General features: G+C 43.7%; 2 long non-coding RNA genes and 1 pseudogene across 2 annotated transcripts; all 3 read right to left on the bottom strand.

Moving 5' to 3' along the window:
* Window positions 1-6,117: 6,117 nt before the first annotated feature.
* Window positions 6,118-6,726, bottom strand: LOC149384641 (uncharacterized). The gene is made up of 2 exons (XR_016301497.1): window positions 6,274-6,726; window positions 6,118-6,209 (listed from the first exon to the last, which is right to left on the bottom strand). It is a non-coding gene; the product is annotated as an uncharacterized LOC149384641 (long non-coding RNA).
* Window positions 6,727-11,077: 4,351 nt separating this feature from the next.
* On the bottom strand, window positions 11,078-11,686 carry LOC149384640 (uncharacterized). The gene is made up of 2 exons (XR_016301499.1): window positions 11,234-11,686; window positions 11,078-11,169 (listed from the first exon to the last, which is right to left on the bottom strand). It is a non-coding gene; the product is annotated as an uncharacterized LOC149384640 (long non-coding RNA).
* A 31,851-nt stretch (window positions 11,687-43,537) lies between these two features.
* On the bottom strand, window positions 43,538-45,838 carry LOC149384639 (uncharacterized; annotated as a pseudogene).
* Window positions 45,839-72,089: the final 26,251 nt, after the last annotated feature.

The following is a 72,089-nucleotide window of genomic DNA, read 5'->3' as shown; positions in this document are numbered from 1 at the left end:
GTCCTCCTATTCACGCTACTCAGAGTGTCTCACACACGAGAAACAGAGAATACACGAAGACAAAACAGAGATACATAAAAGAATCGACGCCTAAAAATAAGGCCTTGACATCGCTTTTCTAATCTAAGCTAAGGAACGTTCTACACTATTCGACCACCTATTCTTCTGACTGGGTAAAGCCCACTGCTTAGAATAGGTTCCCGAGGGTCGAAACTAAGAGAAAAGAACGTATATAGAAGTTATTACTAACAATCTATAGCATATGTAAGTTATATGAAAATAACTCAAAACGATACTTTTCAAATATGTTCTAGAAAATATCTTTGACTTGTCTCTTTTATTGACAAGTTATAACCATTTGAGAAATGAAATACATAACGTAAAAACCTTTCATTTAAAATAAACCAAGTCGTTTATTTTAAATGTCTAACCATATTGCAAATAATTTTGGGTTCGATTTAATAAAATGTTTATGAAATAACCGAACCCTCGGTTCGTAGTCGAACCTTTCTTTTATTTCTATTTTCTTACGTAAATAAAATATTTCTCGTTGATATTCTTTTTCAAAATTAAAAGAGTCGAGCTTATAGTCGAACTCGATTTTTAGTACATATCTTCAATAAGGATATTAAGTAGTTACTTAAATAATCAACGAGTTTATAACGATAACATAATAATTTATTTTTCTTTACTAATTATATTGAAACGAACTTTACCATAAACACAATAACATATTAATTAAAGATTCGTAACTAGCACGAGTCGAGACTCGGGACAAACCCCGACTCGCCTTAACTAAACGGAGACGTCTCAAGTCCCCGGGCCGAGGCCCGAACCTTCCAAGTCCGTGCCGCCTCGCCGTCTAGAGCTGCTGCCCCGAGCCCTGTTCAGCCCACTTAAAACCGAGCCTAACTCTCGACAACAACTCGCACAGAAACTTCACCAAAGCCAAACAATTTCACACGGCCAACAGTTCACACGGCCAATCCAAACTTACAATGACAACAACACCAGTCGGCACAAACAAGGCAAAACATCACCGAGAATCCACAGCAAAACATCAGAAACATCACAGCATAACAACAACGCATCATCGGTCATATAACAGAGAACGAGCAATAAAATATTGATCGGGACAAGCACATGAACGAGAAGCCATTTTTGAAACCGAGCTCAGCTCTAAATTTAAGAGAATCATCACCGAATCCACGAGAGGATAATCCAAACAAAAACCCCCAAATCTCCAAACCCTAGATATATAATTTCTTCTTAAATCCGAGCAGTAGAGGAAGAGAAGTTCAAAATCGAGCTTACCTTCTCCGTCGCCGTCCCTCTCTCCTTCTTCTCCGACGAGTTTCTCTGCTCCGGCGTCCTCGGCTTGCTCGCGGCGGCGCTAGTTCCTTCTCGGCCGCGTGTGGGTGGCGCTCGGGCTCGGTGGCTGTCGGCCGAGCGTCCCCTTCGCGAGCTCACCCTCGTCTCGCTCTCTTCCTCTCTCTCACTCTCTCGGCTCTCTCTCTCTCTCTCTCCCGTGCTCTCTTCTTCTTCTTTCTCTTTTCTTTTCCTTTTTTTTTCTCGCGTGGCTGGTGTGGTTTGGCCGATCAAGTGATATTCATCACTTAAATAAGATTTCACTTCTTCCTTTCACTCGGCAAAGTGATAAACATCACTTTAAAAAAAAATCTCATTTCTTTGATTGATGACGTGGATAGGCAATCCTTATCCTATTATTCACAAACCAATCTCTTTTCCTTGTTTTCTTTCAAATGGGTCCCTTAAAAATCATTACAACCAAGTCCTCTTCATATAATTATTTAATTAAATCCATAATCGAACGGATTATAATTATATGATTCGAACGGAGAATTTTCTCGTTCGTTCTCGATTAATTAAAATATATTTAAGGTTTTCTCGGAATTAATTCTCGTTCTTGAGAATTTATTTCTTAAATTAATTTCCGGAATATTTCCTCGGAATTAATTTATTAATCGAGATAAACTCGATAATTCCCTTATTTATTCCGAGATTTCTCCTTACCTTAATATATTTTAAAATTAATTCGATAAATCCATTGGTCCATAGTTCCCTCGAGAATTTAGTTGTAACAACGGAAACTCAGTAATTAATTCCAAATCTCCAAATACGAGTGACGCAAAAGCTCGTCCTTACAATCCCTACCCCCTTAAGTTAGTTTCGTCCTCGAAACTTAAAGCAGAGCATGGTACTTCTTTTGCATCACACTATCGAGCTTCCAAGTGACCTTTTCCATCTTCAGAAAACAAGAGAAGAGATACTTTCTTCTAAACATGCCCTCGCTTGATGAGTAGCAGATTGATTCTGGTCTTAGAGTCCACACACATATCGTATCTAAACTACACTAGTGACTTGAGATAGTCACTTCCTAACGGTTAGATATAACTAACAAGGAATCCACTTCATCTTGTGCGACTGATCCGTTGGTACCATAGAGGGCGAGAACTTTGCAAGTTCATTAAACTTAGCCACATACTCAGCTACAGAGAGCTTTCCTTGCTTAAGATCCATAAACTCCCGTACCTTACCCGAGAGATTAGATTCGCCCAGGTACTTCTTATAGAATAGGTTGATAAAACAATTCCATGTAATATGAGAAACATCTTCATAGAGTGCGATTACCTCCCACCAGCTTCGAGCTTCAAGTTCTAGCTGGTTCACAGCACAAGCAACTCTCTCAGCATCTGAAAGTTGCATGTACGTGAAGATCTGTTGAATCCTTTTAATCCAATTCTCCGCAAGGGAAGGATCAACATCTCCATTGAAAGTCGGCGGCTTCTGCTTACGAAAGTGCTCATATACAGGCTCTCCGACAATCGGTGAAATTATCGGAATCTGAAACAGCGGAACCTCATCTGGTGCCATAGCTGGAGCTTTTGGTGGCGCTTGCACATTCTGACCACCTAGATTCCTATTCATATTTGGCACGTGCTCCTCTTGACCTCTAGGTTGTTCTGGTCGATGCGCCTGGGGTTCAGGCTCTTCTTGACCCCGTAGAGGCTGCTGCTCGTTCATTCGCGCAATAAGTTGCGTGATCATCCTGTTCTGCTCTTATATTTGAGCATCCCTTCGACGTGCATCTTCTGCTTGACCCTCTAGAGCTCTGCTAATCTCAGCCATTTCTTGCGAAAGATCCGTCTGCGTTTGCTTCTTAGGTCTCATTCTTAATTTCTACTTCGCCTATGAGTAGGAATGGGTAAGCATACGGTTATCCTAATATAACCGCTATCTTTAACAAGGACTCAACAAGATATTATAGATAAGGCTATCTTAAACATCAGCTGACTTATAAGTAAGTAAGTTAGTGTATGTACGACCACAAGTCTACAGAAACGGCTCAACCTGGGCTCTGATACCAAAAATTCTGTCATGACCCGCGAGCCTTAGCTCGCCCGCGAGCCGCGGCAGAGGACTTCCGTATCTTACTTGACATAAATAAAATTCATAAAAACTTTGGTGGAAGCGCTTCCGGAAAACATTTTCTAGAAAAACTTTTAAAATATTTACATAAACATCTCAAAAATATGGGCGAATTTTTCATTTTTCTTAAAACATACTATTTAAACTTTTACAACAACAGACTCGTCTTTTAAAAACAAAACAAACTCATTCGCCCTTGACTTAACCACAGGTCGGCAGCCGTACATACACACGCCTACTTACTTACCGGGTTTTGCTGATGCTCTGCTTAATCTTCTTTAGCTTTGCCTTTATCTACAATATCAAGATAATAACTGTGAGTCGAAAGACTCAGTAAGCGGATATCTATATAACTAATGCATCGTGCACATAACACATAAGCAATACATAACATGCAATTCATATCTTATCATAACTTGCGGAAGTATCGGCTTAGGTCCCGATAAATCCACCTTTCTTAAGAATCAACCGGCTTAGGTCCCGATAGATTCATCTTACTTAGGAATCACTCAGCTTAGGTCCCGAGAGATTCCTCTTACTTAAGAATTCACCAGCTTAGGTCCCGGTGATTCACATCATAACATACTTTCATCATAATCTATGGAATTACCAGCTTAGGTCCCGGTAACTCCTCTTACTTGAGAATATGCCAGCTTAGGTCCCGGCAATTCCCATCATACAATACATTTCCTGCTCGGGATCCCTTAATGATATCCGCACGACACATGTCTTATTGGCGCCAGACAGGAGGGTGCACAATCTCCTGCCTAATCCCCGTCTATGGGGTATATGTCGGAGGCGGTACCATTCCATGTTTTCTCTTTAATTAACCTAACATGAGAGACTGTTTAGTTCGGGTTCAATACCGATCTTACATATATTCTTTTCGCTTATTAATTCGTGACTTATAAGATCTCAGGATGTGACTCCCAAAGATCCTATCATAATATCCTCGCTTTTGAATACGAGTCTTAATAACAGTCTCTCATAACCCAGTTTACTAGGACTGGATCTCTTAGGGGGAACTAACTAAACACATAACAAAGGCTCGGGTTCCTAGTTATCTCTAGCCATTTTTGTTAGCCGGACTAATTCCGTTTTCCAATTCGTTAGTGGCTTAAAGCCTTTAATCTTGATAGTGACTTATCTTTTGGCTTATCTTAATCTTGCTTACTAGAAGCACATAAAAATAAATAATGCACGTACAATATATGTATATATAGAGATATATATAATATTTCTTGACATTGTAGGTGCCTAAAAATCCACTTACCTGGATAACGATTCTCACGAATCCTGAAATCTTCTCTTCCAAACAAAAGGGTTCTTCTTAACTTCACGTAACCCAGTCCACGTAAGCTTTCTGCTCGTTGCTAATCCTTATAGCAATCTGGACTTATCTATGGAAGAGAAAGATCGAACGTCGAGCGTACTTAGTATCTCATCCCTCGATACACTAACGTACATACTTCTACTGGAAAGAAAGCTCACAAGGAACGTATTCAAAACGTCCTCCTATTCACGCTACTCAGAGTGTCTCACACACGAGAAACAGAGAATACACGAAGACAAAACAGAGATACAGAAAAGAATCGACGCCTAAAAATAAGGCCTTGACATCGCTTTTCTAATCTAAGCTAAGGAACGTTCTACACTATTCGACCACCTATTCTTCTGACTGGGTAAAACCCACTGCTTAGAATAGGTTCCCGAGGGTCGAAACTAAGAGAAAAGAACGTATATAGAAGTTATTACTAACAATCTATAGCATATGTAAGTTATATGAAAATAACTCAAAACGATACTTTTCAAATATGTTCTAGAAAATATCTTTGACTTGTCTCTTTTATTGACAAGTTATAACCATTTGAGAAATGAAATACATAACGTAAAAACCTTTCATTTAAAATAAATCAAGTCGTTTATTTTAAATGTCTAACCATATTGCAAATAATTTTGGGTTCGATTTAATAAAATGTTTATGAAATAACCGAACCCTCGGTTCGTAGTCGAACCTTTCTTTTATTTCTATTTTCTTACGTAAATAAAATATTTCTCGTTGATATTCTTTTTCAAAATTAAAAGAGTCGAGCTTATAGTCGAACTCGATTTTTAGTACATATCTTCAATAAGGATATTAAGTAGTTACTTAAATAATCAACGAGTTTATAACGATAACATAATAATTTATTTTTCTTTACTAATTATATTGAAACGAACTTTACCATAAACACAATAACATATTAATTAAAGATTCGTAACTAGCACGAGTCGAGACTCGGGACAAACCCCGACTCGCCTTAACTAAACGGAGACGTCTCAAGTCCCCGGGCCGAGGCCCGAACCTTCCAAGTCCGCGCCGCCTCGCCGTCTAGAGCTGCTGCCCCGAGCCCTGTTCAGCCCACTTAAAACCGAGCCTAACTCTCGACAACAACTCGCACACAAACTTCACCAAAGCCAAACAATTTCACACGGCCAACAGTTCACACGGCCAATCCAAACTTACAATGACAACAACACCAGTCGGCACAAACAAGGCAAAACATCACCGAGAATCCACAGCAAAACATCAGAAACATCACAGCATAACAACAACGCATCATCGGTCATATAACAGAGAACGAGCAATAAAATATTGATCGGGACAAGCACATGAACGAGAAGCCATTTTTGAAACCGAGCTCAGCTCTAAATTTAAGAGAATCATCACCGAATCCACGAGAGGATAATCCAAACAAAAACCCCCAAATCTCCAAACCCTAGATATATAATTTCTTCTTAAATCCGAGCAGTAGAGGAAGAGAAGTTCACAATCGAGCTTACCTTCTCCGTCGCCGTCCCTCTCTCCTTCTTCTCCGACGAGTTTCTCTGCTCCGGCGTCCTCGGCTTGCTCGCGGCGGCGCTAGTTCCTTCTCGGCCGCGTGTGGGTGGCGCTCGGGCTCGGTGGCTGTCGGCCGAGCGTCCCCTTCGCGAGCTCACCCTCGTCTCGCTCTCTTCCTCTCTCTCACTCTCTCGGCTCTCTCTCTCTCTCTCTCCCGTGCTCTCTTCTTCTTCTTTCTCTTTTCTTTTCCTTTTTTTTTTCTCGCGTGGCTGGTGTGGTTTGGCCGATCAAGTGATATTCATCACTTAAATAAGATTTCACTTCTTCCTTTCACTCGGCAAAGTGATAAACATCACTTTAAAAAAAAATCTCATTTCTTTGATTGATGACGTGGATAGGCAATCCTTATCCTATTATTCACAAACCAATCTCTTTTCCTTGTTTTCTTTCAAATGGGTCCCTTAAAAATCATTACAACCAAGTCCTCTTCATATAATTATTTAATTAAATCCATAATCGAACGGATTATAATTATATGATTCGAACGGAGAATTTTCTCGTTCGTTCTCGATTAATTAAAATATATTTAAGGTTTTCTCGGAATTAATTCTCGTTCTTGAGAATTTATTTCTTAAATTAATTTCCGGAATATTTCCTCGGAATTAATTTATTAATCGAGATAAACTCGATAATTCCCTTATTTATTCCGAGATTTCTCCTTACCTTAATATATTTTAAAATTAATTCGATAAATCCATTGGTCCATAGTTCCCTCGAGAATTTAGTTGTAACAACGGAAACTCAGTAATTAATTCCAAATCTCCAAATACGAGTGACGCAAAAGCTCGTCCTTACAATCCCTACCCCCTTAAGTTAGTTTCGTCCTCGAAACTTAAAGCAGAGCATGGTACTTCTTTTGCATCACACTATCGAGCTTCCAAGTGACCTTTTCCATCTTCAGAAAACAAGAGAAGAGATACTTTCTTCTAAACATGCCCTCGCTTGATGAGTAGCAGATTGATTCTGGTCTTAGAGTCCACACACATATCGTATCTAAACTACACTAGTGACTTGAGATAGTCACTTCCTAAAGGTTAGATATAACTAACAAGGAATCCACTTCATCTTGTGCGACTGATCCGTTGGTACCATAGAGGGCGAGAACTTTGCAAGTTCATTAAACTTAGCCACATACTCAGCTACAGAGAGCTTTCCTTGCTTAAGATCCATAAACTCCCGTACCTTACCCGAGAGATTAGCTTCGCCCAGGTACTTCTCATAGAATAGGTTGATAAAACAATTCCATGTAATATGAGAAACATCTTCATAGAGTGCGATTACCTCCCACCAGCTTCGAGCTTCAAGTTCTAGCTGGTTCACAGCACAAGCAACTCTCTCAGCATCTGAAAGTTGCATGTACGTGAAGATCTGTTGAATCCTTTTAATCCAATTCTCCGCAAGGGAAGGATCAACATCTCCATTGAAAGTCGGCGGCTTCTGCTTACGAAAGTGCTCATATACAGGCTCTCCGACAATCGGTGAAATTATCGGAATCTGAAACAGCGGAACCTCATCTGGTGCCATAGCTGGAGCTTTTGGTGGCGCTTGCACATTCTGACCACCTAGATTCCTATTCATATTTGGCACGTGCTCCTCTTGACCTCTAGGTTGTTCTGGTCGATGCGCCTGGGGTTCAGGCTCTTCTTGACCCCGTAGAGGCTGCTGCTCGTTCATTCGCGCAATAAGTTGCGTGATCATCCTGTTCTGCTCTTATATTTGAGCATCCCTTCGACGTGCATCTTCTGCTTGACCCTCTAGAGCTCTGCTAATCTCAGCCATTTCTTGCGAAAGATCCGTCTGCGTTTGCTTCTTAGGTCTCATTCTTAATTTCTACTTCGCCTATGAGTAGGAATGGGTAAGCATACGGTTATCCTAATATAACCGCTATCTTTAACAAGGACTCAACAAGATATTATAGATAAGGCTATCTTAAACATCAGCTGACTTATAAGTAAGTAAGTTAGTGTATGTACGACCACAAGTCTACAGAAACGGCTCAACCTGGGCTCTGATACCAAAAATTCTGTCATGACCCGCGAGCCTTAGCTCGCCCGCGAGCCGCGGCAGAGGACTTCCGTATCTTACTTGACATAAATAAAATTCATAAAAACTTTGGTGGAAGCGCTTCCGGAAAACATTTTCTAGAAAAACTTTTAAAATATTTACATAAACATCTCAAAAATATGGGCGAATTTTTCATTTTTCTTAAAACATACTATTTAAACTTTTACAACAACAGACTCGTCTTTTAAAAACAAAACAAACTCATTCGCCCTTGACTTAACCACAGGTCGGCAGCCGTACATACACACGCCTACTTACTTACCGGGTTTTGCTGATGCTCTGCTTAATCTTCTTTAGCTTTGCCTTTATCTACAATATCAAGATAATAACTGTGAGTCGAAAGACTCAGTAAGCGGATATCTATATAACTAATGCATCGTGCACATAACACATAAGCAATACATAACATGCAATTCATATCTTATCATAACTTGCGGAAGTATCGGCTTAGGTCCCGATAAATCCACCTTTCTTAAGAATCAACCGGCTTAGGTCCCGATAGATTCATCTTACTTAGGAATCACTCAGCTTAGGTCCCGAGAGATTCCTCTTACTTAAGAATTCACCAGCTTAGGTCCCGGTGATTCACATCATAACATACTTTCATCATAATCTATGGAATTACCAGCTTAGGTCCCGGTAACTCCTCTTACTTGAGAATATGCCAGCTTAGGTCCCGGCAATTCCCATCATACAATACATTTCCTGCTCGGGATCCCTTAATGATATCCGCACGACACATGTCTTATTGGCGCCAGACAGGAGGGTGCACAATCTCCTGCCTAATCCCCGTCTATGGGGTATATGTCGGAGGCGGTACCATTCCATGTTTTCTCTTTAATTAACCTAACATGAGAGACTGTTTAGTTCGGGTTCAATACCGATCTTACATATATTCTTTTCGCTTATTAATTCGTGACTTATAAGATCTCAGGATGTGACTCCCAAAGATCCTATCATAATATCCTCGCTTTTGAATACGAGTCTTAATAACAGTCTCTCATAACCCAGTTTACTAGGACTGGATCTCTTAGGGGGAACTAACTAAACACATAACAAAGGCTCGGGTTCCTAGTTATCTCTAGCCATTTTTGTTAGCCGGACTAATTCCGTTTTCCAATTCGTTAGTGGCTTAAAGCCTTTAATCTTGATAGTGACTTATCTTTTGGCTTATCTTAATCTTGCTTACTAGAAGCACATAAAAATAAATAATGCACGTACAATATATGTATATATAGAGATATATATAATATTTCTTGACATTGTAGGTGCCTAAAAATCCACTTACCTGGATAACGATTCTCACGAATCCTGAAATCTTCTCTTCCAAACAAAAGGGTTCTTCTTAACTTCACGTAACCCAGTCCACGTAAGCTTTCTGCTCGTTGCTAATCCTTATAGCAATCTGGACTTATCTATGGAAGAGAAAGATCGAACGTCGAGCGTACTTAGTATCTCATCCCTCGATACACTAACGTACATACTTCTACTGGAAAGAAAGCTCACAAGGAACGTATTCAAAACGTCCTCCTATTCACGCTACTCAGAGTGTCTCACACACGAGAAACAGAGAATACACGAAGACAAAACAGAGATACAGAAAAGAATCGACGCCTAAAAATAAGGCCTTGACATCGCTTTTCTAATCTAAGCTAAGGAACGTTCTACACTATTCGACCACCTATTCTTCTGACTGGGTAAAACCCACTGCTTAGAATAGGTTCCCGAGGGTCGAAACTAAGAGAAAAGAACGTATATAGAAGTTATTACTAACAATCTATAGCATATGTAAGTTATATGAAAATAACTCAAAACGATACTTTTCAAATATGTTCTAGAAAATATCTTTGACTTGTCTCTTTTATTGACAAGTTATAACCATTTGAGAAATGAAATACATAACGTAAAAACCTTTCATTTAAAATAAATCAAGTCGTTTATTTTAAATGTCTAACCATATTGCAAATAATTTTGGGTTCGATTTAATAAAATGTTTATGAAATAACCGAACCCTCGGTTCGTAGTCGAACCTTTCTTTTATTTCTATTTTCTTACGTAAATAAAATATTTCTCGTTGATATTCTTTTTCAAAATTAAAAGAGTCGAGCTTATAGTCGAACTCGATTTTTAGTACATATCTTCAATAAGGATATTAAGTAGTTACTTAAATAATCAACGAGTTTATAACGATAACATAATAATTTATTTTTCTTTACTAATTATATTGAAACGAACTTTACCATAAACACAATAACATATTAATTAAAGATTCGTAACTAGCACGAGTCGAGACTCGGGACAAACCCCGACTCGCCTTAACTAAACGGAGACGTCTCAAGTCCCCGGGCCGAGGCCCGAACCTTCCAAGTCCGCGCCGCCTCGCCGTCTAGAGCTGCTGCCCCGAGCCCTGTTCAGCCCACTTAAAACCGAGCCTAACTCTCGACAACAACTCGCACACAAACTTCACCAAAGCCAAACAATTTCACACGGCCAACAGTTCACACGGCCAATCCAAACTTACAATGACAACAACACCAGTCGGCACAAACAAGGCAAAACATCACCGAGAATCCACAGCAAAACATCAGAAACATCACAGCATAACAACAACGCATCATCGGTCATATAACAGAGAACGAGCAATAAAATATTGATCGGGACAAGCACATGAACGAGAAGCCATTTTTGAAACCGAGCTCAGCTCTAAATTTAAGAGAATCATCACCGAATCCACGAGAGGATAATCCAAACAAAAACCCCCAAATCTCCAAACCCTAGATATATAATTTCTTCTTAAATCCGAGCAGTAGAGGAAGAGAAGTTCACAATCGAGCTTACCTTCTCCGTCGCCGTCCCTCTCTCCTTCTTCTCCGACGAGTTTCTCTGCTCCGGCGTCCTCGGCTTGCTCGCGGCGGCGCTAGTTCCTTCTCGGCCGCGTGTGGGTGGCGCTCGGGCTCGGTGGCTGTCGGCCGAGCGTCCCCTTCGCGAGCTCACCCTCGTCTCGCTCTCTTCCTCTCTCTCACTCTCTCGGCTCTCTCTCTCTCTCTCTCCCGTGCTCTCTTCTTCTTCTTTCTCTTTTCTTTTCCTTTTTTTTTTCTCGCGTGGCTGGTGTGGTTTGGCCGATCAAGTGATATTCATCACTTAAATAAGATTTCACTTCTTCCTTTCACTCGGCAAAGTGATAAACATCACTTTAAAAAAAAATCTCATTTCTTTGATTGATGACGTGGATAGGCAATCCTTATCCTATTATTCACAAACCAATCTCTTTTCCTTGTTTTCTTTCAAATGGGTCCCTTAAAAATCATTACAACCAAGTCCTCTTCATATAATTATTTAATTAAATCCATAATCGAACGGATTATAATTATATGATTCGAACGGAGAATTTTCTCGTTCGTTCTCGATTAATTAAAATATATTTAAGGTTTTCTCGGAATTAATTCTCGTTCTTGAGAATTTATTTCTTAAATTAATTTCCGGAATATTTCCTCGGAATTAATTTATTAATCGAGATAAACTCGATAATTCCCTTATTTATTCCGAGATTTCTCCTTACCTTAATATATTTTAAAATTAATTCGATAAATCCATTGGTCCATAGTTCCCTCGAGAATTTAGTTGTAACAACGGAAACTCAGTAATTAATTCCAAATCTCCAAATACGAGTGACGCAAAAGCTCGTCCTTACAATCCCTACCCCCTTAAGTTAGTTTCGTCCTCGAAACTTAAAGCAGAGCATGGTACTTCTTTTGCATCACACTATCGAGCTTCCAAGTGACCTTTTCCATCTTCAGAAAACAAGAGAAGAGATACTTTCTTCTAAACATGCCCTCGCTTGATGAGTAGCAGATTGATTCTGGTCTTAGAGTCCACACACATATCGTATCTAAACTACACTAGTGACTTGAGATAGTCACTTCCTAAAGGTTAGATATAACTAACAAGGAATCCACTTCATCTTGTGCGACTGATCCGTTGGTACCATAGAGGGCGAGAACTTTGCAAGTTCATTAAACTTAGCCACATACTCAGCTACAGAGAGCTTTCCTTGCTTAAGATCCATAAACTCCCGTACCTTACCCGAGAGATTAGCTTCGCCCAGGTACTTCTCATAGAATAGGTTGATAAAACAATTCCATGTAATATGAGAAACATCTTCATAGAGTGCGATTACCTCCCACCAGCTTCGAGCTTCAAGTTCTAGCTGGTTCACAGCACAAGCAACTCTCTCAGCATCTGAAAGTTGCATGTACGTGAAGATCTGTTGAATCCTTTTAATCCAATTCTCCGCAAGGGAAGGATCAACATCTCCATTGAAAGTCGGCGGCTTCTGCTTACGAAAGTGCTCATATACAGGCTCTCCGACAATCGGTGAAATTATCGGAATCTGAAACAGCGGAACCTCATCTGGTGCCATAGCTGGAGCTTTTGGTGGCGCTTGCACATTCTGACCACCTAGATTCCTATTCATATTTGGCACGTGCTCCTCTTGACCTCTAGGTTGTTCTGGTCGATGCGCCTGGGGTTCAGGCTCTTCTTGACCCCGTAGAGGCTGCTGCTCGTTCATTCGCGCAATAAGTTGCGTGATCATCCTGTTCTGCTCTTATATTTGAGCATCCCTTCGACGTGCATCTTCTGCTTGACCCTCTAGAGCTCTGCTAATCTCAGCCATTTCTTGCGAAAGATCCGTCTGCGTTTGCTTCTTAGGTCTCATTCTTAATTTCTACTTCGCCTATGAGTAGGAATGGGTAAGCATACGGTTATCCTAATATAACCGCTATCTTTAACAAGGACTCAACAAGATATTATAGATAAGGCTATCTTAAACATCAGCTGACTTATAAGTAAGTAAGTTAGTGTATGTACGACCACAAGTCTACAGAAACGGCTCAACCTGGGCTCTGATACCAAAAATTCTGTCATGACCCGCGAGCCTTAGCTCGCCCGCGAGCCGCGGCAGAGGACTTCCGTATCTTACTTGACATAAATAAAATTCATAAAAACTTTGGTGGAAGCGCTTCCGGAAAACATTTTCTAGAAAAACTTTTAAAATATTTACATAAACATCTCAAAAATATGGGCGAATTTTTCATTTTTCTTAAAACATACTATTTAAACTTTTACAACAACAGACTCGTCTTTTAAAAACAAAACAAACTCATTCGCCCTTGACTTAACCACAGGTCGGCAGCCGTACATACACACGCCTACTTACTTACCGGGTTTTGCTGATGCTCTGCTTAATCTTCTTTAGCTTTGCCTTTATCTACAATATCAAGATAATAACTGTGAGTCGAAAGACTCAGTAAGCGGATATCTATATAACTAATGCATCGTGCACATAACACATAAGCAATACATAACATGCAATTCATATCTTATCATAACTTGCGGAAGTATCGGCTTAGGTCCCGATAAATCCACCTTTCTTAAGAATCAACCGGCTTAGGTCCCGATAGATTCATCTTACTTAGGAATCACTCAGCTTAGGTCCCGAGAGATTCCTCTTACTTAAGAATTCACCAGCTTAGGTCCCGGTGATTCACATCATAACATACTTTCATCATAATCTATGGAATTACCAGCTTAGGTCCCGGTAACTCCTCTTACTTGAGAATATGCCAGCTTAGGTCCCGGCAATTCCCATCATACAATACATTTCCTGCTCGGGATCCCTTAATGATATCCGCACGACACATGTCTTATTGGCGCCAGACAGGAGGGTGCACAATCTCCTGCCTAATCCCCGTCTATGGGGTATATGTCGGAGGCGGTACCATTCCATGTTTTCTCTTTAATTAACCTAACATGAGAGACTGTTTAGTTCGGGTTCAATACCGATCTTACATATATTCTTTTCGCTTATTAATTCGTGACTTATAAGATCTCAGGATGTGACTCCCAAAGATCCTATCATAATATCCTCGCTTTTGAATACGAGTCTTAATAACAGTCTCTCATAACCCAGTTTACTAGGACTGGATCTCTTAGGGGGAACTAACTAAACACATAACAAAGGCTCGGGTTCCTAGTTATCTCTAGCCATTTTTGTTAGCCGGACTAATTCCGTTTTCCAATTCGTTAGTGGCTTAAAGCCTTTAATCTTGATAGTGACTTATCTTTTGGCTTATCTTAATCTTGCTTACTAGAAGCACATAAAAATAAATAATGCACGTACAATATATGTATATATAGAGATATATATAATATTTCTTGACATTGTAGGTGCCTAAAAATCCACTTACCTGGATAACGATTCTCACGAATCCTGAAATCTTCTCTTCCAAACAAAAGGGTTCTTCTTAACTTCACGTAACCCAGTCCACGTAAGCTTTCTGCTCGTTGCTAATCCTTATAGCAATCTGGACTTATCTATGGAAGAGAAAGATCGAACGTCGAGCGTACTTAGTATCTCATCCCTCGATACACTAACGTACATACTTCTACTGGAAAGAAAGCTCACAAGGAACGTATTCAAAACGTCCTCCTATTCACGCTACTCAGAGTGTCTCACACACGAGAAACAGAGAATACACGAAGACAAAACAGAGATACATAAAAGAATCGACGCCTAAAAATAAGGCCTTGACATCGCTTTTCTAATCTAAGCTAAGGAACGTTCTACACTATTCGACCACCTATTCTTCTGACTGGGTAAAGCCCACTGCTTAGAATAGGTTCCCGAGGGTCGAAACTAAGAGAAAAGAACGTATATAGAAGTTATTACTAACAATCTATAGCATATGTAAGTTATATGAAAATAACTCAAAACGATACTTTTCAAATATGTTCTAGAAAATATCTTTGACTTGTCTCTTTTATTGACAAGTTATAACCATTTGAGAAATGAAATACATAACGTAAAAACCTTTCATTTAAAATAAACCAAGTCGTTTATTTTAAATGTCTAACCATATTGCAAATAATTTTGGGTTCGATTTAATAAAATGTTTATGAAATAACCGAACCCTCGGTTCGTAGTCGAACCTTTCTTTTATTTCTATTTTCTTACGTAAATAAAATATTTCTCGTTGATATTATTTTTCAAAATTAAAAGAGTCGAGCTTATAGTCGAACTCGATTTTTAGTACATATCTTCAATAAGGATATTAAGTAGTTACTTAAATAATCAACGAGTTTATAACGATAACATAATAATTTATTTTTCTTTACTAATTATATTGAAACGAACTTTACCATAAACACAATAACATATTAATTAAAGATTCGTAACTAGCACGAGTCGAGACTCGGGACAAACCCCGACTCGCCTTAACTAAACGGAGACGTCTCAAGTCCCCGGGCCGAGGCCCGAACCTTCCAAGTCCGCGCCGCCTCGCCGTCTAGAGCTGCTGCCCCGAGCCCTGTTCAGCCCACTTAAAACCGAGCCTAACTCTCGACAACAACTCGCACACAAACTTCACCAAAGCCAAACAATTTCACACGGCCAACAGTTCACACGGCCAATCCAAACTTACAATGACAACAACACCAGTCGGCACAAACAAGGCAAAACATCACCGAGAATCCACAGCAAAACATCAGAAACATCACAGCATAACAACAACGCATCATCGGTCATATAACAGAGAACGAGCAATAAAATATTGATCGGGACAAGCACATGAACGAGAAGCCATTTTTGAAACCGAGCTCAGCTCTAAATTTAAGAGAATCATCACCGAATCCACGAGAGGATAATCCAAACAAAAACCCCCAAATCTCCAAACCCTAGATATATAATTTCTTCTTAAATCCGAGCAGTAGAGGAAGAGAAGTTCAAAATCGAGCTTACCTTCTCCGTCGCCGTCCCTCTCTCCTTCTTCTCCGACGAGTTTCTCTGCTCCGGCGTCCTCGGCTTGCTCGCGGCGGCGCTAGTTCCTTCTCGGCCGCGTGTGGGTGGCGCTCGGGCTCGGTGGCTGTCGGCCGAGCGTCCCCTTCGCGAGCTCACCCTCGTCTCGCTCTCTTCCTCTCTCTCACTCTCTCGGCTCTCTCTCTCTCTCTCTCTCCCGTGCTCTCTTCTTCTTCTTTCTCTTTTCTTTTCCTTTTTTTTTTCTCGCGTGGCTGGTGTGGTTTGGCCGATCAAGTGATATTCATCACTTAAATAAGATTTCACTTCTTCCTTTCACTAAATCTCATTTCTTTGATTGATGACGTGGATAGGCAATCCTTATCCTATTATTCACAAACCAATCTCTTTTCCTTGTTTTCTTTCAAATGGGTCCCTTAAAAATCATTACAACCAAGTCCTCTTCATATAATTATTTAATTAAATCCATAATCGAACGGATTATAATTATATGATTCGAACGGAGAATTTTCTCGTTCGTTCTCGATTAATTAAAATATATTTAAGGTTTTCTCGGAATTAATTCTCGTTCTTGATAATTTATTTCTTAAATTAATTTCCGGAATATTTCCTCGGAATTAATTTATTAATCGAGATAAACTCGATAATTCCCTTATTTATTCCGAGATTTCTCCTTACCTTAATATATTTTAAAATTAATTCGATAAATCCATTGGTCCATAGTTCCCTCGAGAATTTAGTTATAACAACGGAAACTCAGTAATTAATTCCAAATCTCCAAATACGAGTGACGCAAAAGCTCGTCCTTACAGCGCGCTCCACCTTCCTCGGCTCAGAAAGACAAGGACCTCCCTCCACGAGAGGGAGCGCGATCCTCTTCTGCGACCCGAGCTTCTGCAGTACACACTGCTCTCCCGCTTCTTGTCCCTTGAGCTAGAACTCTGAGCTACGAGGCAAGCGACCCCTCTGAAGTCTTCACTAGAAGGTACGAGCCGGGTCCTACTCTAAAGCCTTGGATTCTCAAGCCTCCGAGCCCAAGATAACCCCCAACATTCAAATTGAACTACGTTCTGACCTGAACCCGACTAAAGGGTACGTAGGCAGCCAACCTTTGACACGGTCACACCCCCCAAAACACACCTCAGGGTCAGGAGGGTGCAGCTCGGTCTACGAGCTCCCATTTTTTGCCCGGGCGCGGTCACTTGGTTCGGCCTTGGATCGAACCGCCCGAGGTATTTAATCGTTGTTCATTTTCGTGCGACAACACTACGACTTCTGCTGCCATGGTGGATGAAGTTATAAGAGTCTGTTTTGTACTCTTCCATGATATAGTTCCACCACCCAACAAATAGACATAGCCTAATGTGGATCTCCTACTATCTTGGCATCCCGCAAAATCGGAGTCAGAATAACCAATGATCTCCAAATGGTCTGACCTCCTATATGTGAGCATGTGATCTTTTGTTCTTTTCAAGTACCTCATGACTTGTTTGGCTGCTTTCCAATGATCCATACCTGGATTGCTTAAGTATCTGCCTAAAACTCCAACAATATACGCAATATCCGGACGCGTACAAACCTGAGCATACATAAGACTCCCAATTGCCGAAGCATAGGGAATCTTTTCCATTGCTTGAATCTCAAGAATTCCTTTAGGACATTGATTGAGACTGAATTCGTCTCCTTTAGCGACAGGGGTGTCTCCTGTTTTACAATCATACATGCCAAATCTTTTGAGCACTTTATCGATGTAGCTCTTTTGTGATAATCCAAGTAAACCTCGAGAATGGTCTCGGTAAATCTGGATTCCTAATACAAAAGTGGCATCACCAAGATCTTTCATCTCAACATGATTTGATAGAAATTTCTTGGTTTCATGCAACATGCATTTATCGTTAGTGGCAAGTAGTATGCCATCAACGTACAAAACCAGGAACATATGTTTAGTTCCATTAAAATTGTGATACACACAATCATCAACAACATTGCTCTCAAAACCATACGAGAGAATCACATGATGAAATTTGTGGTACCATTGACGGGAAGCTTGCTTTAGTCCATAAATGGATTTTGTCAATTTGCAAACCATCTTCTTTGGGCCTCCCAACACAACGTTTTCAGGTTGCACCATATAGATTGTTTCTTCAATGTCTCCATTGAGAAACGCCGTCTTGACATCCATTTGATGGAGCTCCATATCAAAATGTTCAACAAGTGTCATGATTGTCCGAAAAGAGTCCTTTGATGAAACTGGAGAAAATGTCTCTTTAAAGTCAATCCCTTCCATTTGAGTATGACATTTTGCTACAAGACGAGCCTAATAACTCTCCACATTACTCTTTGTATCCATTTTGGTTTTAAAAATCCATTTGCAACCAATAGGTTTCTTTCCTTCAGGCAATGAGACAAGTTCCCAAACTTTATTGTCTTGCATAGACTTATACTCTTCATTCATCGCTTCAATCCACTCTACAGAGTTTGTATCATTCATGGCGTTTTGGAATTGACAGGGTCATCTTCCATCATACCACAACCATCCTCATTTTCGAGAAGAAAAACTATGTAATCATCTGGTATAGCATTTCTCCTTTCTCTAGTGGATCGCCGCAAAGGCACTTGATCTTGAGGTTGTTGAGTTTGTGTTGTCGCACGAAAATGAACAACTATTTAAAACCTCGGGCGGTTCGATCCAAGGCCGGACCAAGTGATCGCACCCGGGCCAAGAGTGTGAACTCGAAAGTCTCGAGCTAGGTTTTCTCCGATCAACCCGCCTCTCGGGAGAGGTAGGGGGTGAGGAGGAGGAGTGACTGTGCCTTGGCTGTCGGCTGCCTACGTACCCGTGCGTGGGATCAGGACATAACGTAGTTCAGGCGTGTAAGACGCAGTATGATGCTTAAAACCTTGGTGGAGAAGCGTACTCTACAACGGAGACGGGGCGCGAGGAGTCCTCGGCAGTGTCTCGGAACCTCGGAGATCGCGCATGCGTCTAGCGTGTTAGACGTGCGAGGGGAACTCTAGTTGAGAACCCTAGGGGCGTGCTTGAGCACTGGAGAACGTTCGGTCAGAGGGAGCGACGTCCGGGAAGTTCCCGTGAGTGCTTCGGAACCTCTGAGAACGGGAGAGAGACTAGAGAAAATGCTTCAGGCCAAATATGGCATCCAGAGAAGCAGAGAAGAGTAAGAAATCGAGCGTATCGATAAGAGATGAAGAGATGATTTTCCCCTCAATGGGAGGGGGTTTATATAGGTGTTTGAGGACCATAAGGGGGTCCTTTAGCGTCCATGTGGCACTAGGAACGCGCCCCTTTTCAAGAGGAGGCGCACAAGAGGCAACGGCGCACAACGCGCGGCGCGTGACCCGCGGCGCACAACCCGCGGCGCACGATCTGCCCCGCTCAGCGCGCGGTGCGGCCTTGGCCGGGCGCGGCGCGCGGGCAGCGCTGCTCAATGCGCGGCGCGCGCTGGGCTTCGTTTCTGCGGGCTTTTCGCGACCGTCTCGTTTCCGGGCCCGTTGAGCTATTGTGGGCATGGTATTTTGGGTTATGACACAAATGTTTGTTTGACGGATAGGACTCGAGTTGATGCTCGACTCGAGGAGACCGGCTCGAGGCTCAACTCAAGGAGCGAAGCTCGACTCGAGGAGACCGACCCAAGGCTCAACTCGAAGAGCGAAGCTCGACCCGAGGAGACCGACTCAAGGCTCAACTCGAAGAGCGAGGCTCGACTCGAGGAACCGACTCAAGTCTCAACTCGAGGGGCTAGGCTCGACTCAAGGAGTCAAGAGTTCGGACGAGGGCGTGGAGGCTTGCTGCTCTTAGGGACCTCCGGCCTGACCATCGGCCCTTTGAGCGATGTACCTTTCCGGTGTCTCGGGTTCTCCGAAAACGACCGACAACATTAGCCCCCCAAGTTCGTCGCTCGGGAGGTTCCCAGCGATGAACTTTTTGTCCTTCTAGTTGGGTGTTTGAGAAAAATATTTTCCAAGTCCGTCACCCGAGGAAAAATCTTCCTTTTCCCCTTTCCTTTTTTTTTTTTTTTTTTTTTTTTTTGGTGCTGCCGCGCGGCGCGCGGTTCGTGCAGCGCGTCCCGTGCGCGAGGCTAGTTCGCCTTGCGCGGGGAAACTCCGACTTTTTGGAGTTTTTCTCCGTTTTTTCTCCTTGTGGGAGTAGGATTTCGACTCCTACCCCCCCAGGAGTCTATAAATAGACCCCCCCTCTCTCTTATTCCTCCACTTTATTTTTTCTCTCTTTCTCTACGCTTTTCTTTTCTTTTTTACGCTTGCATTATGGGTGTCCCTCCCCTTTTCTCAACTGAGAGTCCCGAGATTGATTTCTCTCTCTCGTTTCAGGGTTCTGAACATGCAGATGATGATCTCTTCGCGGGATTAGGGGAAGTTCCGCTGCACGTGGAAGAGAATCCGAGCGGAGTAGAGCAGTGGCTCGAGGAAGGCGAGCTGGGCGTGACCGCGCCTGTTGCTCAGCCTCAAGAAGAGTGTGCGCCGGCTGGGTGCGACACAGGTGGGGAGTTTGATCATCCCACGTCCGGGGGACCTGCCCCTCGCCTCGTGATCAACTTAGTTGGTGAAGGGGTTCGCGACAAAGCCTGCCTCGGCGTACAGCAATCCGACTTGGACCCTCATGGCGTGCCGGGAGATATCGCGGGCGTGGATGCTGTGACTCCGCTAGAGTCGGTCCTTGACGAGATTGACTGCGTGGATGACTTTGGCCCCGAGTCTGAAGATCCCGGAGGTGATTCGGAGACATGTCCGGGGGCCGAAGGCCTCGCATCGGAGTGTCCCGAGGAGCCGTCGGTGGCTGCCGCGGCCGTGCCGGAGGGCAGGGGCCCTTCCGTGGAGCCATGAGGTTCTCAGCCCGAGACTCCTGACGCAGAGGCGATAGTATCGGCGAGGTCGCTTGCTAGGACGGAGTGGTATCCCGATGAGGGCTTTGCTGCTCCCGAGGGCTTCGATTGTTCGGGGGTCGATGCTTCGAGCTCGCTCACCTACCGAACATTCGTTGGCCTTAGGGAGGCATTCGCCATTCCGTCGTCCGTGGCGCTTCTCCGTCCGTTACAGGGCGACCGTCCTTTCCGCCCTCGCCGTGGGTTTGCCGCAGTTTCGGTTGCGAGTCTCAACTGCGGGTTGCGGTTGCCGTTTCAACCCATCGTTCAGCTGCTTCTCGCCCGTCTGGGGGTGCATGCGTGTCAGGTGAGTCTGGCGTTTTATCGCATCGTGGCGATGTGTCACATGGAATGGCATTGCCAAACTGAGCGGGTGATGACCGTTAGCGACTTTCGTAATCTCATCGCGATCTTCCCTGCGCCCGGACAACCTAGTTTCTTCATGGCCCGTGATCGCCGGAACACTAAGCTGATCATGGATTCAGAGAAGTATAACCGACGACCATGGGTGTGGGTCTCGGCGGAGGCTTTTGGCGACGCGCCGCTCCGGTTCGGCCCCTTGACCGAGTTTTCTGCTGATGCGGGGGCCGATGACCTCGACTTCGTGAAGGAGATCCGGGGAATGTCGGAGGCTCGGAAGGCCGTCGAACGATTTCATTCCCCTGAGCTGATGGCTTCCACCGGGTGGTTCCCGCCGTTTCCACCTAGCCGGGGCGACAGTCAGCGGACCGAGAGTGCTCCCAGTGCCGCATCATCTCTCTCGAGCGGCGGTCTTCAAGGTATGTCGACGTTTCGCACCTTTTGTTTTTGTCCTTAGCTTAGGGTTTTGACTTTGTTGTTTTTGTAGTCTCTTCGGCTAGGGCGAGGGCTCGAGCGCGTTTAGCGAAGGCTTCTCGAGACCCGAAGTCGTTGGCGGCGGTCCGTTGTTGGATTGCTGCGCGGAATGGTCGGGGGAAACCCGATACCGATCATCGGACGGAGAGCGGTCCTCGCGCTTCTTTGAAGCGACCCTCCTCCTCGGCTCTACCAGACACGTCCTCGGACTCCAAGCGTGTGAACTCGATGGTCGACGTGGAGGCTGCGGAGGTTAGAGGGGAGTGTTCCCTGGGCCTCGCTCAATCCTCGATGAAGATGTGGAAGAGCGTCGTGGCTAGCAGTGACGTGGAGTTCTTTCGTCACGGCGTTTCCGATGCACGGAGAGTAAGTTTCTCTTGCTTTGTTTGTCTAAGGCCTTGTCCTTGGCTGACTTATCCTTTTGCCTTCTCAGGTGCTTGCTCGAGCGACCCGGGGCGAGAAGATCCTTCACGACCTCATCAGGAGGATGAGCCGTGCCCAGGAAGAGCTTGCTCAAGCGAAGTCTCAGCTGGCCCACGCCGAGCGAGGTTCTCACTCAAAGGAAGAGTTTGCGAGTCTCCGCGAGCAGCTTCAAGAGGCTCGCGTGGAATTGGGAGTTACCCGCGGCAAGTGCGACCATGCTCAGGCGGCGGTGGCGAAGATGGCTGAGGAGCTAACGACGGAACGTCAAGCTCTCGAAGTGGCGACTCGATCGACGGAGGTCTTTCGGAGCGAGGCGCGAGACCTTTGACGCCAGTTGGAGTCGCGCACAGAAGAAGTTGGCATTCTCCAGGGCCAGCTTTCATCGAGCGAGGCTGCCCGTGTTCGAGTGGAGCGCGAGCGCGACTCCTTGGCGGAGGAGGTGGCTCGGGTCACCGAGGAGAAGGCCGCGGCGGAACAGCTTGCGTCCGACCTTCAAGACGACTTTGATGTCGGAGTCAAGGAGGAAAGACATGCGGCGGCGGTGGAGTGTCGGGACGCCACGGCTACCGAGAATGTTTCTCGGGGGGTCAACTTCCACTTCTTCGACTCGTTGTTCCCACCACTCGACGGAGCCGATCCCATAGGCGACGATCCCGCCGAGTGACATTTTTTTTCTTTATTTTTCTCGCGCAAGTGTATAGCGCACGCTTTCTTTTTTAGGTTTTTCCATTCAGCGCACTTGTTTTAGCGCTTGCTTACTAGGATTTTTCCCTTTCAGCGCACTTGTCTTAGCGCATGCTTTCTAGGGTTTTGGGGCAGTTGCCCTTTTCTTTTGTGAGACATTATTTTATTTTTATGAACGTTTTCGCACATTCACTTCTTATGGCGTGTTTAGATAGGCAAGTGTTTGTGTCAATGGTCTTGCCAGTTCTTTTACCTCAGAAGGATACCTTTTCAGACGCGCCAGTCACTTGGATGGCGTGCGTTCTTAAGTTTTTTCAACTGCGAGTCAGCCATGCTTACGCATGCGCCTTACGTGTGCTGGATTGTGCCACGTAGACGTCTCAGGTCGTGCCAGGTAGGCGTCCTGGTTGCGCCATGTAGGGGTCTTATGTGCGCCATGTAGGCGTCTTAGTTACGCCATGTAGGCGTCTTAGGTGCGCCACGTGGGCGTCTTAGTTGCGCCATGTAGGCGTCTGAGGTGCGCCACGCGGGCGTCTTAGTTGCGCCATGTAGGCGTCTTAGGTTGCGCCACGTAGGCGTCTCACGTGCGCCATGTAGGCGTCTTAGGTTGCGCCACGTAGGCGTCTTAGGTTGCGCCATGTAGGCGTCTTAGGTTGCGCCATGTAGGCGTCTTACGTGCGCCATGTAGGCGTCTTAGGTTGCGCCATGTAGGCGTCTTCGGTTGCGCGATGTAGGCGTCTTACGTGCGCCATGTAGCCGTCTTAGGTTGCGCCAGGCGTCTTACGTGCGCCATGTAGGCGTCTTAGGTTGCACCATGTAGGCGTCTTTAGGTTGCGCCATGTAAGCGTCTTAGGTTACGACATGTAGGCGTCTTAGTTGCGCCACGTGGGCGTCTTAGTTGCGCCATGTAGGCGTCTTAGGTTGCGCCATGTAGGCGTCTTAGGTTGCGCCATGTAGGCGTCTTACGTGCGCCATGTAGGCGTCTTAGGTTGCGCCATGTAGGCGTCTTAGGTGCGCCACGTAGGCGTCTTAGGTTGCACCATGTAGGCGTCTTAGGTTGCGCCATGTAGGCGTCTTAGGTTGCGCCATGTAGGCGTCTTACGTGCGCCATGTAGGCGTCTTAGGTTGCGCCATGTAGGCGTCTTAGGTGTGCCACGTAGGCGTCTTAGGTTGCGCCATGTAGGCGTCTTACATTGCGACATATAGGCGTCTTAGGTTGCGCCATGTAGGCGTCTTAGGTTGCGCCATGTAGGCGTCTTAGGTTGCGCCATGTAGGCGTCTTACGTGCGCCATGTAGGCGTCTTAGGTTGCGCCATGTAGGCGTCTTTAGGTTGCGCCATGTAGGCGTCTTAGGTTGCGCCATGTAGGCGTCTTAGGTGCGCCACGTGGGCGTCTTAGTTGCGCCATGTAGGCGTCTTAGGTTGCGCCATGTAGACGTCTTAGGTGCGCCACATAGGCGTCTTAGGTTGCGCCATGTAGGCATCTTAGGTTGCGCCATGTAGGCGTCTTACGTGCGCCATGTAGGCGTCTTAGGTTTTTTGGTGGAGCGTGTTCTTTTGAGGGTTTCCTTACCATTGCTAGCCCCCCAAGTTTTTGGGTTATAAGTTAAATTTTGATAACCAGAAAACTTGCACAAAACGAAATTTGAAACGGAAAACTCGAGTTTTATTACTTTTGCGAGAAATTTAAAATCCTAAAACATTGGCTCATAGGCCTTATTGAAAATGGGAAATAAAGCGACAAAAATGCGGGGAACGCTAGCTACTGGTAGTACTGCCTCAAGTGCTCTGCGTTCCACGGGTGGCGAATCGGAGTTCCGTCCGTGTCCTCGATGTAGTAGGTCCCGTCGTGAATGACTTTGCGGACTCTATAGGGGCCTTCCCAGTTCGGGCCTAGGACACCGGCGCCCTAAACTTGCGTATTCTGGAACACTCGTCTGAGCACAAGGCTTCCGACGGCAAAGGTTCGCCTTTTGATCTTGGAGTTGTAGTATCTTTCGACCTTGCGCTTCTGTGCGGCGAGGCGTCTGAATGCTTCCGCTCTCTTTTCATCGATCAGATCCAACTCAAGGCGCATGGCCTCGTCGTTGTCCGCTTCATTGAACGTGTCGACTCGGAACGTGGGTATCTCTGTTTCGATCGGAACTACAGCCTCGTTCCCATACGCGAGGGAGAATGGCGTTTCGCGCGGTTGTTCTATATGCCCATAGGACGAATGGTAATTCCTCGGCCCAGGCGCCCTTTTTAATCTTCGAGCTTCTTTTTAAGATTGCTCTTGATAGTCTTGTTGACTGCTTCGACCTGACCGTTAGCCTGAGGATGACGCGGCGAGGAGAAGGTCTTGCTGATCTTCAGTTGATCGCAGATATCTCTTACTCGCGCGTTGTCGAACTGTGCTCCGTTGTCGGTCACAATCGAGGCGGGGATACCGTGCCTGCATATGATGCTTTTCCAGATGAAGCTTGTCGTGTTTGCTTCAGTTATTCTGGCAAGCGGCTCGGCCTCTACCCACTTAGTGAAGTAGTCAATGGCGATAATGGCATACTCGTATTGCCTTGGCGCTCTAGGGAGCTTACCAATGATGTCCACGCCCCACTTAGCGAAGGGACGTGGGACAACGATACTGCTTAATAGGGTTGGAGGCTGTCGCGGAATTTCCGCGAAGCGATGGCATTTGTCGCAACGCCTTGCCCATTCGCAAGCATCTCGCTTCATGGTAGGCCAGAAATAGCCTTGCCTAAGCGCTTTGAGCGCAAGGGAAGTTCCAACGGCGTGGTTCCCACAGATGCCCTCATGAATTTCGCGGAGGACCTTGGTCGACTCAACGCCATCGAGGCATCGGAGCAGCGGTGTTGAGTAACCGCGCTTATAGAGTATGCCCTCACGGAGCGTGTATTTGGATGCTAAGGCCCTCAGCTTATCGGCTTCTTTGCGGTCTTCGGGGAGTTCCCCTCTTCGTAGAAACTCGACAATTGGGTCCATCCAAGTGGGCTGAGATGCCACCTCTATGGTCCCGACTTTGTCTCGGGAGAAGGATGGCCGTGGGAGAAATTCAATAGGTACGGTGCCCAACCCGTCTTCATCGATGCCGGATCCGAGGCGAGCAATGTTGGAATCGATCTAGGGTTTGAGAAAAAGTTTAACGCTTCGTTAAGCGGCGGAATTTTAAAAATTTTCTTTTTAAGTAAAACTAGTTTTTACTAACCTAGACAAGAGCATGTACATGTAAATAAAAACTAATATGAGCTATTAAAGTTACTAACCTTTCTTGAAGCTTGAACGTTGATGAGCCTTTGGAAGGTTGGCAACGTTCGTCTCCCCTCGCAGCACGTCTCTCTTTTCTTTCCTCGGCACCTCGAGCAACCACGAAAGTTTCTATCACTAAATCACTCGAAAAGAAGGAATCAGTGAGTGGGCACTTTTAAACACTACGACTTAAGAACAAGTCTTGAAGTCGCAGAGCTAAACGCTAGGTCGAGTGAGGACCTAGGTGCCAAGACAAGAAAAAAATCGAAAATAAACTAGAGAGAGAGAGAAGAGGACTTCGGCCAAGTTCTAGAGAGAGAGTCTCTCAAATCTCTTAAACTTGGATGAATGAATTGTGAGGAAATGAGGCTCCTATTTATAGGTGAGGTCTCACCTTCAATAAGGTAGTTTCCTCTTCTATAGAATATCACATATTCATGAGCAAAATAACCCTTATTTCCCATTCCTCTTAGGCGCCCAAGGCAGCCTTCTAGAAGGCTAGGATTTGTTTCCTTTTTTGTTCCTTGGCTTGCCTATTAGTCTCTTGGCCGAAATTCCCCATGCTTGTGTGGGAAATTTGTTTCCTCTTTTTCTTTTGGCAAGTATCTAAATACATTTATGCACAAAATAAACTCTCTTTCCTTAGGTATGTTGGGCGCCCAACATGTCTCTAGAAGGAGCTTCTAGAAGCTTCTTCATTTATTCATGAGAACATGAAAAAGGCCCATTAAGAATTTTCAATAAAATTCTTATGAAATGAAATTAATTCACAAGGCCCAATGATCAAGTCATGGCCGAGTGAAACATGTCACAAAATGACCTTGTCAAAAAATTTATTGACATTCACTTCATCCTTTGTCTCAAAAGACAAAAATACCCTTTTAACTATTTTCGTTCTTGTTTTGGCTTAGCTTCCAGTTTAACTATTCCTATCGATGTGATTCGTGACAGTGACCTCATGGACCCAAATGAACAAAGCTTTAGCTAAACACTTGGACTCAATAGTTCACAAACCTTTTCCAAGTTTAGCTTAATGCCAACTGACTCCACTAAAGAGCTGACACTGAAAATCTCTCGGTTCAAATGAATTTATTTTCTACTCAAGAATTCGACCTAATTATGATGAGCGGATCCACTGAATATTATCTATGTTTACCCTTCATGAATGTCATCAGCTAGTCGGGATTTACTAAATTACCATTTTACCCTTCTAGCTGTTATTTCCTCAACTCCTTTGTCGCTTGTGAATAAGTTAGAAACAATGTATTGACGAGGAGCTAACAAGTCACATTGTTTCATCCAAAAGAGTCAAGACTCAATTTGGACACTGGCCAGTTCATTTATTCACACTCCAAGGAACAAAGCATGAGGTGACATACATTGCATTTCAGCAATCTTGTACATGAATTCCATATCTATGAGAACTTCACAAAGTTACTCATGACAGACTCACAACTTAGTACTTCACCAATAGGCCTTGTTCGGAATCACATAGTGAGTCCGAACTTTGACTTTCTCAAATGAGAATACTAAGGTGTGAAATGGCATGTCTCATTTCAGGATTAAGGTAAGCATGATGCAATTCATACATAGTGACTTCGAGACATAAGAGGTTAAATGGTTTGTTCTTATCTTGTCTCTAGAAGTGCACTGGTCAATTCAGTACCTTCGGAAGATACCTAGAAGAACTATAGAGTTCCTAACTCTCAATGCCTCATAACCAGACATCATAGATTCTTCTAACAATCATACTGAGGTCAATAGTCCTTTGACCCTAAGATTGCGAATATATCGTTTTAAGCAAACTACGAAGAGTTTGTTCATGCAAATCTACATTTGTCTCTTCGTAAGTTGTTAAGTTTGTTTATGGACTAAAAGACTATGGTTTTATCATAAAGCTTCAGACAAGGAAGATTGAATGAACGTTTCAACTTTATTAATGAATGAATAGGCAATTACAAGCAAGAGTCTTCATGAGACTTTATTACATCAAATGTTCAAAATAAAGACTACAGCTCTTCTTGTGGGCACCATTGACAACAAACTCCCACTTGACTCAAAGAAGGTGTGTGTAGTCCTTCATGCCTAATCCCTCACGATGTTGGTCGAAGACCTTGTTCGCTAGGGCCTTGGTGAATGGATCTGCGAGGTTGTCCACCGTTGAGATCTTCTTCACTTCCACGTCTCCGCGCTGCACTATCTCTCGAATCAAATGGTATTTCCTCTCAATATGCTTAGAGCGCTTATGGCTTCTAGGTTCCTTTGAGTTAGCGACAGCCCCACTATTATCACAATAAAGGGTCATGGGCTCGTCGACGTTTGGAACAATTTCCAAATACTTAAGGAACTTTCTAAGCCATACAGCCTCTTTGGGTGCTTCACAAGCAGCCACATATTCTACTTCCATTGTGGAGTCAGCAATGCAAGATTGCTTAATACTTCTCCACACAACAGCTCCACCATTAAGGATGAACACAGATCCCGAAGTGGATTTCCTGGAATCCTTATCCGCTTGAAAATCGGAGTCGGTATATCCCGTCATAGTCAGGTCAGTACCTGAGTATGCAAGCATCAAGTTCCTAGTTCTTCAAAGATACTTAAGAACATGCTTAGCAGCAATCCAGTGCTCGGGTCCAGGGTTGGATTGGAAACGACTAACTACGCCAACGGCGAAACATATATCAGGTCGGGTGCAAAGCATAGCATACATGAGGCTTCCTACGGCAGAGGCGTAAGGAATTTTCCTCATGTCTTCAATCTCTTGTGCAGTCTTGGGAGACTGGTCCTTAGAGAGTGAAACTCCATGCCTAAAGGGTGTTTGACCCCTCTTGCAGTCTTGCATCGAGAAGCGATCCATCACCTTATCAATATAAGATGCTTGAGAGAGCGACAGGGTCCGGTTTTTCCTATCTCGAAAGATTTGGATTCCCAGAATGTACGCGGCTTCTCCTAGATCCTTCATATCGAATTGCTTTGCTAGCCAGACCTTAACCTCAGATAACTTACCCACGTCATTACTAATGAGTAGTATATCATCGACATATAGTACCAGAAACACAACTTTGCCTTCGTGTATTAACTTGTAAACACAAGGCTCATCTATTGACTGTTCAAAGCCGAAGCTCTTTACAGTTTCATCGAATCTAATATTCCATGACCTAGATGCTTGCTTTAGTCCATAAATGAATTTAAGCAACTCACAAACCTTGGTCTCTTGACCTTTATCCACGAAACCGTCTGGTTGAGCCATGTAAATGCGCTCGTCAAGATTGCCATTCAGAAAGGCTGTCTTGACATCCATTTGCCAGATCTCATAGTCGAGAGCTGCAGCTATGGATAGGAGTATGCGGATGGATTTAAGCATCGCGACTGGCGAGAAGGTTTCTTCATAGTCAATCCCTTCTTGTTGGGTATAACCCTTTGCCACAAGTCGTGCTTTGAACGTCTCAACGTTCCCATCAGGACCCCTTTTCTTCTTGTATATCCACTTACACCCTACGGGTTTAATCCCTTCAGGAAGGTCTACAAGTTTCCAGACTTTGTTGACATACATCGAGTGCATCTCAACTTTCATGGCGTCAAGCCAAAGGTTTGATTCAGAACAAGCCATTGCTTGGCTATAGGAAACAGGATCATCCATGTCGGAGACGGCTACAAGAGAGTCTCCATAAGACATGTACCTGTCAGGCTTTTGAGTAGCCCTCCCACTACGTCTAAGTACTACTTGACGAGATTCTGACGAGTTAGGTTGTGTTTCAGTTGGGGTAAGAACAGTTCTTACAGATGAGGTAGAAGCTTCCTCACCCAACTTTTCTTCAAGCACAATTTTGCTTCTAGGTTTCGCATCCTTCATAAAGTCCTCCTCGAGGAAACGAGCATTCGTGCTAACGAAAGTCTTATCGTCCTCGGGACTATAGAAAGTAAAACCTTTGGTTTCCTTCGGATATCCTACAAACAGGCACAATTCTGACCTACTAGCCAACTTGCTAGTCTTTTGCCTCAGCACGTGTGCAGGGCAACCCCAAATTCGGATGCGGCCAAGATTCACTTTACGGCCAGTCCATCGTTCATAAGGAGTACCAGGAACCGTTTTGGACGGAACTTGGTTCAGAATGTAGGCGGCTGTTTCGAGGGCATATCCCCAAAAGGAAAGCGGGAGTGATGAGTAACTCATCATCGATCTAACCATCTCCATAAGAGTTCGGTTTCTTCTCTCTGACACTCCGTTTTGTTGAGGTGTGCCAGGCGCGGTAAGCTGAGAAGCGATACCTTCTTCTTTAAGAAAGTCATCGAACTCTCCAGACATATACTCACCACCTCGATCAGATCGAAGGGTTTTGATCACTTTGCCAGTTTGCTTTTCCACTAAAGCCCTAAAGACCTTAAATACGTTAAAGGTCTCGGATTTGTGTTTAAGCAAATAGACAAACCCATATCTTGAGTAGTCATCAGTGAAGGTAACGAAGTATTCGTATCCTCCACGTGCCTGTTGGTTGAGCGGACCACATACATCAGAATGTATTAGTTCCAGCAACTCAGTGGCTCTTCGACCCTTATCGGAGAAAGGTCGCTTAGTCATTTTTCCTTCTATGCAGGATTCACAAGTAGGTAGTGAACCTATTGCAGAGGCTTGGAGTGGACCATCCCTCACATGTCTCTTAATCCTATCTAGACTGATATGACCAAGTCTTAAGTGCCAGAGGTATGTTGATTTTGTTAGATCGGAGGATTCAGAAAGTTTGATCCTCTTTGGCTCCCTAATTAGATCGTTATCTATTTCGGTGTCTAAAAGAGAAGGTTGAGTGGGATAGATGTAAAAAAAAGACCATTCTTCATACATGCATCAGTGACGAAAGAATTAGAAAAAGAAATACGAATTCCATTCTTTATAAACTTTAAATAATAATCTTGCTCGAAAAGTTGAGCAACAGATACTAGGTTTTTCCCAAAGGAAGGAACATAATAAACATTATTCAAATTTAAAGTTCGATCTTCAAAAGATAGCATCACGGATCCCACAGCCTTCGCAGACACCACGCTCTGATCACCCCACTTGAAGCAGAAGTCGCCATCCTCTAAGCTTTTGCTTTTCCTAAAACCAGTCAAGGAGCAGCAAATATGGTTAGTAGCAGCGGAGTCAATAATCCACGATGATACATTATCAGCTACTAAACAGGCTTCAGTAACAAGTACAATACCTTTAGCTTTGGTTTTGAGGTAGGCGGGACAGTTCCTACGCCAGTGACCAGGCTCGTTGCAGTGGTGGCACTTGTCTTTAGACTTGTCCACCTTCGGAGCCTTTGGCGCCTTCTTCTTCGCTTGAACCTTAGGTTGGTTCTTCTTCTCGGCGTTGCGAGGTCTCTTCTTAGATCCAGAGGTGGAGGCAGTAGCATGTACTTCTCCTTGAGCCCTCTTTTTCTTAGTGAGTGCCTCAGCGGTTTGAAGTTCCTTCATGAGCTCGGTAACAGTGTACTCCAGCTTGTTCATGGAATAGTTCAACTTGAAGGTATCAAAGGTTTCGGGGAGAGTTTCCAAGATCATATCTATTTTGGTCTCCCCATCAATCTCAGATCCAAGAATCTCCATCTCGTTGAGATAGCTAATGATCAGCATCATATGATCTCTAACGGGAGTTCCAGCCTTCATACGACAGTTCATGAATTGTCGGACCGCTTGTTGCCTAGCTTGACGTCCTTGCCCTCCAAACATCTCATGGAGATTGTAGAGCATATCGGTGGCAGTCTCATAATCACGATGTTGTTGTTGCAACACATTGTTCATCGATGCCAAAATATAGCATCTCGCAATCTCATCGGATCGAAGCCAGGCCGCCAGGACATCTTTCTCCTCTTGCGTCGAATCATCATTCGTTTGAGGACAGGGGGTGGTGAGAACCCATTTGTGCTTGTCGACAGTAAGGACTATGTCGAGGTTACGTTTCCAGTCGACGTAATTGTCGCCTTCGAGTTTATTCGAGGAAAGAATTGTTGAGAGAGGGTTGAGAGACATATTGCCTATAACAGTTGAAACAAGTTTATGATTAGTCTTTGGTTTAGGATTTAAGTTTCATTAAGACTTTTGTAAAACCCAAAGGTGTTATAAACCAAACGATAATTTACTCCCTCAAGAGAAGGCCGCAAAAAATCTCCATTTATAAGTAAATGACACATCATTAATGCTAAGCCAAGATGTCAGTACATCATTTTGACTAGCCACCTTGTAAATTGGTTTGATCACTCATATCCTTTCGCAGAGCCTTAAGGAAGGATACTAGGGATTGAGCCTAAGTGTGCAACCAACCACTTAGTCCAAAAGATCAGCTTTGAAAAACAATCCCCCAAGGGGAGGCCTTGCCATCATTGCATCATTCTCGGACGTAGCTCATTGAGCAATGATCGAAGCAACAACGCCTTGGAGTACTCACATTTAAGTGAGGGTCGCAAGAGCGGCTCTTAGTCCCACGTTATTGCATCTTTCATTAGTGTTGGGGATCGCGGGTTACAAACAACGAGTATAACCCTCCCACTTAGTTTTTGGAGATGGTTCATCGACTCTTTTAAGTTCGGAAACAGATTTCCTAGTTAGAGAGCGACAGAGCGGACAACTAGAAGAGAATCCTAGATCGACATGTTCAGAGCAGTATTAGTGCATAAAGGCACAAGGGACATACTCGATCTTTTCCTATTTTCTATTTCGGGAAAGTGCGTGAGGGAAGTGTGAACTTCAACTCACTCGAACACTTGAAAGTTTGAGATTACACATCTTTTTATTTTTCGATTTTGTCTACAAAGAGACCTCCCACTCAAAATTTCAAGAGCATATAGATTTTGAACATATGTGATATAGATATAGTTTTGAAAACATTTTGAAAACTTATTTGATTTGGATGACAAAATATTTTCAAGTTTGAAAGTGAAAACGGTTTTTCAAAATTCAAACTAGTTTTGTAAAAAAAAAACAATTTCAATTAATCTTTCAAAAATCAAAACTTTTAATCTTTACACATCATGTTTATAATCATATGAAAAACATTTTTGCTCAAGAAAGTTATCTCATTAGAGTTCTATAACTCATGGTAGTGGGGTTTGAAAATCCGGATTTCTAAAAAACTGGAGTTTCAGACAGCCGCGCACCTCGGAGTAAAATCGCCATAACTGGCGGCTCCGATGTCCTTTTGAGCCGAAACTGGTGGCATTGGACAGAGGACAGACAGAGCTTTAATTTGATTCAAGAATCATTAAATTTCGATTTCTGAGCAGAGAGTTATGCCGCTTTTAATGCGGGTTTACATTCCAGCTCGAAGAAAAAGAAATAAATTAAAAGCTTTGTCCTTTTAGGTGCGAAAAAGAATCGAGTGTAACGGAACGTTTTATGAAGTTGTTTAAAGCTTTTATTTGTGTTTTATTAGCAGGGTAATAACATAGAATAAAAGAAATAACAACATGCGTAAAACGATTCAAGTAAATAAACGAAACTAGCAAGAAAATAAAACTAGTCACAAAATTTACTCGAAAATTCTCAAACCTTTAAAACACGTTTTTCAATATAAAAAATTAAAAACTTTTAGAACTGATTCTAATGTGTTTTAACATCATCCCAAACTCATAGAAAAACAACATGGTTTTTAATTTAAAGGCATGAGCAATAAATTAAAAAAAAAATCTAAGATTACAATTCTAACTTGTCACAAAATTAGTAAACTTTCGAAAACGATTTTCAAGCTCATAATTTAAAAACATGCACATGCATTCCTTTGACCATAGCTCTGATACCATTTGTTGGAATCGATCTAGGGTTTGAGAAAAAGTTTAACGCTTCGTTAAGCGGCGGAATTTTAAAAATTTTCTTTTTAAGTAAAACTAGTTTTTACTAACCTAGACAAGAGCATGTACATGTAAATAAAAACTAATATGAGCTATTAAAGTTACTAACCTTTCTTGAAGCTTGAACGTTGATGAGCCTTTGGAAGGTTGGCAACGTTCGTCTCCCCTCGCAGCACGTCTCTCTTTTCTTTCCTCGGCACCTCGAGCAACCACGAAAGTTTCTATCACTAAATCACTCGAAAAGAAGGAATCAGTGAGTGGGCACTTTTAAACACTACGACTTAAGAACAAGTCTTGAAGTCGCAGAGCTAAACGCTAGGTCGAGTGAGGACCTAGGTGCCAAGACAAGAAAAAAATCGAAAATAAACTAGAGAGAGAGAGAAGAGGACTTCGGCCAAGTTCTAGAGAGAGAGTCTCTCAAATCTCTTAAACTTGGATGAATGAATTGTGAGGAAATGAGGCTCCTATTTATAGGAGAGGTCTCACCTTCAATAAGGTAGTTTCCTCTTCTATAGAATATCACATATTCATGAGCAAAATAACCCTTATTTCCCATTCCTCTTAGGCGCCCAAGGCAGCCTTCTAGAAGGCTAGGATTTGTTTCCTTTTTTGTTCCTTGGCTTGCCTATTAGTCTCTTGGCCGAAATTCCCCATGCTTGTGTGGGAAATTTGTTTCCTCTTTTTCTTTTGGCAAGTATCTAAATACATTTATGCACAAAATAAACTCTCTTTCCTTAGGTATGTTGGGCGCCCAACATGTCTCTAGAAGGAGCTTCTAGAAGCTTCTTCATTTATTCATGAGAACATGAAAAAGGCCCATTAAGAATTTTCAATAAAATTCTTATGAAATGAAATTAATTCACAAGGCCCAATGATCAAGTCATGGCCGAGTGAAACATGTCACAAAATGACCTTGTCAAAAAATTTATTGACATTCACTTCATCCTTTGTCTCAAAAGACAAAAATACCCTTTTAACTATTTTCGTTCTTGTTTTGGCTTAGCTTCCAGTTTAACTATTCCTATCGATGTGATTCGTGACAGTGACCTCATGGACCCAAATGAACAAAGCTTTAGCTAAACACTTGGACTCAATAGTTCACAAACCTTTTCCAAGTTTAGCTTAATGCCAACTGACTCCACTAAAGAGCTGACACTGAAAATCTCTCGGTTCAAATGAATTTATTTTCTACTCAAGAATTCGACCTAATTATGATGAGCGGATCCACTGAATATTATCTATGTTTACCCTTCATGAATGTCATCAGCTAGTCGGGATTTACTAAATTACCATTTTACCCTTCTAGCTGTTATTTCCTCAACTCCTTTGTCGCTTGTGAATAAGTTAGAAACAATGTATTGACGAGGAGCTAACAAGTCACATTGTTTCATCCAAAAGAGTCAAGACTCAATTTGGACACTGGCCAGTTCATTTATTCACACTCCAAGGAACAAAGCATGAGGTGACATACATTGCATTTCAGCAATCTTGTACATGAATTCCATATCTATGAGAACTTCACAAAGTTACTCATGACAGACTCACAACTTAGTACTTCACCAATAGGCCTTGTTCGGAATCACATAGTGAGTCCGAACTTTGACTTTCTCAAATGAGAATACTAAGGTGTGAAATGGCATGTCTCATTTCAGGATTAAGGTAAGCATGATGCAATTCATACATAGTGACTTCGAGACATAAGAGGTTAAATGGTTTGTTCTTATCTTGTCTCTAGAAGTGCACTGGTCAATTCAGTACCTTCGGAAGATACCTAGAAGAACTATAGAGTTCCTAACTCTCAATGCCTCATAACCAGACATCATAGATTCTTCTAACAATCATACTGAGGTCAATAGTCCTTTGACCCTAAGATTGCGAATATATCGTTTTAAGCAAACTACGAAGAGTTTGTTCATGCAAATCTACATTTGTCTCTTCGTAAGTTGTTAAGTTTGTTTATGGACTAAAAGACTATGGTTTTATCATAAAGCTTCAGACAAGGAAGATTGAATGAACGTTTCAACTTTATTAATGAATGAATAGGCAATTACAAGCAAGAGTCTTCATGAGACTTTATTACATCAAATGTTCAAAATAAAGACTACAACTCTTCTTGTGGGCACCATTGACAACAAGCAAGTGCGTCAGCCTCTGAATTCTGCTCTCTCGGGATTTCGTGAATCTCGAACTAAGAGAAGGCATCGAGTTTGGAGTTTGTTTTAGCCAGGTACGCAACCATATTAGGTTCCTTGGCGGTGTAATCTCCATTTACCTGGTTTACGATCAACTGCGAGTCGCAGTGTATTCGCAGGATACGGGAGCGAACTTCTGAGCTAGTTCTATCCCTACAATGAGCGCCTCGTATTCGGCTTCATTGTTGGAGGCTTGGAAGCCGTAGTGGAGGGCGTATCGCAGCTTTTCCCCGTCGGGGTTAATCAAGATTATTCCGGCGCCAGCCTCCCGAGCATTAGATGCTCCATCTACGTATAGCTCCCAGATGGGACCCGTTGGGTCTACCTTCCTTTTTCCAGTTAACGCATCATCGTTTAGGTCAGCTTCCGCTCTTCCCATATCGCGAGTCTAGGAGAATTCTGCCACGAAGTCGGCTAAGGCATGCCCCTTTATAGCCGTCCTCGGGTGGAACTCAATCCCGTACTCGCTCAATTCTTGGGACCAGATCACCATGCGAGTCGATGTTCCCTTTTGAAGAGCTTTACCGATCGGATGCTCAGTTCGCACCGCGATTGGGTGAGCTTGGAAGTACGGCCGTAGCTTCTTAGCTGCCGTTACGAGAGCCAGAGAAAGTTACTCTATCTCGGTGTAGCGCGTTTCCGCGTCAAGTAAGGCTTTGCTCACGTAGTAGACTGGCCGTTGGACCTTGTCTTCTTCGCAGACAAGAACAACACTTACAGCTCTTTCAGAGACGGCGAGATATACGTATAGCGTCTCGCCTTCTCTTGGTTTAGAGAGGAATGGTGGGGACCCAAAGTAAGCCTTCATTTCCTGGAAGGCACTTTCGCATTCGCCCGTCCACTCAAAACCGTCCGTCTTCTTTAGAGCTTTGAAGAACGGTTGACACTTGTCGGTGGCTTTAGACACGAAGCGTTTCAGAGCGGTAATCCGACCGGTCAGGCTTTGCACTTCTTTGACTCGTCTTGGCGACTTCATGTCAAGGAGTGCGTTGATTTTTTCCGGATTCGCCTCTATGCCTCGTCGGCTGACGATGTATCCGAGGAATTTTCCGGATTCAACCCCGAACACGCATTTGTTGGGGTTGAGCTTCATTTTATATCGGTGGAGGATTGTGAACATCTCCCTTAGGTCGTGTATGTGATTGGTTGCCAGTAGGCTTTTAACGAGCATGTCGTCCACGTACACTTCCATTGTCTTGCTGATTTGATTGGCGAAGATCCGATTCACCAAGCGCTGGTATGTTGCTCCCGCGTTCTAAGGCCGAAAGGCATGACCTTGTAACAATAGAGACCTCGATCGGTGACAAAGGTCGTCTTAATTTGATCGGGCTCGTGCATTCGAATTTGGTTGTAGCCTGAATAGGCGTCCATGAAACTTAGAAGTTCATGGCCGACCGTGGCGTCCACCAATTGTTCGATACGCGGGAGTGGAAAGCAGTCTTTAGGGCAGGCTTTGTTAAGATCTTTGTAGTCTATACAAATTCGCCACTTCCCGTTAGGCTTTTTCACCATTACCACGTTGGCGACCCATTTGGGGTATTTAGCCTCTCGAATGAAGTTTGCGGTGAGGAGTTTCTCGACCTCTTCATTTATGGCCAGGTATCGTTCTGGGTTGAACGTTCGTCTAGCCTGCACTTTTTCAGCGACCTTTGGGTCGTCGTTCAATCGGTGCACGATTACCTCGGGATCAATTCCGGGCATGTCCACATGAGTCCATGCAAAAACGTCTTTGAACTCCCTGAGGAAGGCAGTAAGCTGAGTCTTGATGGCGAGTGGAAGTCGGGTGCCGACTTTTACAACCTGATCAGGCTTAGATTCGTCAAGGACGATTGGCACAAGATCATCGGAGGTTTCCACCTTGAGTCTTTCGACTTCATCCCGGGGTTCAAGTTCTCCGAACTTCCTTGCATCCCTTGGGTCGCATGGGTAATCGTCTTCCAGTTAGAAGATTGTGTTGACCGCTTTTCCCGCGGATTTGCCATCAACTCCTTGCACGTAGCATATTCTGGCTTGGGATTGGTCTCCGGCCATAATGCCAATTCCCTCTTCGGTGGGGAATTTTACCAGTAGGTGGTATGTGGAAGTGATTGCCCTTAGCCGGTTCAACGTGGGCCACCCGATGATTAAGTTATAGGGCGACTCCTGATCGACCACTAGGAATGGGACCATGTGAACGGCCTCAATTCCCCCAGGGGTCCCAAAGGTGACCGGCAGGTCGATGATGCCCTCGGTCATAACCTATTCCCCAGTGAACCCAAACAATGGCGTTTGGGTCGGAGTCGGGCACAACCCCCCGAGCTTCATGCGCTCTAGGGTGGACTTGAAAATTATGTCGGCAGCGCTGCCGTTATCGATGAGAACCCTTTTCACCAAGTTATTGGCCACTTGGGCTTTGAGCACGATCGCGTCATTGTGCGGATGCACAACTCGCTTGGCCTCTTCATTGGTGAGATACATCGTCTCGTGAGGCACGGACGGAGGTTCTTCATATGTGAAGTTGACGTGCATAGCAGCGTCTTCCTGAGTCACGGCCCTAAGGAATTTCTTCCGTTGTCGGGCTGAATCTCCATCTTGTGGACCTCCCAATATGGTGGTTACCACGTGGATTTGTGGATTGGCGTTGGCAGTAGCCGCGGTTCGGTCGGCAGAAGCGGTTGTTCCTCCTCCCTGACCAGACTGTTGTCTGTTCGTGGAGGGGCCCGCAGCGCTAATCATGCATAACACAAACTCTTTCAGCTCACCCCGTTGGATCAAAGCCTCGATTTTCCTTTTGAGGTTGTAGCATTCCGAGGTCAAATGACCGTATTCCCGATGGAACTCACAATATCTGGATCGATCGCGAGTCGCAGGATCCTTTTTCATTGGAGCCGGGGGCGTGAACTTGTCACGTGCCAGAGCCAGGATTCGTTCCGGCGCCGTGTTCAACGGTGTGAACGACGAGTATCCTTTGAAGTTTTCCGCAAGTCAGGGCTTCTGGGGTACAGAGGGTTGGTTATTAGAAACCTGATTTCCCTTGTTTCATTTTTTACGGGGTTCGCCTTGCTCGTGGCTAGGTTCTTCTCGGCGGCGAGAGCTTTGATTGTTGCTCTTACGGCCGTTGAGGTAATCTTCTACTCCCATGAAGGTCTTAGCTCGAGTCATTAACTCGGCCATGGTCGAAGGGACACGGCCGACGACTGACTTGAGGAAGTCACTTGTGCGCAAGCCTTCTATGATAGCGGCGATTGCGTCACCGTCGTCAAAGTGGTCGACTTGTTTGACTCTTCAGTGAATCGGGTGAGGTATCGTCTAAGAGACTCGCCACTCCCTTGCCTGATTGACCACAGGTACATCTTGGTCTTCTTTTGGACCATAGACGTAGCGAACCGTGCTAGGAACATGTCCTTCAGGTCTTTGAACGAGTGGATGCTTCCTGGCCTTAAGTTCTTAAACCACTCGAAACCGGGTCCGGCGAGGGTTAAACTAAAAGCTTGGCACATGGCACCAGGAGAAACACCCTGCATCGTCATCCAGGTTTCATAGTGCTGGATGTGGTAAGCAGGGAGTGAGGTTCGGGAGTTTGAAATTCCCCGTACAAACCTCAGCCAATATCTGAGCCGTGAAAGGCGAGGAGTTCTCCTCAACGACCCCATAGGTGCTTCCACCTACTCCGTATTCTCGGAGATCTCGCACCTCATTCCGAAGATTATGGATCATAGTGACCACATCGAGACCAATCGTTGGAGTAACCCCTTGTTCGGGAGGAGTCACCTGTAGCCTCTCGTTAGACCCTTGACCTGCTCGGCGGTTCCCGTTAGTTGGGGCTGCCAGTGGGACGTTGGGTCTAGAGCTTAGCCGCTCTCTCAGATCATTGCCACGCCCAATGCGTTGAGCAGTGAGGCGGTCCCTAAGGTCAGGGCTGGTCGTACGGAGGAGCAGGCTTCGTCTGCGACGGCGCGCTCTCCGCGTGCCCTGACTTTCCGCAACATTCTCCCTTGGACCTAGCCGGTCGAGGGCTGAACGTCGGGAATTCCCCTCTTGAGAAGCTACCGGCGCATCGCCTGCCCGGGGTAATGGATTCGATGGACCGTCTTCAAACACGGCGGGGAGTTCCCCGTCCTTCGTGAGAGAAGTCTCGATGTCCTCCGACTCACCAGTACCCTCGTAATCAGGGTTGCGGTCGCGGCTTTCCTCGTTGAGGTTCTCAGGATCCCCGTTGGGGATTTTTGTGTCCCGCACAGGTTGCTTCGCAGCCAGTCGGCTGTGGTACCTTGCGTTCCTCGCCTTTAGTCGGCGGATACCCTCCTCCAACTCCATGATGCGGTTGTCCCTGCTATCAGGAGATGGAGATGGTGAGCGGGTCGAGCTCTCTTCGTGGAGCGACTCTTCGTCACCATGCGCTCGGGAGCGCAAGAAGTATTTCTTGGTCCCAGTGACGTTTACGGGGTTGTTCACGCCCTCAGAACGTACGGGTGGTTGGCTACTCATCGTTTCTCAAGTTCGAGAAAGTTGAGTTCGCAGAAGAAAAGAAGAAGATGAACAGAAGAGATTTCGGACTGAATAGGTCGGGAAGTCCCCTCCTTCTAGCGCCAAAATGTTGTCGCACGAAAATGAACAACTATTTAAAACCTCGGGCGGTTCGATCCAAGGCCGGACCAAGTGATCGCACCCGGGCCAAGAGTGTGAACTCGAAAGTCTCGAGCTAGGTTTTCTCCGATCAACCCGCCTCTCGAGAGAGGTAGGGGGTGAGGAGGAGGAGTGACCGTGCCTTGGCTGTCGGCTGTCTACGTACCCGTGCTTGGGATCAGGTCAGAACGTAGTTCAGGCGTGTAAGACGCAGTATGATGCGTATAACCTTGGTGGAGAAGCGTACTCTACGACGGAGACGGGGCGCGAGGAGTCCTCGGCAGCGTCTCAGAACCTCGGAGATCGCGCGTGCGTCTAGCGTGTTAGACGTGCGAGGGGAACTCTAGTTGAGAACCCGAGGGGCGTGCTTGAGCACTGGAGAACGTTCGGTCAGAGGGAGCGACGTCCGGGAAGTTCCCGTGAGTGCTTCGGAACCTCTGAGAACGGGAGAGAGACTAGAGAAAATGCTTCAGGCCAAATATGGCATCCAGAGAAGCAGAGAAGAGTAAGAAATCGAGCGTATCGATAAGAGATGAAGAGATGATTTTCCCCTCAATGGGAGGGGGTTTATATAGGTGTTTGAGGACCCTAAGGGGGTCCTTTGGCGTCTATGTGGGACTAGGAACGCGCCCCTTTTCAAGAGGAGGCGCACAAGAGGCAGCAGCGCACAACGCGCGGCGCGCGGCGCACAACCCGCGGCGCACGATCTGCGCCGCTCAGCGCGCGGCGCGGCCTTGGCCGGGCGCGGCGCGCGACCCGCGGCGCGCGGGCAGCGCTGCTCAATGCGCGGCGCGCGGCCCTGCCGGCGCGGCGCTCGCTGGGCTTCGTTTCTGCGGGCTTTTCGCGACCGTCTCGCTTCCGGGCCCGTTGAGCTATTGTGGGCATGGTATTTTGGGTTATGACACAAATGTTTATTTGACGGATAGGACTCGAGTTGATGCTCGACTCGAGGAGCGATGCTCGACTCGAGGAGACCGGCTCGAGGCTCCACTCAAGGAGCGAAGCTCGACTCGAGGAGACCGACTCAAGGCTCAACTCGAAGAGCGAAGCTCGACCCGAGGAGACCGACTCAAGGCTCAACTCGAAGAGCGAGGCTTGACTCGAGGAACCGACTCAAGTCTCAACTCGAGGGGCTAAGCTCGACTCAAGGAGTCAAGAGTTTGGACGAGGGCTTGGAGGCTTGCTGCTCTTCAGGACCTCCGGCCTGACCATCGGCCCTTTGAGCGACGTACCTTTCCGGTGTCTCGGGTTTTCCGAAAACGATCGACAACAGTTTGTACCTCAGGTGGTTGAATGACAATGTCTTGTTGCTCTTGATTGATGACAGGAACAGAATCATGAACATTATCAAAAGTAACTGGAATAGGAATCAAACTTTCCTCAATAGAAATTGTTGAGTCCGAATCCTCCTGAAAGACAAAGTCTTTTTCTTTATTTCTCCCACCAAACTCAATATCCTCAAAGAACGTTGCAGTTCCCGTCTCAAAGATTGTCTTAACTTTAGGATCATAAAACTTATAACCCTTTGATCACTTAAGGTACCCAATAAAGTAGCTGCTTACTGTTTTGGGATCCAATTTCTTCTCACTCAGCCTATAAGTTCTCGCTTCAGCAGGACAACCCAAAATATGAAAATGCTTTATACTAGGCTTTCACCCGGTCCAAAGCTCATAAGGTGTTTTGACAGCGGCTTTAGTTGGTACCCTATTTAAAATGTAGGCTGCGGTCTTGAGTGCCTCCCCCCAGAGTGATATCGGTAAGGTTGAATGACTAATCATACTCCTTACCATATCCATAAGAGTCCGGTTTCGTTTCAGCAACACCGTTCATTCTGGGCGACCCAGGCATAGTGTACCGTGGGACGATATCACACTCATCTAGGTATCTGGCAAATGGTCTCGGACGTTGTTCACCTGAGCCGTCATATCTACCATAGTACTCACCACCACGGTCAAATTTGACTTTCTTTATGCTTTTGTTGAGTTGGTTTTCAACTTCGGCTTTAAATGATTTGAACACATCCAATACTTGGGACTTTTCATTAATAAGAAAAATGTATGCGTATCTTGAATAGTCGTCTACGAATGATACAAAATAATGTTGACCATTCCAAGAAGGAGTAGGAAATGGTCCACAAATGTCCGTATGTATCAACTCTAAGACGTCCGTTTCCCTTAATGCACTTATTTTCTTCTTTATAGTCTGTTTTCCTTTGATACATGCAACACATATATCAAAGTCTGAAAAATCAATTTGATCCAAAATTCCTTCGGAAACAAGCCGTTCAATTCTATTTCTAGAAATGTGACCTAATCGTTTGTTCCATAAAGAACTTGAATTCTCGTTGCTTAATTTGCGCTTAGTACCACCTGATTCCACATTCAAGGTTTCATTATAAGAAGCAACAGTTTCAAGGATATAAAGATTGTCATATATAAGAAGTGAACTGGTCCCAACAACTTTAGAATTAATAGATAAACTGAACACAAATTCCGTCTAAACGACGGTACAACAAAAGTATCTATTAAATCCAAATAATAACCAGTACTTAATAACAATCTAAAATGTCCAATTACTTCCACATCTACCGACTTGCCATCACCAACATAGATGCGTCTCTCGGCATCACTTGGCCTTCGGTAGCTCAGGCAACCCTGCATCGAAACACTTATGTTAGAAGTAGCACTAGAATCTAACCACCAAGTGTTTCTAGGTACTGAAGCCAAATTAACCTCGGAACAGACTAAAGCAAGGAATGTACCTTTCTTCTGACGCCATACACACGTGCACTCATTGAAGCAAAAGATCAAATTGGAATCCACCAAATAATCAAAGGAACATAATATTTACATAAATATGCTATACACTATCTTAATTGTCACGTATAACCAAAAAGTGACTACAATTTCAAAACCGAATCAAAGATGATCAGAACCAGAGTGAGTGCGGTAATAAAAAAAAAATTCACATGTGCACATATAAATCGTCAGCGATAATCACAACCAGAGTCACTAAGACCATTTAATATCGAGAACGACAATTCAAACATAATTCTCAAGAATTAAATCAGGTTGCTCTGATACCAATTATTAGGATTTTCAATCCCTAATTTAATCCTAATTCAATTCAAGAGAACCAAAACTAAAGATCTTAATAGCGGAAGCGTACCTGAATCCATGGATTGAAAATACAAAAAAAAAGGTGGTCTTCCAATTGCAGTTTGCCTGAGAGTCTAGAGTATTCTTGTTGATGGGGATACAAGAAAAGATCGTACGTACTGTAATCAGGGACCTACCCTGTTATTAATAACTGTCAGGCAGTTACTAATAACTATTGCTTATTTCTAATTTGGCCCCTCATCAAATTAGATTAGCACTTATGGTAGTCACATAATAACTTCATGACAAATATGTCCTTAAGTAACAAACCTTATTCTAAATTAGACCACATCAATTTTGACTTAATTAATAATGATCCAACACATTTATTTAATGACATTAGTAGTCCCAAAATTATTATAACATCCTGATGATCGCAATACGGTCAAGCAACAATTTTTGGCTTTGCTTTCAACTCAAAGTGTATTACTGTCATTTGCTATTAGTCCAATTATTGAACATTTTGCATCTCTGTCCATTTTACACCAGTGGCACCAGTCAATTATTCATCTTCCAAATAAATATTCACTTTAGCGCTTTTTTGTAAATAATAAAAAAATAAAAAATAAAAATAAAATAAATAATAAATAAATAAAAAATTAGTTCGACGACGCGCTCACCTGAAAATTATCAACTATAATGGATAAGAGTAATCGAGATTGATCTATTCTATAATGTAACATTGATCTTAATACTGTAAATATTTGAGGTACTTCTTTTTTCTGTTTGGTGCAATTTAGTGCACCGTCGAATCTTTGTGGTGTAGACAAAAGTTATGTGTGCTCGTTCATAAGGTTCTATAAGGATTATTTTATTTAGTTGGATTACCCTTCAGAATAAGATTTAGATTTTCTGAGAAATAGTTTTCTATTTAAAATAATTCCTTATCTTTTTAATTTGAGCTAATAGTCGCCAAAATACCGAATATTTTTCAAAATCATATTTACATACTTATTTAAAGCAAGGAATGTACCTTTCTTTTGACGCCATATGCGATACTTAGGACATTCCTTCTTCTCGTGTCCATGCTTCTTGCAAAAGAAACAACCTTCTGGAAGCTCCTGTTGGGCTTGTTTCTTTAGTTCTGGACCTTTATCTTTAGCAGCCTCATTTTCCTCTTGAGATTCTTACTTTTAGAGGTACTTGCCAAATGAGCACTTTCAGTCATATCTTGCTTCAATCTTTCCTCCTCTTGAACACAAAATGAAATGAGCTCGTTAAGAGACCATTTCTCTTTCTGGCAGTTATAACTGGCCTAAAATTGACTGAATTTAGGATGGAGGGATATAAGGACCAAGTGGACAAGCAAGTCATCCGATAACTCAAGTTTGAGTCCTTTAAGCTTTGAAGCAATATGAGACATTTCCATAATATACTCCCTTATGTTTTCATTTCCCTTGAACTTCATTGAAATAAACTTCTTTAATAGAGTGCTCGTTTCAGCCTTATCGCTCTTTTCAAAGCGCTTTTCGATTTCGGCAAGAAAATCTTTGGCATTGGTGATCTGTTCAGACACCGCACCCCTAAAAGCTTCAGGTATGCCGCGCTTGATGATCATAATACTCATTCAGTTAGAACGGTCCCACTTCTCATAGATCCGCCTATCATCGGCGGAACTAGCATCCGTAAGAGAAGCCGGTTTATCCATTCTAAGCGATAAGTCAAGATCCATGCAGCCAAGAACAATCATCATGTTCTCCTTCCAATCCTTAAAGTTGTTACCATTAAGGACCGGAACCGAATTGAGATTAGCAGATACAGTAGCAACAGCTGAAATAGAACAATACAATCACATAAACATACATACACAAAAATTTAACTTTAATAAGCAATAAAATTCAAATTATGGTAATTACATATAAAAATTTGTCCATTATTCTCAATAAATAATTGAAACAAAAATGTCGCCAAAGTGACCTCTCTTGTGTAAATTATTTATGAAGAATTTTAGATGTTGTGTATGTGTTAATTTATGCGGATACTAGTCGGCCCAAAGGAAGATTAGTGACTGGCCAAATTACATATACATATTTGTGATGGTAAACATGTAACAATTGTAAAGTTTTACTTGTGAATAATTGATCGATCCAAAGATAGGTTAATTTTTTACGAGCCTTATTATTAGTGTTTGATCATTACAACAAGATTAACATTAGCAGTTAATATTATTGTCCAAAGACTTGATATTGATGTCGCATTATGTATCTTGAGATGGGATTTATCATTATTTGAATAATCTGAAACTTAAATATGTGTAGATACGTATATCAAAGTAATTTGACTTACAAACATCAATGTATCCATATATAGAACCTTTATTAGAGTATACAAATTACACCAGCCAGATAGATCAAAATCTATATACGAACACTAAATTATTATATATATCAAAATCATGTACGACACAAAGGGTCAATTATATGCATATCATACACACGTGCACTCACTGAAGCAAAAGATAAAATTGGAATCCACCAAATAATCAAAGGAACATAATATTTCCATATTGTTGAGCGACCGAGCATATGTGTTGCGCCGGGTTAGGCCGACGTCTTTTCTTAAACCCGTATGCTTGATGAGTCGTCGGGGTTCGAGCTTCTTAAGCCTCTGTATCCCATGAGTGGGGGGCTTAAGGTTTTTTTTTTTTTTTTTTTGTTGGGCCGTGAATTCTTGAGTGTATGTCGCAAGACCCATAGTGATGCAGGGCAAACTGGGCTACAGTTTCAAGAATGTTGAGATCACCGAAATGGACAAAAGAGTAGTGTTTTCTGAGTGGAATCGACCTAGTAAACAAGACCCACAATGTGGGGTCTCGGGATTTAAGCCTAATTCTGACGTTGAGGCTTTCAAAATGGACGGTTTAGTTTCTGCCCGATTTTGTAACTCTTCAGTTTTTATTTTTAATTTTCGAGGTATTAATGTGTGTTGAATTGTATTTATTCCTAATTACATTCATCGGTTTTTGGTATGTAAAAGGTCTCAAGATGCACTATAAATCTTGGTGACTTGTTTTGTAAAAGATAGATTTTTGATGAAATGAAAGCTTGAAATATATATGAAAAAAAGTGTGTTTGTGTGTTTAGAGAGGATTCTCTTAGTCTAGAACTTATCAAGGATTTGTGCTCGAAATTCTTGTGGCGTTCGTCCGATTTATCGACGGGAATTCCGCAACCCATCGTGGCATCATTCGATCCATCCTAATTCGAAGGTTTCGAGCACGAAAGCTTCGTCTATATCCAAACCTTCCGATAGACGGTCCGCTCAAATTGAATTCCGACGAATCTCTCCGACGAATTCACATCACATAGCCCCCCAAGTTTTTAGTTTACAGGTCGTGCCGTGACGATTAAAAACTTTAATAAAGTGGGTAAAAAGACCGCAAACTTTATTTTTTATTAATTTTTTTTGCTAACAGCGAACATCCTCAAATAGTGGCACGTAGGCCTTATTGAACAAGGGAAATCAGAGCAATAAATGGGGGACTCAGTCACTGGTGGTACTGCCTTAAGTGTTCTGCGTTCCACGGGTGCCGGATTGGAGTTCCGTCCGTGTGTTCGATGTAGTAGGTTCCGTCATGTATGACTTGTCGAACTCTATACGGGCCTTCCAAGTTCGGGCCCAGGACCTCGGCTCCTTGTACTTGGGTGTTCTGGGACACGCGCCTGAGTACGAGACTGCCGACGGCGAAGATCCGTCTTTTGACTTTGGCGTTGTAGTATCTCTCAACCTTTCGCTTTTGTGTAGCAACTCTGGTGAGGGCCTCGGATCTTTTCTCGTCGATTAGATCCAATTCGAGGCGTATGGCCTCGTCATTTTCTTTTTCGTCGAAAGTGTCGACTCGGTAGGTAGGGACCTCCGTTTCCACGGGGACCACAACCTCAATCCCAAAAGCTAGGGAGAAAGGGGTCTCTCGGTGGTGTTTCGAACGGTCGTTCGGTAGGCCCACATGATGAAAGGTAGCTCCTCAGCCCAGGCGCCTTTTTTGGCTTCGAGCTTTTTCTTGAGGTTGCTTTTAATCGTCTTGTTGACGGCTTCCACTTGGCCATTAGCCTGTGGGTGTCGCGGGGATGAGAATGTCTTGCTTATCCCTAGTTGGGCGTAGATTTCTCTAACCCTAGCATTGTCGAATTGCGCGCCATTGTCAGTCACGATTGACGCGGGTATGCCGTGGCGGCATATTATGGATTTCCAGATGAAGTTCGTAGTGTTGGCCTCGGTGATCCTGGCCAGAGACTCGGCTTCGACCCACTTAGTGAAGTAGTCGATAGCGACGATGGCGTATTCGTATTATCTCGGAGCTTTGGGAAGCTTGCCGATAATGTCTACGCCCCATTTCGCAAAGGGGCGTGGGATGACGACGCTACCCAGGGGAGATGGCGGCTGTCGTGGAACGTTAGAGAAACGTTGACACTTGTCGCACCTTCTCGCCCAGTCGTAGGCGTCTCTTTTCATCGTCGGCCAGAAATAGCCTTGTCGAAGCGCTTTGAGCGCAAGGGACCTCCCAGCGGAGTGGTTCCCGCAGATGCCTTCGTGAATTTCGCGAAGGACCTTGGTCGACTAGACGCTATTGAGGCATCGGAGCAGCGGGGTTGAGTACCCGCGCTTGTATAAGGCTTCGCCTCTCAACACGTATTTAGATGCGAGGGCTCTCACCCTTTCGGCTTCGTTGCGGTCTTCGGGAAGTGCCCCTCTTCGCAAGAAGTCCGTAAGCGGAGTCATCCAAGTTGGATGAGCGGTGCTCTCAATCGCTCCAACCTCGTCACGGGAGACGGATGGTCGCGAGAGAGACTCGATTGGGATAGTTCCCAACCCATCTTTGGTGATACCGGATCCGAGGCGAGCTAGAGCGTCAGCCTCAGAGTTCTCTTCTCGTGGGATCTGGATGATCTCAAACTAGGAGAAGGCATCTAACTTGGCATTTGTCTTTGCCAAGTAGGCGATCATGTTAGGTTCTTTTGTTGGAATCGATCTAGGGTTTGAGAAAATAATTAACGCTTCGGTAAGCGGCGGAATTTTAAAAATTTTCTTTTACAAGTAAAACAGTTTTTACTAACCTAGACAAGTGCAAGTACATGTAATTAAAAACCAATATGAGCTAGAAGTTTACTAACCTTTCTTGAAGCTTGAACTTTGAAGAAGCTTGTGGAAAGTTTGCAACGCTCGTCTCCCCTCGCAGCACGTCTCTCTTTCTTTCCTCGGCACCTCGAGCAACCACGAAAGTTTCTATCACTAAATCACTCGAAAAGAAGGAATCAGTGAGTGGGCACTTTTAAACACTACGACTTAAGAACGAGTCTCGAAGTCGCAGAGCTAAACACTAGGTCGAGTGAGGACCTAGGTGCCAAGACAAGAAAAAATCGAAAATAAACTAGAGAGAGAGAGAGAGGATTTCGGCCACAAGTTCTAGAGAGAGAGTCTCTCAAATCTCTTAAACTTGGATGAATGAAATGTGAGGAATGAGGCTCCTATTTATAGGAGGAGGATTACCTTCAAAAGGTAGTTTCCTCTTTTCCTATTGCCTTGCACGTCCAACATGCCTCATGAAGGCTTAGGATTTGTTTCCTCATTTGATTTCCTCTTAGTTGGCCGAAAATGCACTTTCCTTCTTAAGGAAATTTGTTTCCCCTTTTTCTTTTGGCAAGTATCTTCATACATCAATGCACAAAATAAACTCTCTTTCCCACTATGGCATGAACGAAATTCAGCCTTATTTTCCTTGGGTTGGACGAAATTTGAGCTTCTAGAAGGAGCTTCTAGATGTTTCTTCATTTGTTCATGACAACATAAGAAAAGCCCATTAAGAATTTTCAAGTAAAATTCTATGAAATGAAATTAATCCTCAAGGCCCAATTACACTAATATGGCTGAGTAATATTTATTTCATTTGTCATCATATGACAATGTCAAAAAAATTTATTGACATTCTTTTCGTCCTATGTCCAAAAAGACAAAAATACCATTTTGACAATTTTCGTAAAACTGTCTCGTTCTTGTTTTGACTTAGCTTCCAGTTTAACTATTCCTATCGATGTGATTCGTGACAGTGACCTCATGGACCCAAATGAACAAAGCTTGAGCTAAACACTTGGACTCAAAAGTTCACAAACCTTTTCCAAGTTTAGCTTAATGCCAACTGACTCCACTAAAGAGCTGACACTGAAAATCTCTCGGTTCAAATGAATTTGTTTTCTACTCAAGAATTCGACCTAATTATGATGAGCGGATCCACTGAATATTATCTATGTTTACCCTTCATGAATGTCATCAGCAAGTCGGGATTTACTCAATTACCATTTTACCCTTCTAGCTGTTATTTCCTCAACTCCTTTGTCGCTTGTGAATAAGTTAGAAACAATGTATTGACGAGGAGCTAACAAGTCACATTGCTTCATCCAAAAGAGTCAGGACTCAATTTGGACACTGGCCAGTTCATTTATTCACACTCCAAGGAACAAAGCATGAGGTGACATACATTGCATTTCAGCAATCTTGTACATGAATTCCATATCTATGAGAACTTCACAAAGTTACTCATGACAGACTCACAACTTAGTACTTCACCAATAGGCCTTGTTCGGAATCACATAGTGAGTCCGAACTTTGACTTTCTCAAATGAGAATACTAAGGTGTGAAATGGCATGTCTCATTTCAGGATTAAGGTAAGCATGATGCAATTCATACATAGTGACTTCGAGACATAAGAGGTTAAATGGTTTGTTCTTATATTGTCTCTAGAAGTGCACTGGTCAATTCAGTACCTTAGGAAGATACCTAGAAGAACTATAGAGTCCCCAACTCTCAATGCCTCATAACCAGACATCATAGATTCTTCTAACAATCATACTGAGGTCAATAGTCCTTTGACCCTAAGATTGCGAATATATCGTTTTAAGCAAACTACGAAGAGTTTGTTCATGCAAATCTACATTTGTCTCTTCGTAAGTTGTTAAGTTTGTTTATGGACTAAAAGACTAAGGTTTTATCATAAAGCTTCAAACAAAGAAGAATGAATGAACGTTTCAACTTTATTAATAATGAATAAGCAATTACAAGCAAGAGTCTTCGTAAGACTATATGACATCAAATGTACATAAATAGATACTACTACTCTTCTTGTGGGCCCCATTGACAACAAACTCCCACTTGACTCAAAGAAGATGTGAGTAGTCCTACACGCCTAATCCCTCACGATGTTGGTCGAAGACCTTGTTCGCTAGGGCCTTGGTGAATGGATCTGCCAGAGATCTACTTCACCTCCACGTCTCCGCGCTGCGCGATCTCTCAAATCAAATGGTATTTCCTCTCTATATGCTTAGAGCGCTTATGGCTTCGAGGTTCTTTTGAGTTAGCGACAGCCCCACTATTATTACAATAAAGGGTCATGGGCTCGTCGACGTTTGGAACAACTTCCAAATACTTAAGGAATTTTCTAAGCCATACAGCCTCTTTGGATGCTCCACAAGCAGCCACATATTCTGCTTCCATTGTGGAGTCAGCAATGCAAGATTGCTTAATACTTCTCCACACAACAGCTCCACCATTAAGGATGAACACAGATCCCGAAGTGGATTTCCTGGAATCCTTATCCGCTTGAAAATCGGAGTCGGTATATCCCGTCATAGTCAGGTCAGTACCTGAGTATGTAAGCATCAAGTTCCTAGTTCTTCGAAGATACTTAAGAACATGCTTAACAGCAATCCAGTGCTCGGGTCCAGGGTTGGATTGGAAACGGCTAACTACACCAACGGCGAAACATATATCAGGTCTAGTGCAAAGCATAGCATACATGAGGCTTCCTACGGCAGAGGCGTACGGAATCTTCCTCATGTCTTAAATCTCTTGTGCAGTCTTGGGAGACTGGTCCTTAGAGAGTGAAACTCCATGCCTAAAGGGTGTTTGACCCCTCTTGCAGTCTTGCATCGAGAAGCGATCCATCACCTTATCAATATAAGATGCTTGAGAGAGCGACAGGGTCCGGTTTTTCCTATCTCGAAAGATTTGGATCCCCAGAATGTACGCGGCTTCTCCTAGATCCTTCATATCGAATTGATTTGCTAGCCAGACCTTAACCTCAGATAACTTACCCACGTCATTACCAATGAATAGTATATCATCGACATATAATACCAGAAACACAACTTTGCCTTCGTGTATTAACTTGTAAACACAAGGCTCATCTATTGACTGTTCAAAGCCAAAGCTCTTTACAGTTTCATCGAATCTAATATTCCATGACCTAGATGCTTGCTTTAGTCCATAAATGGATTTAAGCAACTCACAAACCTTGGTCTCTTGACCTTTATCCACGAAACCGTCTGGTTGAGCCATGTAAATGCGCTCGTCAAGATTGCCATTCAGAAAGGCTGTCTTGACATCCATTTGCCAGATCTCATAGTCGAGAGCCGCAACTATGGATAGGAGTATGCAGATGGATTTAAGCATCGCGACTGGCGAGAAGGTTTCTTCATAGTCAATCCCTTCTTGTTGGGTATAAGCCTTCGCCACAAGTCATGCTTTGAACGTCTCGACGTTCCCATCAGGACCCCTTTTCTTCTTGTATATCCATTTACACCCTACGGGTTTAATCCCTTCAGGAAGGTCTACAAGTTTCCAGACTTTGTTGACATACATCGAGTGCATTTCAACTTTCATGGCGTCAAGCCAAAGGTTTGATTCAGAACAAGCCATCGCTTGGCTATAGGAAACAGGGTCATCCATGTCGGAGACGGCTATAAGAGAGTCTCCATAAGACATGTACCTGTCAGGCTTTTGAGTAGCCCTCCCACTACGTCGAAGTACTACTTGACGAGATTCTGATGAGTTAGGTTATGTTTCAGTTGGGGTAAGAACAGTTCTTACAGATGAGGTAGAAGCTTCCTCACCCAACTTTTCTTCAAGCACAATTTTGCTTCTAGGTTTCGCATCCTTCATAAAGTCCTCCTCAAGGAAACGAGCATTCGTGCTAACGAAAGTCTTATCGTCCTCGGGACTATAGAAAGTAAAACCTTTGGTTTCCTTCGGATATCCTACAAACAGGCACAATTCTGACCTACTAGCCAACTTGCTAGTCTTTTGCCTCAGCACGTGTGCAGGGCAACCCCAAATTTGGATGCGGCCAAGATTCACTTTACGGCCAGTCCATCGTTCATAAGGAGTACCAGGAACCGTTTTGGACGGAACTTCGTTCAGAATGTAGGCGGCTGTTTCGAGGGCATATCCCCAAAAGGAAAGCGGGAGTGATGACTAACTCATCATTGATCTAACCATCTCCATAAGAGTTCGGTTTCTTCTCTCTGACACTCCGTTTTGTTGAGGTGTGCCAGGTGCGGTAAGCTGAGAAGCGATACCTTCTTCTTTAAGAAAGTCATCGAACTCTCCAGACATATACTCACCACCTCGATCAGATTGAAGGGTTTTGATCACTTTGCCAGTTTGCTTTTCCACTAAAGCCCTAAAGACCTTAAATACGTTAAAGGTATCCGATTTGTGTTTAAGCAAATAGACAAACCCATATCGTGAGTAATCATCAGTGAAGGTAACGAAGTATTCGTATCCTCCACGTGCCTGTTGGTTGAGCGGACCACATACATCAGAATGTACTAGTTCCAGCAACTCAGTGGCTCTTCGACCCTTATAAGAGAAAGGTCGCTTAGTCATTTTTCCTTCTATGCAGGATTCACAAGTAGGTAGTGAACCTATTGCAGAGTCTTGGAGTGGACCATCCCTCACAAGTCTCTTAATCCTATCTAGACTGATATGACCAAGTCTTAAGTGCCAGAGGTATGTTGATTTTGTTAGATCGAAGGTTTCAGAAAGTTTGATCCTCTTTGGCTCCCTAATTAGATCATTATCTATTTCGGTGTCTAAAAGAGAAGGTTGAGTGGGATAGATGTAGAAAAGAGCATTCTTCATACATGCATCAGTGACAAAAGAATTATCAGGAAACGAAATACGAATTCCATTCTTAATGAACTTTAAACAATAATCTTGCTCACGAAGACGAGCAGCGGATATTAAGTTCTTCCCAAAGGTAGGAACAAAATAAACATTATTCAAGTTTAAAGTGCGGTCTTCAAAAGACAGCGTCACGGATCCCACAGCCTTTGCAGACACCAGGCTCCCATCACCCCATTTGAAACAGAACTCGCCTTCCTCTAAGCTTTTGGTTTTCTTGAAACCTTTCAAGGAACAACAAATATGGTTAGTAGCAGCGGAGTCAAGAATCCACGTTGATACATTATCAGCTACTAAGCATGCTTCGGTAACTAGTACAATACTATGTTCCTTTGCTTTGAGATTGGCAGGACAGTTCTTTTTATCGGCCTTGTGAGGTCTCTTCACAGTTCCAGAGGCGGAGGCTTTTTGCTCAGTAGCATGTGCCTCTCCTTGATTCCTCTTTCTATTAGTGAAACCTACAGCAGTGTGAAGTTCCTCCATAAGCTTGGTAACAGTGTACTCTAGCTTGTTAATGGAGTAGTTTATCTTGAAGGTATCAAGAGATGCGGGGAGAGTTTCTAAGATCATATCTATGATATTCTTCCCATCAATTTCAGATCCTAGGATTTCCATTTTATTCAGAAAACTAATGATCAGTATCATGAAGTCTCCAACAGGAGTCCTAGCCTGCATATGACAGTTCATAAACTGTCGGACTGCTTGTAGCCTTGTTTGACGCCTTTGCCCTCCAAACATCTCAAGGAGATTGTAGAGCATGTCGGCGGCAGTCTCGAAGTCACGATGTTGCTCTTTCAGCATATTGTTCATAGATGCCAAGATATAGCACCTCACAATCTCATCGGATCGAAGCCAGGCCGCTAAGGCGTCATTGTCCTCTTGAGTTGAATCATCATTCGTCAGAGGAGGACACGGGGTGGTGAGTGCCCATTTGTGCTTGTTAACGGTAGGTATTATGTCGAGGTTACGTTTCGAATCTACGTAGTTTTCATTTTCGAGTTTGTTCGAGGAAAGAAAGATAGAGAGATGGTTGAGAGACATATTGCCTATATAAGTTGAAACAAGTTTATGATTAGTCTTTGGTTTAGGATTTAAGTTTTATTAAGACTTTTGTAAAATCCAAAGGTGTTATAAACCAAACGATAATTTACTCCCTCAAGAGAAGGCCGCAAAAAATCTCCATTTATAAGTAAATGACACATCATTAATGCTAAGCCAAGATGTCAATACATCTATTTTGACTAGGCACCTTGTAAATTGGTTTGATCACTCACATCCTATCGCAGGGCCTCGAGGGAGGATTACTAGGGATTGAGCCTAAGTGTGCAACCAACCACTTAGTCCAAAAGATCAGCTTTGAAAAACAATCCCCCAAGGGGAGGCCTTGCCATCATTGCATCACTCTCGGACGTAGCTCATTGAGCAATGATCGAAGCAATAACGCCTTGGAGTACTCACATTTAAGTGAGGGTCGCAAGAGCGGCTCTTAGTCCCACGTTATTGCATCTTTCACTAGTGTTGGGGATCGCGGGTTACAAACAACGAATATAACCCTCCCACTTAGTTTTTGGAGTTGGTTCATCGACTCTTATAATTTCGGAAACAAATTTCCTAGTTAGAGAGCGACAGAGCGGACAACTAGAAGAGAATCCTAGATCGACATGTTCAGAGCAGTATTAGTGCATAAAGGCACAAGGTACATACTCGATCTTTTCCTATTTTCTATTTCGGGAAAGTGCGTGAGGGAAGTGTGAACTTCAACTCACTCGAACACTTGAAAGTTTGAGATTACACATCTTTTTATTTTTCGGCTTGTCTACAAAGAGACCTCCCACTCAAATTTCAAGAGCATATAGATTTTGAACATATGTGATATAGATATAGTTTTGAAAACATTTTGAAAACTTATTTGATTTGGATGACAAAATATTTTCAAGTTTGAAAGTGAAAACGGTTTTTCAAAATTCAAACTAGTTTTGTAAAAATTCAATTTCAATTAAACTTTCAAAAATCAAAACATTTTAATCTTACACATCATGTTTATAATCATATGAAAAACATTTTTGCTCATGAAAATTTTCTCATTAGAGTTCTATAACTCATGGTAGTGGGGTTTGAAAATCCGGATTTCTAAAAAACTGGAGTTTCAGACAGCCGCGCACCTCGGAGTAAAATCGCCATATCTGGCGGCTCCGATGTCCTTTTCAGCCGAAACAGGTGGCATTGGACAGAGGATAGACAGAGCTTTAATTTGATTTAAGAATCATTAAATTTCGATTTCTGAGCAGAGAGTTATGCCACATTTAATGCGGGTTTACTCCAGCTCGAAGAAAAAGAAATAAATTAAAGCTTGGTCCTTTTTAGGTACGAAAAAGAATTGAGTGTAACGGAACGTTTTAAGATGTTGTTTAAAGCTTTTATTTGTGTTTTATTAGCAGGGTAATAACATAGAATAAAAGAAATAACAACATGCATAAAACGATTCAAGTAAAAATAAGAAACTAGCAAGATATCAAAACTAGTCACAAAATTTTACTCGAAATTTCTCAAACCTTTAAAACACGTTTTTCAATATAAAAAATTAAAAACTTTTAGAACTGATTCTAATGTGTTTTAAAAACATCCCAAACTCATAGAAAATCAACATGCTTTTTAATTTAAAGGCAAGAGCATTAAATTAAAAAAAAATCTAAGATTACAATTCTAACTTGTCACAAAATTAGTAAACTTTCGAAAACGATTTTCAAGCTCATAATTTTAAAAAACATGTACATGCTAATCTTTGACCATAACTCTGATACCATTTGTTGGAATCGATCTAGGGTTTGAGAAAATAATTAACGCTTCGGTAAGCGGCGGAATTTTAAAAATTTTCTTTTACAAGTAAAACAGTTTTTACTAACCTAGACAAGTGCAAGTACATGTAATTAAAAACCAATATGAGTTAGAAGTTTACTAACCTTTCTTGAAGCTTGAACTTTGAAGAAGCTTGTGGAAAGTTTGCAACGCTCGTCTCCCCTCGCAGCACGTCTCTCTTTCTTTCCTCGGCACCTCGAGCAACCACGAAAGTTTCTATCACTAAATCACTCGAAAAGAAGGAATCAGTGAGTGGGCACTTTTAAACACTACGACTTAAGAACGAGTCTCGAAGCCGCAGAGCTAAACACTAGGTCGAGTGAGGACCTAGGTGCCAAGACAAGAAAAAATCGAAAATAAACTAGAGAGAGAGAGAGAGGATTTCGGCCACAAGTTCTAGAGAGAGAGTCTCTCAAATCTCTTAAACTTGGATGAATGAAATGTGAGGAATGAGGCTCCTATTTATAGGAGGAGGATTACCTTCAAAAGGTAGTTTCCTCTTTTCCTATTGCCTTGCACGTCCAACATGCCTCATGAAGGCTTAGGATTTGTTTCCTCATTTGATTTCCTCTTAGTTGGCCGAAAATGCACTTTCCTTCTTAAGGAAATTTGTTTCCCCTTTTTCTTTTGGCAAGTATCTTCATACATCAATGCACAAAATAAACTCTCTTTCCCACTATGGCATGAACGAAATTCAGCCTTATTTTCCTTGGGTTGGACGAAATTTGAGCTTCTAGAAGGAGCTTCTAGATGTTTCTTCATTTGTTCATGACAACATAAGAAAAGCCCATTAAGAATTTTCAAGTAAAATTCTATGAAATGAAATTAATCCTCAAGGCCCAATTACACTAATATGGCTGAGTAATATTTATTTCATTTGTCATCATATGACAATGTCAAAAAAATTTATTGACATTCTTTTCGTCCTATGTCCAAAAAGACAAAAATACCATTTTGACAATTTTCGTAAAACTGTCTCGTTCTTGTTTTGACTTAGCTTCCAGTTTAACTATTCCTATCGATGTGATTCGTGACAGTGACCTCATGGACCCAAATGAACAAAGCTTGAGCTAAACACTTGGACTCAAAAGTTCACAAACCTTTTCCAAGTTTAGCTTAATGCCAACTGACTCCACTAAAGAGCTGACACTGAAAATCTCTCGGTTCAAATGAATTTGTTTTCTACTCAAGAATTCGACCTAATTATGATGAGCGGATCCACTGAATATTATCTATGTTTACCCTTCATGAATGTCATCAGCAAGTCGGGATTTACTCAATTACCATTTTACCCTTCTAGCTGTTATTTCCTCAACTCCTTTGTCGCTTGTGAATAAGTTAGAAACAATGTATTGACGAGGAGCTAACAAGTCACATTGCTTCATCCAAAAGAGTCAGGACTCAATTTGGACACTGGCCAGTTCATTTATTCACACTCCAAGGAACAAAGCATGAGGTGACATACATTGCATTTCAGCAATCTTGTACATGAATTCCATATCTATGAGAACTTCACAAAGTTACTCATGACAGACTCACAACTTAGTACTTCACCAATAGGCCTTGTTCGGAATCACATAGTGAGTCCGAACTTTGACTTTCTTAAATGAGAATACTAAGGTGTGAAATGGCATGTCTCATTTCAGGATTAAGGTAAGCATGATGCAATTCATACATAGTGACTTCGAGACATAAGAGGTTAAATGGTTTGTTCTTATATTGTCTCTAGAAGTGCACTGGTCAATTCAGTACCTTCGGAAGATACCTAGAAGAACTATAGAGTCCCCAACTCTCAATGCCTCATAACCAGACATCATAGATTCTTCTAACAATCATACTGAGGTCAATAGTCCTTTGACCCTAAGATTGCGAATATATCGTTTTAAGCAAACTACGAAGAGTTTGTTCATGCAAATCTACATTTGTCTCTTCGTAAGTTGTTAAGTTTGTTTATGGACTAAAAGACTAAGGTTTTATCATAAAGCTTCAAACAAAGAAGAATGAATGAACGTTTCAACTTTATTAATAATGAATAAGCAATTACAAGCAAGAGTCTTCGTAAGACTATATGACATCAAATGTACATAAATAGATACTACTACTCTTCTTGTGGGCACCATTGACAACATCTTTGGCAACGTAGTCGCCTTTAACCTGATTTACGATTAACTGTGAGTCACAGTGTATTCGTAAATTCTGTACGTTGAGCTTCTGAGCGAGCTCTAGCCCTACGATGAGGGCTTCGTACTCGGCCTCGCCTGGAATCCGTAGTGGAGGGCGTAGCGTAACTTTTCCCGATCGGGATTTATTAAAATCACGCCAGCGCCCGCTCCCTGGGCATTAGATGCTCCGTCTACGTGTAGTTCCCAGATGGGACCCGTAGGGTCGACCTTTCTCTTTCGAGCCGACAAGTCGTCGGTCGAGTCGTCTTTTGCTCTTCCCATGTCGGGAGTGTAGGAGAATTCTGCCACAAAATCGGCTAGGGCTTGAGCCTTTATTGCCGGTCTCGGGTGAAACTCAATCTCGTACTCGCTCAATTCTTGGGACCAGATCGCCATGCGAGTCGATGTTCCCTTTTGAAGAGCCTTACCGATGGGGTGTCCGGTTCGGACAACAATTGGGTGAGCTTGGAAGTAGGGGCGTAGCTTTTTGGCGGCTACGAGGAGAGCGAGAGAGATTTCTCTATCTCTGTGTAACACGCTTCGGCGTCAAGTAAGGCTTTGGTCACGTAGAAGATAGGCCATTGAGCCTTATCTTCTTCACGGATCAGCACAGCGCTTACGGCTCGTTCGGAGACGGCGAGGTAGACGTAGAGCGTGTAACCTTCTTTTTGCTTGGAAAGGAACGGAGGTGTCCCGAAGTAGGCCTTCATTTCTTGAAAGGCCTTCTCGCACTCGTCCGTCCATACAAAGCCGTCCGTCTTCTTTATTGCTTTGAAGAATAGTTGACACTTGTCGGTTGCTTTGGCCATAAAACGTGAGAGGGCGGCAATCCAACCGGTCAGACTTTGGACTTCCTTGACACGTCGCGGAGATTTCATGTCAAGGAGTGCCTTGATTTTCTCAGGGTTCGCTTCGATTCCTCGCCGGCTAACGATGTAGCATAGGAACTTCCCGGATTCGACCCCGAACACACATTTGTTGGGGTTGAGCTTCATTTTGTACCGGCGGAGGATTAAGAACATCTCTTTTAGGTCGTCTACGTGATTGGTAGCCAATAGGCTAAAAACGAGCATGTCGTCCACGTATACTTCCATAGTCTTGCCGATTAGGTCGGCGAAGATCCGGTTTACCAATCGTTGGTAAGTAGCTCCTGCATTTTTAAGGCCGAAAGGCATGACCTTATAGCAGTAGAGGCCACGATCAGTGACGAAGGTCGTCTTAATCTGATCGGGCTCGTGCATTCGTATCTGGTTATAGCCCGAGTAGACGTCCATGAAGCTTAGCAGTTCATGTCCTGCCGTCGCGTCGACCAGTTGTTCGATGCGTGGGAGTGGAAAGCAATCTTTTGGGCAGGCTTTGTTAAGATCTTTGTAATCTATACAAATGCGCCACTTCCCATTAGGCTTTTTGACCATGACCACATTGGCCACCCATTTGGGGTACTTGGCTTCTCAGATGAAACCAGCGGAGAGAAGCTTTTCGACTTCTTCATTTATCGCTAGGTATCATTCAGGGTTGAACGCGCGTCTAGCTTGTACCTTTTCAGCGATAGTTTTATCGTCATTCAATCGGTGCACAATCACATCGGGGTCTATACCAGGCATGTCTGCATGTGTCCACGCAAAGACATCCTTAAACTCCCGAAGGAAGGACGCGAGTTGAGTTTTGATGGCGAGAGGGAGTTGTGCACCGATCTTCACTACCTGGTCAAGTTTAGCTTCATCGAGGATGATCGAAGTGAGATCATCGGGGGTGTCAACTTTCAACCTCTCGATATCGTCACGGGGGTCTAGTTCCCCGAGTTGCCGTGCGTCTTTTTGATCACACGGGTAGTCGTCTTCTAGTTGGTAGATCGTGTTAACCCATTTTTCAGCGGGCTTTCCGTCCACGCCCTGGACGTGGCATATCCTCACTTGGGTCTGATCGCCAGCCATGACGCCAATCCCCTCCTCTATGGGGAATTTCACCAGTAGGTGATATGTGGATGTGATGGCCCTTAATCTGTTCAACGTGGGTCGCCCAATGATAACATTGTAGGGCGACTCCTGGTCAACCACAAGAAAATGGACCATGTGAACGACTTCGATACCTCCGGTAGTACCGAAGGTGACTGGTAAATCAATGATTCCTTCAGTCATGACCTTTTCTCCCGTGAACCCAAACAGAGGTGTCTGAGTTGGGACAGGGCGGAGCCCCCTGCGCTTCATGCGCTCTAGGGTGGTCTTAAAGATTATATCGGCTGCGCTGCCGTTATCAATAAGAACTCTTTTTACCAAGTTGTTGGCCACCTGGGCCTTAAGGACTATAGCGTCATTATGCGGGTGCACAACTCGCTTGGCCTCTTCATTGGTGAATTGTATCGTCTCGTGAGGTACGGACGGAGGTTCCTCATAGGTGAGGTTAACTTGCGCGACAAGGCCTTCTTGAGAGGCAGCTCTGAGGAGCTTTTTCCTTTGCCGGGCCGAGTCCCCGTCTTGTAAGCCACCTAGGATGGTGGTGATGACGTGGAGTTGCGCATCGGCCGTAGCCGCGACCGTGGTGCGGTCGGTGTTGGCGTTGGTCTCTCCACCTTTCTCATGCTGTGGCCTGTTGTCGGTGGGGGCTGTAGCTCCTACCATGCGATGGACAAACTCTTTGAGCTCTCCTTTTTGGATTAATGTCTCAATTTGCCTCCTAAGATGGAAGCATTGAGCGGTCGTGTGACCGTAATCCCGGTGGAACTCACAATAACGGGACCGATCGTGAGATGCGGGGCCGCCTTTCATTGGAGTCGGCGCGGTGAACTTGTCACGCGCCACAACGTATATTTGCTCTACCAGGGCGTTCAAAGGGGTATAACTTGAGTAGTCTCTAAAATTGCTCGCAAGACGCGGCTTTTGAGACATAGGGGGTCGGCTATCGGAAGCTTGACCTCCCTTGTTCACCCTTTTATGGGGGTTGCCTGGCTCGTTGCCGGACTCATCCCGACGGCGGGAGCTTTGGTTGCTGCTCATGCGGCCGTCGAGGTAATCTTCCACCCCCATGAAGGTTTTGGCTCGGTTCATTAACTCGGCCATCGTAGAAGGGACTCTGCCGACGACGAACTTTAAGAAGTCTTCGGTGCGCAAGCTCTCGATGATGGCTGTAATTGCGTCACTCTCCTCAAAGCGGTCAACCTTATTTGATTCTGCGGTGAATCGGGTAAGATACTGTCTCAAGGACTCGTTATTCTCTTGCCTGATCGACCATAAATACATCTTGGTCTTCTTTTGGACCATCGATGTAGCAAATCGTGCTAGGAACATGTCCTTCAGGTCTTTGAACGATTGGACGCTCCCGGGTCTTAAATTCTTAAAGCACTCAAAACCGGGTCCGGTGAGGGTAAGACTAAAAGCCTGGCATAGAGCCCCAGGTGAAACGCCTTGCATCGTCATCCAAGTTTCGTAATGTTGGATGTGATACGTGGGATCAGTTTTCCCATTGTAGGGAGGGAGATTCGGGAGTTTGAAGTTTCCCATGCACACCTCAGCAAGGATTTGGGCAGTGAAGGGCGATGAGTGTTCTTCTACGACCCCGTATGTATCACCGGCCAAGCCTTCGTCACGCAGATCACACACTTCGTTACGAAGATTGTGAATCATGGTGGCGACATCGAGGACAGTGTTGGGGGTCACTCCTTGTTCAGGAGGAGTCACCTGGCGCCTTTCATTCGACCCTTGAGTCGTGCGAGGGTCCCCATTGATTGGGGCCGCAGGGTTGTGACCCTTGCAAGCACTTAGCCTCTCTCGGAGGTTTCACCACGGTCGTTCCGTTGGGCAGTAAGCCGATCTCTAAGATCCGGCCCGGTGGTATGGGGGCGTGAGCTTCGAGCCACACGCCTCACTCGCTGAGTCGTTGGACCTTCCCTGACATTGCCTCTTTGACCGAGTCGGTCATGGGCTGAACGTCGGGAGGTCTCTTCTTGAGAGGAGATCGGTATTGCCTTTGTTTTAGGCGGCGGGATTGAAGGACCGGCTTCGATCTCAATAGGGAGTTCCCCGTCTTTGGTGAGAGAAGTCTCGATGTCCGCTAAAATTTCCAAGCCTTCATAGTCGGGGTCATAGTCATGCCCCTCGTCCATGAGGTCCTCGGATTCCCCGTGGGGGGTGCCCTGTGCAGGTGCCTTGCCCGCCAGTTGGCGGTGGTACCTTGCATTGGCTATCTTTAGTTGGTGGATTTTCTCCTCCATCTCAAGGATGCGGTCCCGACTGTCCTAAGGTGGAGGGGCGAGGGAGTGTGGCTCTCGTCATTGAGAGACTCCTCGTCGCCTTGCGCTCGGGAGCGCAGGAAGTATTTCTTTACTCCAGTTGCGTTTTCGGGGTTATTCACACCCTCAGAACGAACGGGTGGTTGACCACTCATGTCTTTCTCAAGTTGAGAAGAAAGGGGTTGAGCTGTAGAAGGGATTTCGGGCTGTGTAAGTCGGGAAGTCCCCCCCTTCTAGCGCCAAAATGTTGTCGCAAAAAAATGAACAACGATTAAATACCTCGGGCAGTTCGATCCAAGGCCGGACCAAGTGACCGCGCCGGGGCCAAAAATGGGAGCTCGTAGACCGAGCTGCACCCTCCAGACCCTGAGGTGTGTTTTGGGGTGTGTGACCGTGCCAAAGGTTGGCTGCCTACGTACCCTTTAGTCAGGATCAGGTCAGAACGTAGTTCAATTTGAATGTTGGGGGCTATCTTGGGCTCGGAGGCTTGAGAATCCAAGGCTTTAGAGTAGGACCTGGCTCGTAGCTTCTAGTGAAGACTTTAAAGGGGTTGCTTGCCTCATAGCTCAGAGTTCTAGCTCAAGGGCCAAGAAGCGGGAGAGCAGTGTGTATTGCAGAAGCTCGGGTCGCAGAAGAGGAGCGTGCTCCCTCTCGTGGAGGGGGGTCGTTGTCTTTCTGAGCCGAGGAAGGAGGAGAGCGCGCTCTTGGAATGTCACAAGAGCGCGGGAGAGGAGAGAGTTCTCGAGTGAGAGAGAAGTGTTGGAATGAATTTTTGGATGATTTGTCCTCCCCCCTAGGGGGGATTTTATAGTGTTGGAGGAGGCCTTGGGCCGGCCCCCTCAAGGCCCACCGGGTGGCCGGGAGCGGGGCGTGCGAGGCACAACGCTCGGGCAAGCGCATGGCGCGCTGTCTGGATGGGCGCGGGGCGCACATTGTCTGAGGCCTAACCGGGCGCGGGGTGCCCGGCAGCAGGTGTGCCCGGCCGAGGCAGCAGGGGCTCTCGGCCAGGGGAGCAACAGCCTCCGGCCGAGGCGGCAGAGGCGCTCGGCCGGGGCAGCAGAGGCACATCTATTGACTGTTCAAAGCCAAAGCTCTTTACAGTTTCATCGAATCTAATATTCCATGACCTAGATGCTTGCTTTAGTCCATAAATGGATTTAAGCAACTCACAAACCTTGGTCTCTTGACCTTTATCCACGAAACCGTCTGGTTGAGCCATGTAAATGCGCTCGTCAAGATTGCCATTCAGAAAGGCTGTCTTGACATCCATTTGCCAGATCTCATAGTCGAGAGCCGCAACTATGGATAGGAGTATGCAGATGGATTTAAGCATCGCGACTGGCGAGAAGGTTTCTTCATAGTCAATCCCTTCTTGTTGGGTATAAGCCTTCGCCACAAGTCATGCTTTGAACGTCTCAACGTTCCCATCCGGACCCCTTTTCTTCATGTATATCCACTTACACCCTACGGGTTTAACCCCTTCAAGAAGGTCTACAAGTTTCCAGACTTTGTTGACATACATCGAGTGCATTTCAACTTTCATGGCGTCAAGCCAAAGGTTTGATTCAGAACAAGCCATAGCTTGGCTATAGGAAACAGGGTCATCCATGTCAGAGACGGCTACGAGAGTGTCTCCGTAAGACATGTACCTGTCAGGCTTTTGAGTAGACCTCCCACTACGTCGAAGTACTACTTGATGAGATTTTTATGAGTTAGGTTGTATGTTAGTTGGGGTAAGAACAGTTCTTACAGATGAGGTAGAAGCTTCATCACCCAACTTTTCTTCAAGCACAATTTTGCTTCTAGGTTTTGCATCCTTCATGAAGTCCTCCTCAAGGAAACGAGCATTCGTGCTAACAAAATTCTTATCGTCCTCGGGACTATAGAATGTGAAACATTTGGTTTCGTTTGGATATCCAACGAACAGACACAATTCTGACCTACTAGCCAACTTGCTAGTCTTTTGCCTCAGCACGTGTGCAGGGCAACCCCAAATTTTGATGCGGCCAAGATTTACTTTACGGCAAGTCCATCGTTCATAAGGAGTACCAGGAACCGTTTTAGACGGAACTTGGTTCAGAATGTAAGCAGCTATTACGAGGGCATATCCCCAAAAAGAAAGAGGGAGTGATGAGTAACTTTCATTGTTCTAACCATCTCCAAAAGAGTTTGGTTTCTTCTCTCTGACACTCTGTTTTGTTGAGTTGTGCCAGGTGCGGTAAGCTGAGAAGCGATACCTTCTTCTTTAAGAAAGTCATCGAACTCTCTGTTGGAATCGATCTAGGGTTTAAGAAAATAATTAACGCTTCGGTAAGCGGCGGAATTTTCAAAATTTTCTTTTACAAGTAAAACCAGTTTTTACTAACCTAGACAAAAGAGCAAGTACATGTAATTAAAGACTAAATGAGCTAGAAGTTTACTAACCTTTCTTGAAGCTTGAACTTTGAAGAAGCTTTTGGAAAGTCTGCAACGCTCGTCTCCCCTCGCAGCACGTCTCTCTTTCTTTCCTCGGCACCTCGAGCAACCACGAAAGATTCTATCACTAAATCACTCGAAATAAAGGAATTAGTGAGTGGGCACTTTTAAACACTACGACTTAAGAACGAGTCTTGAAGTCGCAGAGCTAAACACTAGGTCGAGTGAGGACCTAGGTGCCAAAACAAGAAAAATCGAAAATAAACTAGAGAGAGAGAGAGAGAGAGGAGTTTCGGCCAAAGTTCTTGAGAAAGAGTCTCTCAAATCTCTTAAACTTGGATGGAATTGAAATGTGAGGAAATGAGGCTCCTATTTATAGGAGAGGTCTTACCTTCAATAAGGTAGTTTCCTCTTCTATAGAATATCACATATTCATGAGCCAATTTCCTCTTTTCCCTCTTGAGACACTCGGCCAAACAAGGGCTTCTAGAAGCCTTGATTTGTTTCCTATTTTGTTCAAGGCTTGCCTTTTTCTCAACTTGGCCGATTCCCTTATGCATCCTTATGCAAATTTGTTTCCTCTTTTTCTTTTGGCAAGTATCTAAATACATTTATGCACAAAATAAACTCTCCTATTTCTCTATAGGGTAGGCGCCCAACATGTCTCTAGAAGGAGCTTCTAGAAGCTTCTTCATTTATTCATGAGAACATGAAAAAGGCCCATTAAGAATCTTCAATAAAACTCTTATGAAATGAAATTAATTCACGAGGCCCAATGATCAAGTCATGGCCGAGTGACATTAAGTCATCAAATGAACTTGTCAAAAAATTTATTGACATTCATTTCATCCTTTGTCTCAAAAGACAAAAATACCCTTTTTGACTATTTTCGTTCTCGTTTTGACTTAGCTTCCAGTTTAACTATTCCAATCGATGTGATTCGTGACAGTGACCTCATGGACCCAAAGGAACAAAGCTTGAGCTAAACACTTGGACTCAAAAGTTCACAAACCTTTTCCAAGTTTAGCTTAATGCCAACTGACTCCACTAAAGAGCTGACACTGAAAATCTCTCGGTTCAAATGAATTTATTTTCTACTCAAGAATTCACCTAATTATAATGAGCGGATCCATTGAATATTATCTATGTTTACCCTTCATGAATGTCATCAGCTAGTCGGGATTTACTAAATTACCATTTTACCCTTCTAGCTGTTATTTCCTCAACTCCTTTGTCGCTTGTGAATAAGTTAGAAGCAATGTATTGACGAGGAGCTAACAAGTCACATTGTTTCATCCAAAAGAGTCAGGACTCAATTTGGACACTGGCCAGTTCATTTATTCACACTCCAAGGAACAAAGCATGAGGTGACATACATTGCATTTCAGCAATCTTGTACATGAATTCCATATCTATGAGAACTTCACAAAGTTACTCATGACAGACTCACAACTTAGTACCTCACCAATAGGCCTTGTTCGGAATCACATAGTGAGTCCGAAATTTGACTTTCTCAAATGAGAATACTAAGGTGTGAAATGGCATGTCTCATTTCAGGATTAAGGTAAGCATGATGCAATTCATACATAGTGACTTCGAGACATAAGAGGTTAAATGGTTTGTTCTTATATTGTCTCTAGAAGTGCACTGGTCAATTCAGTACCTTCGGAAGATACCTAGAAGAACTATAGAGTCTCCAACTCTCAATGCCTCATAACCAGACATCATAGATTCTTCTAACAATCGTACTGAGGTCAATAGTCCTTTGACCCTAAGATTGCGAATATATCGTTTTAAGCAAACTACGAAGAGTTTGTTCATGCAAATCTACATTTGTCTCTTCGTAAGTTGTTAAGTTTGTTTATGGACTAAAAGACTAAGGTTTTATCATAAAGCTTCAAACAAAGAAAGAATGAATGAACGTTTCAACTTTATTATTAAATGAATAAGCAATTACAAGCAAGAGTCTTCGTAAGACTATATGACATCAAATGTACATAAATAGACACTACTACTCTTCTTGTGGGCACCATTGACAACAAACTCCCACTTGACTCAAAGAAGATGTGAGTAGTCCTACATGCCTAATCCCTCTCGAAGTTGGTCGAAGACCATGTTCGCTAGGGCCTTGGTGAATGGATCTGCCAGAGATCTACTTCACCTCCACGTCTCCGCGCTGCGCAATCTCTCGAATCAAATGGTTCCTTTGAGTTAGCGACAGCCCCACTATTATCACAGTAAAGGGTCATGGGCTCGTCGACGTTTGGAACATCTTCCAAATACTTAAGGAATTTTCTAAGCCATACAGCCTCTTTGGATGCTTCACAAGCAGCCACATATTCTGCTTCCATTGTGGAGTCAGCAATGCAAGATTTCTTAATACTCCTCCACACAACAGCTCCACCATTAAGGATGAACACAGATCCCGAAGTGGATTTCCTGGAATCCTTATCCGCTTGAAAATCGGAGTCGGTATATCTCGTCATAGTCAGGTCAGTACCTGAGTATGTAAGCATCAAGTTCCTAGTTCTTCGAAGATACTTAAGAACATGCTTAACAGCAATCCAGTGCTCGGGTCCAGGGTTGGACTGGAAACGACTAACTACGCCAACGGCGAAACAGATGTCAGGTCTAGTGCAAAGCATAGCATACATGAGGCTTCCTACGGCAGAGGCGTAAGAAATTTTCCTCATGTCTTCAATCTCTTGTGCAGTCTTGGGAGACTGGTCCTTAGATCCATGCCTAAAGGGTGTTTGACCCTTTTTGGAGTCTTGCATCGAGAAGCGATCCATCACCTTATCAATATAAGATGCTTGAGAGAGCGACAGGGTCTGGTTTTTCCTATCTCGAAAGATTTGGATCCCCAGAATGTACGCGGCTTCTCCTAGATCCTTCATATCGAATTGCTTTGCCAGCCAGACCTTAACCTCAGATAACTTACCCACGTCATTACCAATGAGTAGTATATCATCGACATATAGTACCAGAAACACAACTTTACCTTCGTGTATTAACTTGTAAACACAAGGCTCATCTATTGACTGTTCAAAGCCAAAGCTCTTTACAGTTTCATCGAATCTAATATTCCATGACCTAGATGCTTGCTTTAATCCATAAATGGACTTAAGTAACTCAGAAACCTTGGTATCTTGACCTTCTTCCACGAAACCGTCTAGTTGAGCCATGTAAATGCCCTCGTCAAGATTGCCATTCAGAAAGGCTGTCTTGACATCCATTTGCCAGATCTCATAGTCGAGAGCTGCAGCTATGGATAGGAGTATGCGGATGGATTTAAGCATCGCGACTGGCGAGAAGGTTTCTTCATAGTCAATCCCTTCTTGTTGGGTATAACCCTTCGCCACAAGTCGTGCTTTGAACGTCTCGACGTTCCCATCAGGACCCATTTTCTTCTTGTATATCCACTTACACCCTACGGGTTTAATCCCTTCAGGAAGGTCTACAAGTTTCCAGACATTGTTGACATACATCGAGTGCATTTCAACTTTCATGGCGTCAAGCCAAAGGTTTGATTCAGAACAAGCCATCGCTTGGCTATAGGAAACAGGATCATCCATGTCAGAGACGGCTACAAGAGAGTCTCCATAAGACATGTACCTGTCAGGCTTTTGAGTTGCCCTCCCACTACGTCGAAGTACTACTTTACGAGATTCTGATGAGTTAGGTTTTGTTTTAGTTGGGGTAAGAACAGTTCTTACAAATGAGGTAGAAGCTTCCTCACCCAACTTTTCTTCAAGCACAATTTTGCTTCTAGGTTTTGCATCCTTCATAAAGTCCTCCTCAAGGAAACGAGCATTCGTGCTAACGAAAGTCTTATCGTCCTCGGGACTATAGAAAATGAAACCTTTGGTTTCCTTTGGATATCCCACAAACAGGCACAATTCTGACCTACTAGCCAACTTGCTAGTCTTTTGCCTTAGCATATGCGCAGGGCAACCCCAAATTCGGATGTGGCCCAAACTTACTTTACGGCTTGTCCATCTTTCATAAGGAGTACCAGGAACCGTCTTGGACGGAACTTGGTTCAGAATATAAGCGGCTATTTCGAGGGCATATCCCCAAAAGGAAGGAGGGAGTGATGAGTAACTCATCATTGATCTAACCATCTCCATTAGAGTTCGGTTCCTTCTCTCTAACACTCCGTTTTGTTGAGGTGCGCCAGGTGCGGTAAGCTGAGAAGCGATACCTTCTTCTTTAAGAAAGTCATCGAACTCTCCAGACATATACTCACCACCTCGATCGGATCAAAGGGTTTTGATCACTTTGCCAGTTTGCTTTTCCACTAAAGCCCTAAAGACCTTAAATACGTTAAAGGTCTCGGATTTGTGTTTGAGCAAATAGACAAACCATATCATGAGTAATCATCGGTTAAGGTAACGAAGTATTCGTATCCCCCACGTGCCTGTTGGCTGAGCGGACCACATACATCAGAATGTATCAGTTCCAGCAACTCAGTGGCTCTTCGACCGTTACTGGAGAAAGGTCGCTTAGTCATTTTTCCTTCTATGCAGGATTCACAAGTAGGTAGTGAACCTATTGCAGAGGCTTGGAGTGGACCATCCCTCACAAGTCTCTTAATCCTTTCTAGACTGATATGACCAAGTCTTAAGTGTCATAGGTGTGTTGATTTTGTTAGATCGGAGGATTCAGAAAATTTGATCCTCTTTGGCTCCCTAATTAGATCATTATCTATTTCGGTGTCTAAAAGAGAAGGTTTAGTGGGATAGATGTAGAAAAGAGCATTCTACATACATGCATCTGTGACAAAATAATTATCAGGAAACGAAATACGAATTCCATTCTTAATGAACTTTAAACAATAATCTTGCTCACGAAGACGAGCAACGGATATTAAGTTCTTCCCAAAGGTAGGAACAAAATAAACATTATTCAAGTTTAAAGTGCGGTCTTCAAAAGACAGCGTCACGGATCCCACAGCCTTCGCGGACACCAGGCTCCCATCACCCCATTTGAAACAGAACTCGCCTTCCTCTAAGCTTTTGGTTTTCTTGAAACCATTCAAGGAACAACAAATATGGTTAGTAGCAGCGGAGTCAAGAATCCACGTTGATACATTATCAGCTACTAAGCATGCTTCGGTAACTAGTACAATACTATGTTCCTTTGCTTTGAGATAGTAGGGACAGTTCTTTTTATCGGCTTTGTAAGGTCTGTTCTTAGTTCCAGAGGCAGAGGCTTTTTGCTCAGTAGCATGTGCCTCTCCTTGATTCCTCTTTCTCTTAGTGAGACCTACAGCAGTGTGAAGTCCCTTCATAAGCTTGGTAACAGTGTACTCTAGCTTGTTTATGAAGTAGTTCATCTTGGAGGTATCAAGAGATGCGGGGAGAGTTTCTAAGATCATATCTATGCTATTCTTCCCATCAATCTCAGATCCTAGGATTTCCATTTTATTCAGAAAACTAATGATCAGTATCATGAAGTCTCCAACAGGAGTCCTAGCCTGCATATGACAGTTCATAAACTGTCGGACTGCTTGTAGCCTTGTTTGACGCCTTTGTCCTCCAAACATCTCAAGGAGATTGTAGAGTATGTTAGCGGCAGTCTCGATGTCACGATGTTGCTCTTTCAGCATATTGTTCATAGATGCCAAGATATAGCACCTCATAATCTCATCGGATCGAAACCTGGCCGCTAAGGCGTCATTGTCCTCTTGAGTTGAATCATCATTCGTCAGAGGAGGACACGGGGTGGTGAGTACCCATTTGTGCTTGTTAACGGTAGGTTTTTATGTCGAGGTTACGTTTCGAATCTACGTAGTTTTCGTTTTCGAGTTTGATCGAGGAAAGAAAGATAGAGAGATGGTTGAGAGACATATTGCCTATATAAGTTGACACAAGTTTATGATTAGTCTTTTGTTTAGGATTTAAGTTTTATTAAGACTTTTATAAAATCCAAAGGTGTTATAAACCAAACGATAATTTACTCCCTCAAGAGAAGGCCGCAAAAAATCTCCTTTTATAAGTAAATGACACATCATTAATGCTAAGCCAAGATGTCAATACATCTATTTTGACTAGCCACCTTGTAAATTGGTTTGATCACTCACATCCTTTCGCAGGGCCTCGAGGGAGGATTACTAGGGATTGAGCCTAAGTGTGCAACCAACCACTTAGTCCAAAAGATCAACTTTGAAAAACAATCCCCCAAGGGGAGGCCTTGCCATCATCGTCTCACTCTCGGACGTAGCTCAATGAGCAATGATCAGAGCAAAGCGCCCTTGAGTACTCTCATTTAAGAGAGGGCCACGAGGGTGACTCTTAGTCCGGCGACACTTGCACTTTTCATTAGTGTTGGGGATCGTGGGTTACAAACAACAAGTATAACCCTCCCACTTAGTTTTTGGAGTTGGTTCATCGACTCTTATAAG

The sequence above is a fragment of the Urtica dioica genome, chromosome 9 (genome assembly GCF_054948205.1).
Source record: "Urtica dioica subsp. dioica isolate 48M chromosome 9, U.dioica_male_clone48M_v1_H2, whole genome shotgun sequence".
Lineage (NCBI taxonomy): Eukaryota > Viridiplantae > Streptophyta > Magnoliopsida > Rosales > Urticaceae > Urtica > Urtica dioica.
The sequence above is the reverse complement of the archived record's forward strand: the minus strand, read 5'-3'. Positions and strand labels throughout refer to the sequence as shown.